We start from the raw sequence: 72089 nt of genomic DNA, 5'->3' as shown, positions 1-72089 counted from the left end.
CTGTGTATTATTTTGCTTTGGCATTATGGGGTATTATTGTGTGTAGATTGCTGAGGATTTTTATTTATTTAATCCATTTTAGAATAAAGCTGCAGCATAACAAAATGTGGAAAAAGTCAAGGGATCTGAATACTTTCCAAAGGCACTGTATGCTGCAGTGGTCACTGACAAGGCCAGTGAAATCACCATGCCACAACCAGCGGCCAGTGTTATCAGCGAGCTACAGGTAATTGCTTAAATCAAATAAACACTAACATAAAGTGTCTTAATAGGGCGTTGTGCTGCCAGAACAGCTTCAATGTGCCTTGCCACAGATTTTACAAGTGTCTGGAACTCTATTGGAGGGATGTGACACCATTCTTCCAGGAGAAATTCCAACAATTGTTGTTTTTTTGATGGTGGTGGAGAACGTTGTCTCAGGCGCGGCTCGAGAATCTCACATAAGTGTTCAATTGGGTGAGGTCTGGTGCCTGAGACGGCCATGGCACACTGTATGGTTTACATCGTTTTCATGCTCATTAAACCATTCAGTTACCACTCGGATGTGGCAGTGGTGTAAAGTAACTAAGTAAAACAATGTTGAAGGGTTGTCACACATAAACATACAACGCTTGATGTCAAATATGGACCTTCTGGATGTCTGGGTGCATGACACGAACCCTGGCATTCTGGTTCTCGCAGAGACCTAGCTAAACGGCTCAATCATTTATTTTTTATATATATAAATTGGCAAACATTTCTAAAAGCTGTTTTTGCTTTGTCATTATGGGGTATTGTGTGTAGATTGATGAGGGAAAAATAACTATTTAACCTCTCTGGTACAAGTGGGACGGTAGCGTCCCACCTCGACAACAGCCAGTGAAATTGCCAAATTCAAAACAGCAGAAATCCCATAATTAAGATTCCTCAAACATACAAGTATTATACACCATTTTAAAGATAAACTTCTTGTAAATCCAGCCACAGTGTCCGATTTCAAAAAGGCTTTACTGCGAAAGCACACTATGCGATTATGTTAGGTCAGCACCTAGTCACAGAAAACCATACAGCCATTTTCCAGCCAAGGAGAGGGCTCACAAAAGTCAGAAATAGCGATTAAATGAATCACTAACCTTTGATGATCTTCATCAGATGGCACTCTTAGGACTTCATGTTACACAATACATGTATATTTTGTTCGAAAAGGTTCATATTTATATCCAAAAATCTCAGTTTACATTGGCGTGTTATGTTCAGAAATGCATTGTCTCAAACAAACATCCGGTGAAAGTGCAGAGAGCCACATCAAATTACAGAAATACTCATCATAAACATTGATCTAAGATACAAGTGTTTAACATACATTTAACCTGTTGGGGATGGGGGCGCTGTTTAGACTATTTATGCTAATGTGGCTAATTTTTTAAACGGCTTCCCACAAAATCCTTGATCGTACAATATGCATATTATTATTATTATTGGATAGAAAACAGTCTATAGTTTCTATAGGAGTTGAAATTTTGTCTCTAAGTGGAACAGAGCCCATTCTACAGCAATTTCCCTGACATGGAGTCAGATTTGAGAAATGTTGGCCACTCTTCTGAAGTCATTTAAAAGGGCACTGTCGTTGCTATGACTATACGGACACTTCTTACGTCTTCCCCTGGATGCCTTTACGTGATGACGATTCCAACGGGGTCGATTGCGCGTTCACAGGCCCTACAAATCAAAAAACCCTGAAGCTAGTCATTCTTTGGGAGCTGCGTCATGAGCCTAGAGGACCCCGGCGCGCACCTGTTCCAAGCGTTAGTTTAGCCTGTTATATTTCTCCGGTCATCTTTTCACTCGTTATAGGAGTTAAAAACATCATAAGGTAGTTAATTTAAAGCGTTTTATAGCAATTTATATCCGTTTAGTGCGATTTTGGGACATTTATTTTTGCAACGATGTGAAAAGTTGGGCACGCTTTTCAGTTCATCCCGAACGCAGTTGACATTTCCACATGGCAAGAGGACAGCTTTCCACCAAAAGACGATTTCTCCCAAGAAAGGATCCTTTGCCCAAGATACTGATGGAAGAACAGCTCAAGGTAGGACATTTTTATTATGATAAATCGTGTTTCTGTCGAAACATTTTAGTGGCTTAGGACGCCATGTTTTTTGACGTAGCTTCGCTTGGCGCAAACTGTATTGAAAAGTAAGGATAAATTAAAAAATGTAATAACGCAATTGTATTAAGAATTAAATTGTCTATCAATCCCTGTCCACCCTATATTTTTTAGTCACGTTTATGAGTATTTATGTATAAGAGTAGATCACTGTCTAAGTGGCGCAAGGACATTTTCTGACCAGCCTGTCTACATTTCACATTGTCTAACCATGATTTTGGTGGCTAAATATAAACATTTTCGATCAAACTGTATATGCATGTTGTAATGTGATGTTACAGGAGTGTCATCGGAAGAATTCTGAGAAGGTTAGTGAAAAAATTAATATCTTTTGGCGATGTTGACTTTTATCGCTCACTTTGGCTAGAATCAATGCTGGGCTGCTAATTGCTATGTGCTAAGCTAATATAACGATTTATTGTGTTTTCGCTGTAAGACACTTAGAAAATCTGAAATATTGTCTGTATTCACAGGATCTGTGTCTTTCGATTCGTGTATGCTGTGTATTTTTACGAAATGTTTGATGATTAGTAGTTAGGTAAACACGTTGCTCATTGTAATTATTCTAGTCCATTTGTGATGGTGGGTGCAATTGTAAACTATGCCATCTACCTGAAATATGCACTTTTTTCTAACAAAACCTATCCCATACCATAAATATGTTATCAGACTGTCATCTAATGAGTTTTTTTGTTGGTTAGGGGCTATAAATATCTTAGTTTAGCCGAATTGGTGATGGCTACTGGTGTTGGTGGACAAATAAAAGATGGTGGATGATGCTAATGTGTTTTTAGGTAATAGATGTACATCTTTACATATTGTGTCTTCCCTGTAAAACATTTTAAAAATCGGAAATGTTGACTGGATTCACAAGATCTGTGTCTTTCATTAGCTGTATTGGACTTTAATGTGTGAAAGTTAAATATTTTAAAAAAATATTTTTTTTGAATTTCGCGGCACTGGTTTTTCAGTGGGGGGGGGGGGGGTGTGCCGCTAGCGCCACGCTGATCCTAGACAGGTTAAAGATAGACTTCTCCTTAATGCAACCGATGTGTCAGATTTCAAAAAGGCTTTAAAAAAGGCACTTTGCGGTTATGTTGGGTAAGCGCCTAGCCACAGAAAACCATACAGCCATTTTCCTACCAGGAGAGTTGTCACAAAAGTCAGAAATAGAGTTAAAATGAATCACTTACCTTTGATGATCTTCATCTGATGGCACTCCCAGGTCTCTATGTTAGACAACAAAACAAACAAAACAAACAAACAACATGTTTTTTTTGTTCGATAAAGTTCATAATTTATGTCCAAATACCTCCTTTTTGTTCGCTCGTTTAGTCCAGTGATCAAAATGCACAAGGTGCGAACACAAAGTCTAGACGAAAAATCAAAAAAGCTCTATTACAGTTTGTAGAAACATGTCAACGGTGTATAGAAGCAATCTTTACGATGTTTTTATCATAAATCTTCAATAATATTCCAACCGGACAATTCCTTTGTCCTCAGAAATGAAAAGAAACGGAGCTTGTGCTCACGGCCTGTGCGTGTGACTAAACTAATGGCTTTCAGTCAGACCTCTGATTCAAACAGCTCTTATTCGCTCCACCCTTCACAGTAGAAGCCTGAAACAAAGTTCTATTTTCACTTTTGCATGAAATGCGTGCCCAGAGTAAACTGCCTGCTACTCTGTCCCAGACGCTAATATATGCATATTATTAGTAGTATTGGATAAAAAAACACGCTGACATTTCTAAAACTGTTTGAATGATGTCTGTGAGTATAACAGAACTCATATGGCAGGCAAAAATCTGAGAAAAATCCAACCAGGAAGTGGGAAATCTGAGGTTTGTAGTTTTTCAAAGCTTGGCCTACCGAAATACCAGTGTCTATGGGGATAAGTTGCACTTCCTACGGCTTCCACTAGATGTCCACCGTCTTTAGAAACTTGTTTCAGGCTTCTGCTATAAAGGAGGGGGAAATGGGAGCTGAATGAGTCATGGGTCTGGCAGAGTGTCTCAGGCTTGTGATGAGCACTCCCGACAGAGTTAGCTCTCATTCCAGTGCTTTGCTACAGACAATGGAATTCTCCGGTTGGAACATTATTGATGATTTATGTTAAAAACATCCTAAAGATTGATTCCATACGTCGTTTGATATGTTTCTACGACCTATAACGGAACGTTTTGAGTTTTTGTCTGGACGTAGTGCTCATGAAGATGGATTACTCGGTTGAACACGCTAACAACTAGTGGCTATTTGGACATAAATTATGGACTTTCTGGAACTTTCTGGAACAAATCAGTCATTTATTGTCGAACTGGGATTCATGGGAGTGCATTCTGATGAAGATCATCAAAGGTAAGTGAAGTGAATATTTATCATGTTATTTCTAACTTCTGCTGACTCCAACATGGCGGATATTTCTTTGGCTGGATTGGGCTCTGAGCGCCGTACTCAGATGATGCTTTTTCCGTAAAGTTTTTTTGAAATCTGACACAGTGGTTGCATTAAGGAGAAGTCTATCTTTAATTCTGTGAACAACACTTGTATCTTTTATCAATGTTTATTATAAGTATTTCTGGGATTTCTGTGGCTATCTGCAAAATCACTGGATGTTTTGGAATCAAAACATTACTGCACGTAACGCGCCAATGTAAACTGAGATTTTTGGATATTAATATGCACATTATCGAACAAAACATACATGTATTGTGTAACATGATGTCTTATGAGTGTCATCTGATTAAGATCATCAAAGGTTAGTGATTCATTTTATCTATATTTCTGATTTTGTGACTCCTATCTTTGGCTGGGAAAATGGCTGTGTTTTTTTGACTTGGCTCCGACCTAACATAATCATATGTTGTGTTTTCGCTGTAAAGCCTTTTTGAAATCGGACACAATGGTTAGATTAACAAGAAGTTTGTCTTTCATTTGCTTTATTGGACTTGTTAAGGACACCAATAAGAAGAAGAGACTTGCTTGGGCGAAGAAACAGCAATGGACATTAGACCGGTGGAAATCTGTCCTTTGGTCTGATGAGTCCAAATTTTTGATTTTTGTTTCCAACCGCTGTGTCTTTGTGAGAAGCAGAGTAGGTGAACGGATGATCTCCACATGTGTGGTTCCCACCGTGAAGCATGGAGGGAGAGGTGTGATGGTGTGGGGGTGCTTTGTTGGTTACACTGTCAGTGATTTATTTAGAATTCAAGGCACACTTAACCTGCATGGCAACCACAACATTCTGCAGCGATACGCCATCCCATCTGGTTTGCGCTTAGTGGGACTATAATTTGTTTTCAACAGGACGATACTTTGAAGAATAAAAAATATATATATATATATTTGTTGAACACTTTTTTGGTTACTACATGATTCCATGTGTTGTTTCATAGTGTTGATGTCTTCACTATTATTCTACAATGTAGAAAATAGTAAAAAAAAATATATATATAAAGAAAAACTTTTGACTGGTACAGTACACTGAGTGTACAAAACCATTAGGGATGATCTACATAGACGTAGATTCACCAGGTGAATCCAGATAAAAGCCATGATCCCTTCTTGATGTCACCTGTTAAATCCACTTCAAATCAGTGTAGCTGAAGGGGAGGAGACAGGATTTTTAAGCCTTGAGACAATTGAGACATGGATTGTGGATGTACGCCATTCAGAGGGTGAATGGGCAAGACAAACGATGTAAGGGGCCTTTGAACGGGGTAGGTGCCAGGTGCTGCTGGGTTTTTCAACAGTTTCCCGTGTGTATCAAGAATGGTCCACCACACAAAGGACATCCAGCCGACGGCAGGCCAGTGGTCAAAAGCGGGTCATTGATGAAAGGAGGCTGACACATTGTGCAGAGAAACAGACGGGCTACAGACAGTCAACTGACAGTCCAGTACGTCGCTGTTTCCCAAAGACCCATAAAAGAATGCACAACTCATCGTACCTTTAGGGTATGGCAGCCGACGACCTTACAGATTTCCACTTCCAGCAAAAATCAATGAAATTGCAGTTGCAGTGGGCTAACGAACGAAAACGTTGGACACTGGAGAATTGGAAATCTGTCTGATGAATCGCGGTTCCTGCTGTTTCACGCAGATGTGATTAATAGAGTATGGAGAAAACCACATGAGGTAGGTGCATACATCCTGCCACGTGTCAACATTGCAGGCTGGCGGTGGTGGTGGTGTGGGGTGTGTTTTCATGGCACACATTGGGCCCTTGATAAAAGTGGAGCAACGTTTTGAATGCCACAGGATATCTGAAAATCCTTGACAATCAGGTGCATCCCGTCATGGCAGCAGTGTATCCATCTGCAAATTGATTTTTTTCAGCAGGATAATGCCCCATGTCAGTGAATTCAGCTTACTGCAGTGACCTGCCAGGTTACCACATCTCAATCTAATTGATCATCTGTGGGATGAGATGGAACAAGCTATACAGAGTAGAGATCCACTACCACTAACGTAAGGGAAATTTAGATTTTTTTTTTCATATTGAAATGTGATTTCATATTGAATTCACGTTCGTTGACAACTCAACCAAATGTAAATCAAAACTAGACATTACAATGATGTCTGTGCCCAGTGGGTTGTCACTTTGTCATCATGAACTTTTAATAAATGACCTTTTTCATTGTACACACCTGTCTCTGTGGCTGTGTTTGCCTTGGGATCCTAGAACTCTGCTTTGACATACATTTCTGATAAGTGCAAATATTATTTGTTCTCTTTCAAATACTTTGAGTGTGTTGAGCCTTGCACTTTTGGTACTATTACATTGATTCCCTTGCGCCAGGCAAGCTCAATCAAGCACAGCAAAGATACAGTATTTGAAAGAAACTGTATGCTATTTGAGCCCAGGTATGCAATCCGCGATCATAAACTAGAGGGGGAAAGGTACTCCTAAAGAGCTTTGGAAAACAGACTTGTGTATTTTGTTTGGAGATGGTTTGCTGTGGCAAATATATTTTGCAGTTAACTAATTGTGTGTTAACTATTGTGCACCAAATTCCTAAAGACCATAGCTGATTCTTACCATGGCACAGTATAGAGTGGCACCAATGTGTGAATATTTACATGTAATTACATCATAAAATGCTAATTATGAATGGTAACCTGATAATTTACAGTAAAGCCCCTCTTACCTTTTCTAATGGGCTTTTGATGATCTAATGTTATTCTTCTTTCTTTGGTCTTCTTTGGATGGTCTTTCCTGGCTTCGGAGCAGAGCACCAGCATAGACAAGAGCCAAACGAAGAGAGCACTGGTACACATGGCATGCTACCCTAAAAAATCTCCCTACACATACACAACACTCCACACACACACCTGCCCCCCTTACTCTGCAGATACACACTCCTGACTCCTCTGTATGCAGGCACAAACACGTGAACGCACCTGCCCTCTACTCCTAGAAAAACTCTCTGTGATACAAACACACACTCTTAAAATCTGAGCTACTGTCACTAGTTCCCACAGAAGGACACAGTCTCAGCTACTGAAGTCAGTGTCAACCACATCAAGACACCTCCACCTAACTCAGAGGTGGCTCATATTCTGACGTATGATGCCTCATCAGTCAAGTGTCATATTTAATCTTTCCTCATGCCTCCCACTGCCTTCCTGCAGTACCCATGATGCGACAGTGTATTCCTGCTCTTCTGCCTATAAAGGGCATCCGTGCCCACACACAGGGGACTCCCCAGATACTTGATGCCCACCTTGTTACCCCCCACCAAAGGCTGGTAGTAGGGAGAAAATGTGTTAGTGTTAGAGGTAAACAAAGGCACAATAACCTTGCAGTGATTCGACGTGTGATGAGGCTCTCTTCTTCGCTCACAAATACCAGTATTAGGGGCAAAATGTCCCCTCAAAATTAGCGGTCAAAGGGATAGGATGCAAACCTTTTTGATGTTATATTGACGCTTTGTTGTATCAAAGCTCCCCTTACTTCTGCTCTCAAGATTTTCAATCACATAGCTGAATGGCGAAGGTGTAGATACTGTCTGAGTTTGGTGTACAGAATATTATAATACATGTACCTGCTCCCATTAAAGTGATTCTTGGGTCGTCTTGCATATATACACCTCAATATGAATTTTCTTGACAGAAATGTATGCTTGTTTTCTTATCTCGTGTGTGTGTGTGTGTGTGTGTGTGTGTGTGTGTGTGTGTGTGTGTGTGTGTGTGTGTGTGTGTGTGTGTGTGTGTGTGTGTGTGTGTGTGTGTGTGTGTGTGTGTGTGTGTGTGTGTGTGTGTGTGTGTGTGTGTGTCTTTTTATCTGTTAGATGTGGTCCAGTAATCTACCTGAGCAGACTGGACAGTATACGAGTGAAAAGTTTGCTCTCCATCGCTAGCAAAAGCATTCCCCCTGGTCTCAAAGAGAGAAAAAACTACAGGCCCTACCATAGCTAGCTATGGCTTCACTGAGGAGAAGAATGACTACACCCTTAAAATCTGTGGTCGATGTGTGTCGCGCTTGTGGGGAAAACTATCCCAATAAGAGTTACAAACACAATATCTTTATTGCCAAGATGTTGGACCGGTATGACAGAGGTGTACAATACAAGTGAGGGAAGGTGTTGTGGGATATGATTGGTTGGTAGATTACGCCGATTAAACCAATTCCTATCATGGCAGGAGTTTCACACGTCTTTCTTATTGGCTAACAAAGGCCAAGTGTGACGCATTGGTCCACCAGTTTCTCCTCGCAATTGGTGCGGAAGTGAGTCTGGGAACAAGATTATAGATATGCTAAGATTACATTTTTATACAACCTCATATATATGCAGTCTGAGTAAATCTTGTTTTTGGGGGGTATTTCAGATAGATGTTAAAACAAGCTGATAGTGTGATTTAAAAAAAAATCTGGTTAGACAAAATACTGGGACCGCAGAAACAAACATTAGCCGTGTCTGAATACCCATACTTGAGTCCTAAATAGTAGGCCGTTTGAGGAAAAATATAGTTTTATAGTATGGGAAATTTAGAAAAGCAAGTATACATGAAATTAAATGCCAGGATGTCATACTAATTTAGTTTTTTCATCTAATAGAATTCGATGCACACTATTGAGGAAGAGAATTGTTCTTTCTTTATGTCCGACAACAGCTGACAATTAGAATAGGGGATGCACTCTACAAAAATGTATGAATGGTGGGGAACAACAGTGCTTCATTTTGTAAATTGGGAGGTGTCGGATCAAAAAGTGAGCGCAAGAGGGGTGTGACTTGGGGGACGCTGAGGTACCGGATCACATGAAGGGGAAAGAAATCACCTTTACAATAAGGCATTGCATGCATATCATTGCATTGGCATAGTCTGGGGAAAATGTGGCCGTTTATGAACGCATTTCATGCAATTGTATGTCATTTGACATAACTGGAGACTTCGGCAGAATCTTTTTAAAACCACACAAATGAGCGAATTCACAGCTAGCCAATTTTTTTAAGAAGCTATTGATCCTCTGTGGCTCATCATATGCATTTTCATGATGTAGTAGGCTATTCTAAATGATTTCATTTCTTTCTGAACAGACAGCAGTAACTCTATAACTTTAGCAAATGTATTTCAATTTATCCCGGGTGCTGCAGCTCCTCCAGAACCCTTCTCGCGGCTATGATTCTAGAAGGAAATAAATAATGATGAAGTGCAACGCTGTAGAGATGAGAGTTCTAGGCTCACGTCTATCACAGCATAGAGAGATCATAATAAGTGAATCTCAAATAGGTTCTGGAAAGAAACAGGTCCAGGATCCAGATCAAATGAAGCACTGGGAACAAGCGCGATTGCACATTCAGGTGACACCTTCTCAGTATGGATGAGTAGTATGTTAGTATTTGTTGCTTACTGCATACGTTTTTACTAAACAGTATGTTCTAAATAGTATGTAGTACGATTAGTACACAGTATGCAGTTTAAAGAAGTAGTAGGCAAGACAGATTTCGGACACCACCACTGTGATATGGCTGCACAAGCAGATGCTACCTACAATTGTGCTCAAAGCTGTAAAATCACTAAGGCATTTGTATCCTAATGTGAATGAGTATGATAGTAATCATACATCGACATAAAAATCATCCTTATCCTCTTCAAAAAGCCCTTAAATGTTTTCAATTCTGATTTTTTGTTCCATGACTGATAACACAATGCATGTTCACCCTGGCCACCCATTCTCAATCAAGCCATCAACACACTGATGGACGCCAAACAATTCCCAAGGCGCTCGTGATCAAATCAACAAGAGGACAACAATGGAAATACGTTTTTAAATGTTTTTGTGTTATCCTCAAGGATTTTTAAATGCATTTGCATGTGTTTTTTTGTTGTTTTTTTGTCAAATAAAAACATTTCCCCACAGTTTCCACAGCCACTAATTACAGTTGACTCTGTGACATGCAGGAGGCTGAGTGTGTACCGTTTATCTCCACGGCCCATCAGACAGTTCTGTGAACATCTCACCTCAGCCAGACAACAACATTACTTAGAAGCTGTCCCCAGTATTAGGAGGAGGAAGAGGGGGGGAGACAGAGATGATAGCCAAGCTCTATTTCTCTCTCTCTCTGTAGGATGGGGGCTACAGGTCTGTCGCAGTGCTCTAGTCATATCAATCGTGATATTTTAATGTGGTCTGGAAATGTGCCTGCTGTGTTAATACATGTACTTAGCATTTGACTTCTGAGCATTTAACTTCTGTTTGGTAGTGTTGAGGATATGTAGAGCTGTGTTGCTGTAACAGAAACCACTACATAAAATCAAATTTTGACTTCTCTGGGGTCATCGATGGGAATTGCCTTTTTGGGCTAGATTTCAGCTGAACTGCAATACAGGAGCTAGCCTGTAGATGCAGTGGAAAGCGTACTTCCGGACCGGAACCCTGGGACCTTCCTTGCACGCTGCACTTTCTATTACACACTCACTGGCTACTCTTAGTTTCCACACTGGACTGTGAATCCAAACCAAAACCAAAACAGTAGCCTATACAAACAATTGTGACAATTTAAAATACCCAACTTTTTTTTCTCCAGTTCAGCACACCTGTCTCAAATAATAAACTAAAAAAGAAAAAAAAAAAAAAGATCTCAATCAAGTTGAAAACAATTAAGAGCTAGGCTGGAACAAAAGCCTGCACACCAGGGCTGCAGTTCCTCAGCCTTAACTCTCTACTCATGGTACTCCTGGGCTGTGCTGTGGGTTCGGGATGAGAGGCGTCAGACACTCACAGACAGAACAGGTCAACGTGGAGAGGGGGAAGGAAAGTAAAGAGTCAAAGAAAGAAACCGGAGAGGATAGGCAAAGTCTTTGAATCCCGCAGAATTCCTCTCCGCCTCCACTGCATGCATCCTCTGGGAAGAGATTGGAGCCTGTGGTGAGAGCAAGGTAAGACAAGGCCTGTCAGGAACAAAGTTCCAAATTCAGATGATATGTTTAGCTAAAAGTGTGAAAGAGAAAATAAATCAAAGCTTTGGCAGGATAAGAGATAACAGAACAATAAAGTCAAGGCATATGCCGTGGGACCAGCAGGAAATGAACATAATTTATAAGTTGTTCTCTGGGTGGGGTGGGGGTTAAGAATAGTATGGGGTTTAAGAGCAGGGGTCAACGTATCACAGCGAGAGAGAGCTACTGCCTCGTCTGTTTTAACCAGCAGCATTCTGTTATCTGTGGCTGAGGGCCACCAACTTCACTTGCACTTGCACAAAAACAGATGCACGGTGCACTTCGTAGCCAACATAAATATCTACTCAACACAAGCCACATAGGCTAAGTTGTCTATTTGTTTTGTGGTATAAGGTGACACAGGGTTACGAATGTCCTTGTGAACTATTTGAAAATGAAATCACGTCCTGCCAGATGTAATAAAAGAAGGCTGTTCATACATGTAACTATAGATTTGAAAAGCAGAATATTGTTGCCTATTGATGTAGTTCTCCGCATACACAGTAAAATTCACCGTCTTTGATCGAGATCAGATTACACTCACTGTCATGGGAACAGTGACGCCATGACAACTTTTGTTTAGTGTAATAGTTCCCCAGCTGTCAACCACAACCCAGACCACAGGTTCCTCTCAGCAGACAAGACGGAGCTCGAGTTACAATACACGTCAAAAAAAAGAGAGAACAAAAAGGCCTAGAGCAAGTATAAAACAAGTCATATCTGTTGCTGTGTTTCCTTCCGTTATTGGGGGAGAACTTACATTTTTGGCAAAATATGCCTTCAGAAAGTATTCATACCGCTTAACATACCCCCTTTTCTGACCAATCTCCACACAATACCGCATAATGACAAAGTGAAAACATGTTTTTAGAAAGGTTAACAAATTCATTGAAAATTAAATACAGAAATATCTCATTTACATAAGTATTCACACCGCATTGCTATTGGTCCTTCTTGAGATGTCACTACAACATGATTGGAGTCAACCTGTGGTCAATTCAATTGTTTGGACATGATTTACAGTATAATTGGCTCATTCATCCCCCTCCTCTCCCCTGTAACTGTTCCCCAGGCCGTTGCTGTAAATGAGAATGTGTTCTCATTCAACTTACCTGGTAAAATAATGGTAAAATCTAATAAAAATAACATTTGGAAAGAAACACACCTGTCTATATAAGGTCCCACAGTTGACAGTGCATGTTAGAGCAGAAACTATACTATGAAGTCCAAGGAACTGTCCGTAGATCTCCAAGACAGAATTGTGATAAGGCATATATCTGGGGAAGGGTATGAAATCATTTCTAGTGTGTTGAAAGTTTCAAAGAGCACAGTGGTCTTATCATTTAAAAAATATGAAACTACCCAGACTGCCTAGAGCGGACCATCCGACCAAACTGAACAACTGGACAAGAAGGACCTTGGTCAGGGTGACCAAGAACCCAATGACCTCTCTGACAGAACTACAGAGTTCCTTGGTGAGATTGGAGAACAGAAGGACAACAATCTCTACAGCACTTTACCAATCTGGCATTTATGGGAGAGTGGCCAGACGGAAGCCACTCCTGAGAAAAAGGCACATGACAGCATGCCTGGAGTTTGCAAAAAGGCACATGAAAGACTCAGAGCATAAGGCAAAATGTTCTGTGATCTGATGAGACAAACATTTTACTGCAAAGCACTATGTCTGGGGGAAAAAACAGTCACAGCTCATCACCCGTCTAACACCATCCCCACCATGAAGCATCATTCTAAGGGGAACTGGAACTAGAAGACTGGGACTGGAAGACTGGTAGGGATAGAGGGAACAATGAATGTAGCCTAATATAGGAAAATATTTGATGAGAACCTGCTTCAGAGTGCAAACGACATTAGAAAGGGGCAAAGATTTACATTCCAACAGGACAATGGCCCCAAGGATACAGCCAAAGCAACACAGAACAAGAATGTGAAAGTCCTTAAGGGGCCCAGCCAAAGCCCAGACCTGAATCCCATTGAAAATCTGTGGAACGACTTGAAGATTGCTGTTCACCCCATCTAACTTAACAGAACTTGAGAAAATTTGCGCAAAGCTAATAGAGACATACCCATGACTCAAAGCTGTAATCGCCACCAAAGGTGCTTCTACAAAGTATTGACTCAGGTTTGACTACTTATGTAAATTAGATATTTCTGTATTCCATTTTCAAAAAATGTCATTGTGATGTATGGGTAATTAATGTTACTATCAGGCTACATAAATAACTTTGCAGTTTCTAAGTCAATTGATGTAGGTTAGTAGAGCGTTCAATATGTTTATTCTGTGGTTAAGGCAAAGGGGGTATGTGAAGCGGTATGAAAACGATAAAACATGTTCCAATTAAAACTCTGAAAATATAAACCAATTGACCCAAATACTGACGGGCAACTATTTTCATTTTCCATCGGACAGTCGAAGTGACAGCAATGAATCAATGCCCAAAATAATGAGGGGTAAAACAGGTGATTATATTGAAAGCACAAAATTAAGAAATACAGTGCTTTCAGAAAGCAGTCACACCCCTTGACTTTTTCCACATTTTGTTGTGTTACAGCCTGAATTTAAGATATTTTTTGTCACTGACTTTTGTCACACAATACCACAATGTCAAAGTAGAATTATGTTTTTCAAATTTTTACAAATTAATAGAAAATGAAAAGCTGAACATTTGGACTTTGTGTGCAATAATAGTGTTTAACATAATTTTTTGAATGACTACCTCATCTCTGTACCCCACACATAAAATATTCTGTAAGGTCCCTCAGTCGAGCAGGGAATTTCAAACACAGGTTCAACTACAAAAACCACAGAGGTTTTCCAATGCCTCGCAAAGGGCACTTATTGATAGAAGTCTTTTTTTTAAGCAGACACTGAATATCCCTTTGAGCCTGGTAAAGTTATTAATTACACTAAGGATAGGGTATCATAAAACCATTCACTACAAAGATACAGGCGTCTCAGTTGCCGAAAGGAAGGAAACCGTAAAAAAATTGTGAGGCCAATGGTGGCTCATCATGAGACCAATGGTGACTTTAGGAGTTTAATGGCTGTGTTAGGGGAAAACTGAGGATGGATCAACAACATTGTAGTTACTCCACAATACTAACATAATTGAAAAGAAGGAAGCATGTACAGAATAAAAATATTCCAAAACATGTACAGAATAAATACATGCAACCTGTTTGCAACAAGGAACTAAAGTAATACCGCAAAACATATGGCAAAGCAATTCTCTTTTTGTCCTGAATAGAAAGTGTTATGTTTGGGGGCAAATCCAATACAACACAATACTGAATACCACTCTCCATATTTTCAAGCAAAGTGGTGGCTAAATCATGTTATGGGTATGCTTGTAATCCTTAAGGATTGGGGAGTTTTTCAGGATAAAAAGAAATGGAATGGAGCTGAGCACAGGCAAAATCCTAGAGAAAAACCTGGTACAGTTTGCTTTCCGCCAGACAATGGGATATTAATTCACCATCCAGCAGGACAATAACCTAAAACACAAGCCAAATCTACACTTGAGTTGCTTACCAAGAACACAGTGAATGTTCCTGTTACAGTTTTGAATTAAATCTGCTTGAAAATCTATGGCAAAACCTGAAAATGGTTGGTTTTGAAAATAATAATGGCCGAATGTTGCACAATCCAAGTTTGGGAAAGCTCTTACAGACTTACCCACAAAAACTCACAGCTGTTATCGCTGCCAAGGGTGATTCTAAAATGTACTGACTCAGGGGTGTTGAATACTTAACTAATGATATATTAGTGTTTTATTTTTCATAACATTTTGACAAATGTTCGAATTTTTCTTCCACTTTCACATTACATAGTATTGTGTGTAGATTGTTGACAAAAAAATGACAAATCCATTTTAGTCCAACTTTGTAATCCAACAAAATGTTGAAAAAGTCAAGGGGTGTGAATACTTTCTGAAGGCACTGTAAGTCAAAACACACCTAACACACACACTTCTCTCCACCACAACATGCAAGCTTGTATGATTGACAGTCACAGTGAACATGTTGCAGCGTATTGTTTGTGTGTGTGTGTGTGTGTGTGTGTGTGTGTGTGTGTGTGTGTGTGTGTGTGTGTGTGTGTGTGTGTGTGTGTGTGTGTGTGTGTGTGTGTGTGTGTGTGTGTGTGTGTGTGTGTGTGTGTGTGTGTGTGTGTGTGTGTGTGTGTGTGTGCCTGTGTGCGAATGAATGGAGATGATACCAAGTCGGTCTGCTGCCAGCTGAGATTGCCCTCGTGAGAGATCCAAAATAACAAGAAAGGGGCCCTCAGTGGGTCAGATGAAGGCCCGTCTCCAATCATTTCAGCATGGAAAGAAACGGAAAGTCCCCTCCCCTACTATAGGTCTGACTAACTGACATCCTCTTTAAGGAAAGGTAAGAGAGGAAATCTCTAGTTGTCTGTTTGACTGTGATGAGGTTTTCCAAATACAATGTTACCTAATGAGATAATATCAAAATGAACACTCAATTCTCTCCATTTACTCTATTCTATTTTTCACATATTCCATCCTACATGGGTGGGTGAATGAGTGGGTGAGTGAATGAGTGGGTGGGTGAGTGAGTGAGTGAATTGAGAAGGGCTCTGAGCGTTTTACACAAATTAAGTTGTGATACTGTACATGTGTAAAGGTTGTTCTCCTCCTCTTCGTCCGAAGAGGAGGAGTACGGATTGGACCAAAGCGCAGCGTTGTGATATGACATAATTATATATTAAAATGATAGACGAAACACGAAAACACTTTAACAAACTACCAAAACAAATAAACGATGTAGACAGACCTGGACTTGAGAACTTACAATAAACGAAGAACGCACGAACAGGAACAGACTACATGAAACACAAACGAAACAGTCCCGTGTGGTAGACATACAGACACGAGATACAACCACCCACAACAAACAATGTGAAACAACCTACCTATATATGGTTCTCATAAACGTAAAACACCTGCCTCTGATTGAGAGCCATACAAGGTCAATTAAACCTGGCACTTAACACAGAACAAACAACACAGACTGCCCACCCAGCTCACGTCCTGACCCACTAAACACAACTATAAAAAAAGAAAACAAGGTCAGGAACGTGACATTACCCCCCCCCCCCTCAAGATGCGGACTCCGGCCGCAAAACTCAACCTCAAGGGGAGGGTTTGGGCGGGCATCTGTCCACGGTGGCGGCTTCGGCTCCGGACGCTGTCCCCACACCACCATAGTCACTCCCTGCTTCCGTATCCCCCTCTCAATGACCACCCTCCAAATAAACCCACCTAAATTAAGGGGCATCACCGGGATAAGGGGCAGCACCGGGATAAGGGGCAGCTCCGGACTGAGGGACGGCAGCTCCGGACTGAGGGACGGCAGCTCCGGACTGAGGGACGGCAGCTCCGGGCTGAGGGGCGGCAGCTCCGGGCTGAGGGACGACAGCTCCGGACTGAGGGACGACAGCTCCGGACTGAGGGACGACAGCTCCGGACTGGCTGACAGCTCTGGCTGGTCATGGCTGGCTGACGGCTCTGGCTGCTCCTGTCTGGCGGAAGGCTCTGGCTGATCCTTTCTGGCGGAAGGCTCTGGCTGATCCTGTCTGGCGGAAGGCTCTGGCTGATCCTGTCTGGCGGAAGGCTCTAGCGGCTCCTGTCTGGCGGACGGCTCTAGCAGCTCCTGTCTGGCGGACGGCTCAGAAGGCTCATGGCAGACGGGCGGCTTTGCAGGCTCAGTACAGACGGGCGGCTTTGAAGGCTCAGTACAGACGGGCAGTTCACGCGGCGCTTGGCAGACGGACAGTTCAGACGGCGTTGGGAAGACGGGCAGTTCAGGCGCCGTTGGGCAGACGGGCAGTTCAGGCGCCGTTGGGCAGAACCAGAGGAGTGTCGCCGCCCCAAAGCGGAGCTGGAGGCAGCGAAAGCGGAGAGGCGGCATTATGAGGCGCTAGCAAGGCAGAGCGGCTGGAAGCCCGAGAGGCTCACCCAAAAATGTATTGGGGGGGAGGGGCTAGCTGGGTCAAGTAGGAGACTTGAGCCAACTCCCCTTGCTTACCGTAAGGAGCCGGTCAGGGCAGTATTGGAGGTGAGCGACGCAGAGACAGTGAAGGAATTAATGGGGAAATTGGAGGAGAGAGTGATGAGGGATGTGCTGGTTTGGTGCATGAGGCACGGCATCCGCCCGTCGTAGTGTGTCGTGGATTTGATGTCGCCTGAGTCAGCCCTCCATACTCGTCCTGAGGTGCGTGCTAGCCGTCTGGTGAAGACTGTGCCAGCACCACGCACCAGGACTCCTGTGCGCCTCCCTAGTCCTGCACGTCCTGTGCCAGCTCAGCGCACCAGCTCTCCTGTGGCAGCTCCATGCACCAGCTCTCTGGTGTCGACGCCACATACCAGGTCTCCAGTTCCAGCACCCTGCACTCGCCTTGAGGTGCGTGCCCTCAGCCCAGTACCACCAGTGCTTACACCACGCACTAGGCCTAATGTGCGTCTCCAGAGCCCTGTTCCTTCTCCTCGCACTCTCCCTGTGGTGCGTGTCTCCAGCCCAGTGCCTCCAGTTCCGGCACCACGCACCCAGCCTCCTGTGCGTCTCCAGAGCCCTGTACGCACTGTTCCTTCTCCCCGCACTCGCCCTGAGGTGCGTGCCCTCAGTCCGGTACCACCAGTTCCGGCACCACGCACCAGGCCTACTGGGCGCCTCAGCAGGTCAGAGTCGGCCGTCTGCCCAACGCCGCCTGCACTGCTCGTCTGTCCAGCACCGTCTGAGCTGCCTTCCAGTCATGAGCTGCCCTACAGTCATGAGCTGCCCTCCAGTCATGAGCTGCCCTCCAGTCATGAGCTGCCCTACAGTCATGAGCTGCCTTCCAGTCATGAGCTGCCTTCCAGTCATGAGCTGCCCTACAGTCATGAGCTGCCCTACAGTCATGAGCTGCTCTACAGTCATGAGCTGCCCTGCAGTCAAGAGCTGCCCTCCAGTCATGAGCTGCCCTCCAGTCCGGAGCTGCCAACCAGTCCGGAGCTGCCACCCAGTCCGGAGCAGCCACCCAGTCATGAGCTGCCACCCAGTCCGGAGCTGCCACTCAGTCCGGAGCTGCCACTCAGTCCGGAGCTGCCACTCAGTCCGGAGCTGCCACTCAGTCCGGAGCTGCCACTCAGTCCGGAGCTGCCATTAGTCCAGAGCTGCCTCTCTGTCCTGAGCTACCCCTCTGTCCTGAGCTACCCCTCTGTCCTGAGCTACCTCTCTGTCCTGAGCTACCTCTCTGTCCTGAGCTACCTCTCTGTCCTGAGCTACCTCCTAAATCATGTGGGGGCCTTGGGGAGGATTCTTAGGCCAAGGTCGTGGGCGAGGGTCGCCACTCAAAGGACGCTAAGGAGGGGGACAAAGACAATGGTGGAGTGGTGTCCTCGTCCTGCGCCGGAGCCGCCACCGCGGACAGATGCCCATCCAGACCCTCCCCTTGAGTTTTAGGGGTGCGCCCGGAGTTCGCACCTTGAGGGGGGGGTTCTGTCACGTTCCTGACCTGTTTTTTGTTGTTTTGTATGTGTTTAGTTGGTCAGTGCTTGAGTTGGGGTGGGCATTCTATGTGTTGTGTTTCTATGTTGGGGTTAATGTGTTGCCTGATATGGTTCTCAATTAGAGGCAGGTGTTTGACGTTTCCTCTGATTGAGAACCATATTAAGGTAGGCTGTTCTCACTGTTTGTTTGTGGGTGATTGTCTTCCGTGTCTGTTTGTATTTTCGTACCACACGGGACTGTAGCGTTTGTTTGTAGTCTGTACCTGTTCGTGCGTTCTTCGTGTATTTGTAAGTTCTCATGTTTAGGTCAGTCTACGTCGTTTATTTGTTTTGTAGTTTGTTAAAGAGTTTTCGTGTTTAGTCGTTCTGTTAATAAATATTCATTATGTATTCACAACCCGCTGCGCCTTGGTCCGCTCATTCACCACAAGACGACCGTTACAACATGGAACATAATTATTTACTTTATTTGCACACACTGTATAGATTTTTCTATTGTGTTATTGACTGTATGTTTGTTAACTCCATGTGTAACTCTGTGCTGTTGTTTTTGTCGCACTGCTTTGCTTTATCTTGTCCAGGTCGCAGTTGTAAATGAAAACTTGTTCTCAACTGGCCTACCTGGTTAAAAAAAGGTGAAATAAAAATAAATCAAATCAAATTATTCACAAAAAAAATGTCACTAATTAGAAATCTTGGCATGTTTCAGACATTTTGTCTTATTAGTTATTATTATACAACATGTAATTCTTGTCGAAAGTTGATACATCATCTTTGGTGGCAGACAGGATCCAGGCAGGTTGTGAAAATGGTCCTCTGTCCCTTAAACCTGCCGATATACGTTTATGATCACACAGTCCACACATACAGTTCTTTCCCTCAATATTCCTCCTCTGTCCAACCTGAGAGATACACATTAACAAGACTCCAGCAAGTCTCCATTGTTATTTCAAACTGGTAGAAGCACTCCTGTTATTTTTTCTTCTATCTTTGAAACAAATTAATGAAACTCTTCCTAATTTGAACAATTGTGCAAATTAAATGTTGAGGAGCTAGCTATCATCTCACTTACACTCATTGTTTGCTGAAGTAGTGGTCTAGTCAGTAATTATTTACAGTTGAATTCAGAAGTTTACATACACTTAGGTTGGAGTCATTAAAACTCGTTTTCAACCACTCCACAAATTTCTTGTTAACAATCAATAGTTTTGGTAAGTCGGTTAGGGCATCTACTTTGTGCATGACACAAGTAATTTTTCCAACAATTGTTTACAGACAGATTATTCCACTTATAATTCACTGTATCACAATTCCAGTGGGTCAGAAGTTTACATACATTAAGTTGACTGTGCTATTACATCATTCCAGAAAATTATGTAATGGCTTTAGAAGCTTCTGATAGGCTAATTCACATAATTTACCTGTGTACCTGTGGATGTATTTCAAGGTCTACCTTCAAACTCAGTGCCTATTTGCTTGACATCGCGGGAAAAACAAAAGATATCAGCCAAGACCTCCACAAGTCTGGTTCATCCTTGGGAGCAATTTTCAAATGCCTGAAGATACCACGTTCATCTGTACAAACAATAAAATGCAAGTATAAACACCATGGGACCATGCAGCCGTCATACTGCTCAGGAAGGAAAAGTGTTCTGTCTCCTAGAGATTAACGTACTTTGGTGCAAAAAGGGCAAATCAATCCCAGAACAACAGCAAAGGACCTTGTGAAGATGCTGGAGGAAACGGGTACAAAAGTATCTATATCCACAGTAAAACGAGTCCTATATCGACATAACCTGAAAAGCCGCTCAGCAAGGAAGAAGCCACTGCTCCAAAGCCGCCATAAAAAAGGCAGACTACGGTTTGCAACTGCACATGGGGTCAAAGATTGTACTTTTTGGAGAAATGTCCCCTGATCTGATGAAACAAAAATAGAACTGTTTGGCCATAATGACCATCGTTATGTTTGGAGGAAAAAGGGGGATGCTTGCAAGCCGAAGAACACCATCCCAACTGTGAAGCACGGGGGAGGCAGCATCATATTGTGCGGGTGCTTTGCTGCAAGAAGGACTGGTGCACTTCACAAAATAGATGACTTCATGAGGGAGGATAATTATGTGAATATATTGAAGCAACATCTCAAGACATCAGTCAAGAAGTTAAAGCTTGGTCGCAAATGGGTCTTCCAAATCAACAATGACCCCAAACATACTTCCAAAGTTGTGGCAAAATGGCTTAAGGACAACAGGGTCAAGCTATTGGAGTGGCCATCACAAAGCCCTGATATCAATCCTATAGAAAATTTGTGGGCAGAACTGAAAAAGTGTGTGCGAGCAAGGAGGACTACTAACCTGACTCAGTTACACCAGCTCTGTCGGGAGGAATGGGCCAAAATTCACCCAACTAATTGTGGGAAGCTTGTGGAAGGCTACACAAAACATTTGAGTTAAACAAGTTAAACATTTTAAAGGGAACGCTACCAAATACTAATTGAGTGTATGTAAACTTCTGACCCACTGGGAATGTGTTGAAAGAAATAAAAGCTGAAATAAATCCTTCTCTCTACTATTATTCTAACATTTCACATTCTTAAAATAAAGTGGTGATCGTAACTGATGTAAGACAGGGAATTTTTACAAGGATTAAATGTCAGGAATTGTGAAAAACTGAGTTTAAATGTATTTGGCTAAGGTGTATGTAAACTTCCGACTTCAACTAAAAACACACATGAATAGCAGTGATACTGTACTTAATAAATTATTGTAAAAATTGTTGATCACACATTTATTTGAATTGATAGTTTTGTCAACTCTGAAAAATAGCACAATATAGTACGACATAATATAACTCTACAGCATAGACTTTCTTTCAGGACAGCAATTTCTTAGTTGGACAACAATTAAACAAAATTGGAGTAGACAGACAATCTCAAAATGTAGATTTTTTTGAGTCCAGGCTCCCGAGTGGCGCAGCGGTCTAAGGCACAGCATCTTAGTGCTTGAGGCGTCACTACAGACACCCTAGTTCAAATCCAGACTGTATCACAACTGGCTGTGATTGGGAGTCCCATAGTGCGGCGCACAATTGGTCCAGTGTCGTCCAGGATTGACTGGTGTAGGCCGTCAATGTAAATAATAATTTGTTCTTAACTGACATGGCTAGTTAAATTAAATAAAGAAATAAAAGGCTCTGTCGCAGCTGGCTGCAACCGGGAGATGGCACACAACTGGCCCAGAGTCACCCGGGTTAGGGGAGGGTTTGGCCAGCAGGGATGTCCTTGTCCCATCTCGCTCTAGCAACTCCTGTGGCGGGCCAGGCGCATGCATGCTGACACGGTCGCCAGGTGTACCGCGTTTCCTCTGACACTTTGGTTCAGCTGGTTTCCGGGTTAAGCGGGCGTTGTGTCAAGATGCAGTGCGGCTTGGCTGGGTTGTGTTTCTGAGGACACACGGCTCTCGACCTTCGCCTCTCCCGAGTCCGCACGGGAGCTGCAGCGATGGGACAAGACTGTAACTACCAATTGGATACAACAAAAAAGGGATACAAATGATTTATTGTTAACCATAAGAACTTGCTCCTGTAGTTCCTTTTGAGGTTTACATTTTTTTGCACAGAGAAAAATAGCACTATATTGGTGAAGACATACTGGATATTGGTGTAGCGTCACTTTAACTCTAAAATATCCACGTTGCTGTTTTATTGGCCAACACTGCCCTCATGTGGGTAAAATATGGGGTGCACTAAATGCCTCACTACTAAGCAACAAAACAGGTACATGGGTCTATATACCTTTGGGATCCCATACTTGGTATAGTAAATATCAGAAAATAAAGTGTGAAATGTCATAAAAGTCCACACAGAAGTAAGCCCATATACAGTACCAGTCAAAAGTTTGGACACGCCTACTCATTCAAGAGATTTTCTTTATTTGTACATTGTCGAATAATAGTGAAGACATCAAAGCTATGAAATAACACATATGTAATCATGTAGTAACCAAAACGTGTTAAACAAATCAAAATACATTTTATATTTTAGGTTCTTCAGAGTAGCCACCCTTTGCCTTGATGGCAGTTTTGCACACTCTTGGCATTCTCTCAACCAGCTTCACCTGGAATGCTTTTCCAACAGTCTTGAAGGAGTTCCCACATATGCTGTCACTTGTTGGCTGCATTTCCTTCACTCTGTGGTCCAACTCATCCCAAATGATCTCAATTGGGTTTAGGTCGGGTGATTGTAGAGGCCAAGTCATCTGATGCAGCACTCCATCACTCTCCTTCTTGGTTAAATAGCCCCTACACAGCCTGGAGGTCTGCAACCCAGAATTTATAAGATACTGGTTGAAATGAAAACAAAGGCCCAGCCTACAATAGTCAAATGTTTATTCACGAGAATGTTCTGAAGTCCACAATACAAAGACATCCATTTTATAGCGGCGCACATACTTCCACACAAACAGTAGATACCATACGCACATACATACACACGAACAGTAGGTATTCTACACACATACTGTATCAATAACCAGCCAACACAGATTTGGGAGACCGTGAGAAGTACTCCCTGCCCTCTCCCAAATCTGTGTCCCCTAGCCAAGGTCGGCACCGAATTTTGCTCATGTTTAAGATACTATAAAGACATAATGTACAGATATATTGGTTTACCCTAATTCTGACTAAAACTACACACATCATTTATTATAATTTTACTGACTAAAACTACACACATCATTAATAATAATATTATGATTCTAATCATTTTCAAACAATTATATGGTTTCAGGGTGGAATATTCTAATCATTAATTTAAACATATAAATACCATTGAACAGTGTCACCAGAAAAGCACCCCTTCACCATCACACCTCCTCCGCCATGCTTCACGGTGGGAACCACACATGTGGAGATCATTCGTTCACCGACTCTGCGTCTCACAAAAACACAGCGGTTGGAAACAAAAATCTCAAATTTGGACTCATCAGACCAAAGGACAGATTTTCACCGATCTAATGTCGATTGCTCATGTTTCTTGGCTCAAGCAAGTCTCTTCTTATTATTGGTGTCCTTTAGTAGTGTTTTCTTTGCAGCAATTTGTTCATGAAGGCCTGATTCATGCAGTCTCCTCTGAACAGTAGATGTTGAGATGTGTCTTTTACATGAACTCTGAAGCATTTATTTGGGCTGCAATCTGAGGCTGGTAACTCTAATGAACTTATCCTCTGCAGTAGAGGTAACTCTGGGTCTTCCATTCTTGTGGCGGTCCTCATGAGAGCCAGTTTCATCATAGCGCCTGATGGTTTTTGCTACTGCACTTGAAGAAACGTTCAAAGCCCTTGACATTTTCTGGATTGACTTACCTTCATGTCTTAAAGTAATGATGGACTGTCATTTCTCTTTGCTTATTTGAGTTGTTCTTGACATAATATGGTTTTTGTCTTTTACCAAATAGGGCTAGCTTCTGTATACCAGACGCAATAAGGAAACAAATTCCACAAATTAACAAGGCACACCTGTTAATTGAAATGCATTCCGTATGTGTTATTTCATAGTTTAATGTCTTTTCTACAATGTAGAAAATGGTCAAAATAATGAAAAACCTTGGAACGAGTTGGTGTGTCCAAACTGTTGACTGGTACTGTATATATATACACACTGAACAAAAATATAAACGCAACATCTAAAGTGTGGGTCCCATGTTTCATGAGCTGAAATAAAATATCCCTATAGGCACAATGTTCTAAAGGCACAAAAAGCTTATTTCGCTCAAATTTTGTGCACAAATTTGGTTACATCCCTGTTAGTGAGCATTTCTCCTTTGCCAAGATAATCCATCCACCTGACAGGTGTGGCATATCAAGAAGCTGATTAAACAGCCTGTGCTAGATACAATAAAAGGCCACACTAAAATGTGCCGTTTTGTCACACAACTCAATTGGCATGATGACTGCAAGAATGTCCATCAGAGCTGTTGCCAGATAATTGAATGTTAATTTCTCTATCATAAGCCGCCTCCGGGCGTTTTTAGAGAATTTGGTAATAATTCCAACCGGCCTCACAATCGTAGACCCTCTGCAACCAAGCCAGCCCAGGATCTACACTTCTTACATGCGGGGTCCTCTGCGACCAGCCACCCGGACAGCTGATAAAACTGTGGGTTTGCACAACCAAATAATTTCTGCACAAACTGTCAGAAACCGCCGCCAGGAAGCTAATCTGCATGATGTTTTGAACAGACTGCAGTTCGGCATTGTAACCGACTTCAGTGGGCAAATGCTCACCTTCGATTGCCACTGGCACGCTGGAGAAGTGTGCTCTTCATGGATTAATGCCGGTTTGAACTGTACCAGGCAGATGATAGACCGCGTGTATGGCATTGTGTGAGCGAATGGTTTGCTGATGTCAACGTTGTAAACAGAGTGCCCCATGGTGGCGGTGGGGTTATGGTATGGGCAGGCATAAGCTACGGACAATGAGCACAATTGCATTTTATCGATGGCAATTGAAATGCAGAGATACCGTGACAAGATCCTTTGGCCCTTTGTTGTGCTATTCATCTGCCACCATAACCTCATGTTTTTGCATGATAATGCACGGCCCCATGTCGCAAGGATCAGTACACAATTCCAGGAAGCTGAAAAAGTCCCAGTTCTTTCATGGCCTGCACACTCACCAGACATGTCACCCATTGAAAAAGTTTGGGATGCTCTGGATCGACTTGTATGACAGCGGGTTCCAGTTCCTGCCAATATTCAGCAACCTCGCACTGCCATTGAAGAGGAGTGGGTCGACATTCCACAGGCCACAATCAACAGCCTGATCAACTCTATGCAAAGGTGAGTCACGCTGCATGAGGCAAATGGTGGTCACATCTGATACTGATCCACGCCCCTACATTTTTTGAAGCCATCTGTATTCCCATTCATGTGCTATTCATAGATTACGGCCTAATGGATGTATTGCAATTGACCGATTTCCTTATAGGAACTGTATCAAAAGTCAAATCTTTCAAATTGTTCCATGTTGCGGCTATATTGTTGTTCAGTGTACATGTATTCAAATATCTGTTTTGATGATACAAAACAAAAAATCCATAGAAACTTTGATTTCACAATTTAAGCATTATCATGGCATCCATGAAAGGTTGGTTTCTGCTGCTCTGCATACAGGCGCTTCTAAACCCATGTCCATACAGAAGGTGTAAGTATCGGGTCCTGTCCCTCTCCTTCAGTCTGGAACAGCATGTTGAGATACTGGAGATCCGTGTAGGTTCCACCCACCATGGTCTCTCTGCTATGATCGAAGCACCTCCTGGTCCGAAACACAAGGCCGTGTTTTTAGAGCTTGCCTGGGTACTTTATCACTTTATCCAGAAACCAACCTGTTCATCGTGCAGGTTTTCCAACTCCACACTGCAATGAAAGTTTCAATCAATAAACCTATCATCAAGACCTATCTCATATCAAATCTAATGTTATTGGTCACATACAAGTGTTTAGCAGATGTTATTGCGGGTGTAGCGAAATGCTTGCATTTCTAGCTCCGACAGTGCAGCAATATCTAAAAACTTCACATATACCCAATACACACAAATCTAAGTAAAGGAATGGAATTAAGAATATATAAATATATGGATTAGCAATGTCAGAGCAGCATAGACTAAGATACAGTAGAATAGAATACAGTATATACATATGAGAGGAGTAATGCAAAATATGTAAACATTATTAAAGTGACTAGAATTCCATTTATTAAAGTGGCCAGTGATTTTGGGTCTATGTAGATAGGCAGCAGCCTCTAATGTGCTAGTGATGGCTATTTAACAGTCTGATGGCCTTGAGATAGAAGCGGTTTCAGTCTCTATGTCCCATATTTGGTGCACCTGTAATGACCTCACCGTCTGGATGATAGCTGGGTGAACAGGCAGTGGCCCGGGTGGTTGCGGTCCTTGATCTTTTTGGCCTTCCTTTGACATCGGGTACTGTAGGTGTCCTGAAAGGTAGGCAGTTTACCCCCGGTGATACGTTGGGCAGACCGCACCACCCTCTGGAAAGCCCTGCGGTTGCGGGCAGTGCAGTTGCCATACCTGGCAGTGATACAGCCTGGCAGGGTACTCTCAATTGCACATCTGTAAAAGTTTGTGAGGAGTTTTAAGGTACCAAGACCCAGTTGCACTGGGCGGGGTTCAGACCCAGGGCCTCGAGCTTAATGATGAGCTTGGAGGGTACTATGGTGTTAAATGCTGAGCAATAGTCAATGAACAGCATTCTTATATAGGTATTCCTCTTGTCCAGATGAGATAGGGCAATGTGCAGTGTGATGGCAATTGCATCGTCTGTGGATCTATTGGGGCGGTAAGCAAATTGAAGTGGGTTTAGGGCGACAGGTAAGGTGAAGGTGATATGATCCTTGACTAGTCTCTCAAAGCACTTCATGATGACAGAAGTGAGTTCTAGGGGGCGATAGTCATTTAGTTCAGTTACCTTTGCTTTCTTTGGTACAGGAACAATGGTGGGCATCTTGTAGCACGTGGGGACAGCAGACTGTGATAGGGAGAGATTGAATATGTCCGTCAACACACTAGCCAGCTGGTCTGCCCATGCTCTGAGGATGTGGCTAGGGGTGCCGTCTGGGCCGGTAGCCTTGCGAAGGTTAACACGCTTAAATGTCTTACTCACGTCGGTCCCGGAGAAGGAGAGACCACAGTCCTTGGTAGCGGGCCGTGTTGGTGGCACTGGGTTTTCCTCAAAGCGGGTGAAGAAGGTGTTTAGCTTGTCTTAGCTCATCTTAGTGTTATCAGGTGTGACAGTGCTGGGCTGGAGTAAAACCCTGCACACCATAGCTTTGAGACCAGGATTAGGTGACCACTGCTCTACACAGTTGCATTAACATTGTTATTCAAAACACGCGGACAAATCAGATTTCAGACAAGCCACGCCAAAGCATAAATACTGCAAACACATTGTTACAAATAGTGTACACAGAAAGAGAAAAAAACAACAGCTGAATTATTTCAGACAAAATATTTATTTCATTATTGAAACAATTCAGACAGGAAAATTGTCAAACGGCAAACAACGAAGTGTTGTGGTGGTCTCAAAAGTCTCACAATGTTGGGAAAGTGGTCAGTTAAACCATGTTGGTTGTCTTTGCTGTCATGACAGTTTTATGCTACCAATTCTCCCAATCTCAGAATTAGAAGTTCATCCATGTTTCTCAAACGTCAAATTTAGAAGTTGTTCCAACCATCACATTTTGAAGTGATTAAGGTTAAGTTTAGGCATTAACTCTAAATTGTTATGGTTAAGTTCAGGCATTATCTCCAAATGGTTATGGTAAGGGTTAAGGTTCGGGATAGGCTTACGCTCATCCATCATCCCCAACACCCTTAGTACGAAGTTTCCCAAACTCGGTCCTCGGGACAGCAGATTAAAATGATCAAAGCGTGATGATTAGTTTATTATTTGAGTCAGCTTTGTAGTGCTAGGGCAAAAAACTAAACATGCACCCCTTGGGGTCCCGAGGACCGAGTTTGGGAAACCCTGCCCTAGCAAAACCAAAACCTACTTGAAGGTAACGGCACTCACTGTTGCCACCAGTGGCCGGTTTCCACGTCATCTCCCTACGTCCTCAGAAATGGATGGACATCGAATACTGACTTATATCACGGGAGACCTGGCTGGCTTAATGACAGACTTCAAGGATTACTGTGAGATCAAAGTCAGCTGCATAGACATACCTCTGCTAGAGTCTATATTGCAGTGTTTGAAAGAAATGCCTTCACTGTGGTCCATTTTTATAATTAATTAAAAGTCACACTTCCTGACCCCTTTGAAGATCAACAAGAAATGGATGGGTAAAAGTAATATGTAATGAGGCCCTGTTTGAATATTTCCTTCCTACCTTTCTTGAAGTAATCGTTGATCTGACATGACAGGATGGCTGTAAGCACAGTTTGCAATCACCCATCCCTGCGTCATGTCAGATCAGTGAACCTTTAGTATTTAAACAGGGCCTCAGTGTCTAGTGGTTGGGGAAAGAGTTTGATTCTCGACTGGGGAGGTATTTCATTGATTTATTTTCTTTATTGGTTTCAAGGTTTGTCTCCAAGTCACTCAGTGACACACAGGATGGCATCCAGGAGGTTGTGTGTGTGTTTGATTTGCGCTGAGGTGAAGCCGTGGCTCTTCAGTAGGAGGCTGTATTCGGAGGCGCTCCTTTGTCTCCCCTCGGTCATACTGAGGGCCTGAAGTAGGCCTCTGCTCGGCCCCTTCCTGTCCTCATCCAAAAAGATCTCACTCACCAGCACGCAGCAGCCTGGGACGGATATGGCGTACACAGGATGTACGCATACATATTTAACGTTGTGTATACAATCAGTATTTACATTAGCATGTGAAAGTCAAATTCATAATATGCAATAAAGGCATTTTGAACTATGATACACATAATTTGGACTAGTCAATTGGTCGTTTTTTTAATAAGGCAATAATGTAGTATTTCTTAAAAGCAGAGACAGTCAGGTACCTAGGCTAGTCAATGATGTGTGCCCTCTGCTTCTCACTTTTGATTTGAAGAGTTGAACATGCAACTTGCACACTGTTAAAACACTACGTTGTTTATTATAACCTTGTGGTTAATTCCGTTTCGGCTTGAGCCAACTCCTCTGTGTTCATTCAAGTTCATTAGAACTTATTTAATCTGCCTAATAAACTTATGCTTTTTACACACTTTGGTGGGTGGGCAACATAGCAGAACATATCATCGCGTGACTCAAAGTTGACTTTGACATGATGGTTGTTATTATCAATATTTGCGTAGAAAAGCATTTACACCGCAAATGTCACTATCTATTTCATCGACTAAAATGTCAACACTAGGACATTTTACAGAAAGATTTTATTTTTTCATCAGGCCTGTCGTGAGTTTTCTTATGGGTCAGGGAATTCATCCACATAAAATTGTTGGAGGGAAATTGTAATTCTGTTGCTAAATGTATGAGTAATGTATGGCATGACAACAACAGATGAGTTGGCTTTGGCACATACAGCATGGGACCAGGCTAACTCTTTACACAAGCACAAGTGATACACAAAAAAATGTCTAGCCAATGTGTGAATCATTATCCTTATCAGGGTCAGAAATCAGAATCCAAAAATAATATATTGTTTTTCACTCTTACCAGGATTGCATGCTTTCGCAATTTTACTCAGCAAGATGTGTACTTTCTCATCCGACCAGTCGTGGAGAATTCTTGCCAGGATGTATACGTCTGCCTTGGGAAGCTCATCTTTGAAGAAATCTCCTGTTCAGACATTAAAAAGAAAAACTATTCATTACATTTGACATGTACCCTGACAGAAAACAAATTCATGATCAAAATGGCACTTATTGCTAAATGCTATTGTGCATCCACAGAACACATTACCCATGATGACAACAGTATTCTAAAATCCATTCCACCCTCTGTAAGTCATTAAACAAACCTGCTACAAAAGATACTCTGTCATCTGCGTCATGTGGCCGGAAGTGACCGCTCATCTCAATGACTTCGGGTAAGTCGAACATGGTCACAGACAACCCCGGGTGTGCTTTGGCAAACTCATACGCCATGGCCCCAGTGCATCCTGGGTGATAGGTAAAACACTGATGATTGGTATGGATTGATTCTGATAGGCTACACCCGACTCTCTATTTAAGAGCATACTTCTAGCCAGAGGCTTTGTAATGTAAATCACAATGAAGATAATAATGGAAGGGCCATTTGAGATTTTACTACAATATTGTAGCAATACAATGTGATGGCCATTTTAAATGGAATTGAGGTTTAGGTTACTATGACCTTACCGCCCAGGTCGCAGGCCGTCTTATACTTGGAGAGGTCAAAGGCCGTCGCCACGTCTCTACCAGAAACCTTTGCGATGCTGTGCATGGCCTTCATGAATCGCAGCTTCACTTCATGTCTGCTGTAGTAGGCATCCTATAACAATGGACGAAAACAATAACAGTTACCACTCCAATACTCAGTTCTACAGTTAGAAAACAAAACATTAGGAACACTTTCCTAATATTGAGTTGCACCCCCTTTTGCCCTCAGAACAGCCTCAATACGCCAGGGCATGGACTCTACAAGGTGTTGAAAGCATTCCACAGGGATGCTGGCCCATGTTGACTCCAATGCTTCCCACAGTTGGCTGGATGTCCTTTGGGTGGTGGACCATTCTTGATACACACGGGAAACTGTTGAGCGTGAAAATCCCAGCAGCGTTACAGTTCTTGACCCAAACCGGTACACCTGGCACCTACTACCATACCCCATTCAAAGACACTTAAATATTTTGTCTTGCCCATTCACCCTCTGATGGCACACATACACAATCCATGTCTCAAGGCTTAAAAATCATTATTTAAACTGTCTCCTCCCCTTCATCTACAAGGATTGAAGTGGATTCAACAAATGACATCAATAAGAGATCATAGCTTTCACCTGGATTCACCTGGTCAGTCTATGTCATGGAAAGAGTAGGTGTTCTTAATGTTTGCATATTCAATTGTTTACTTATAAACAATAATACAAAACCATTCTATCTGGTGTTAACTGGATAGAATAATCAACACGTCTCCCACACCTTGACTAGCTGATTCTGCTAAGCTTGAACAAAAAGCTGCCGTACTGTGGCTCTCCAGGAACAAGACTGATCTGCTGAATAATTACCAAGGTAACTGCAATGTGACATGAAACTTGATTGTTATTACCTGGAAAAGGTTATCAGAGGTTTTCCCGAAGGCCTTCTCGTGCTGGTTGGTCCCCTCCCTCACAGCAGTCTCCAGGTGGGTGAAGAGAGGCCACACCCGTTCGTTACAGTGCTGGATGTACCCCTGCAGAGAGAGGGGACCGTCCGACAGCAGGAAATGCCTGGACATCGCTGTGTTTGCGTATTCTAGGGAGAAATTGGCATGTCAGGAGGCATGTTATAAATCACTCCGTAACACACACAGCTTAGACGCCATGAACAATGTCTCGGAAAAAAGAAAGAATATGTCTAACAGAAGGAAACAAATTATAGAGGGAGACAATGTGAGAAATTGAGACAGTATACCTTTTCCCGTTCTTTGCAGGAGTCCCAGAGAGACGCAGGCCTCCAGCAAGCGTTCGGTCCCCTTCAAAGATGCTTTGATCCCCTGGGCCACATCCTCAGCCTGCAGCTCCCCTGTCTTACTGCTCCTTAACACGTCAAACACACGCAGCTTGGATGCTGTGAACAACACCTAGGATACAAAACAATAGGGAAAAACGATCAATGCGAGAATAGAGAACAAAGAGGAGCAATAGAAAACTCCAAATCATGTTTTAACCTACCTCAAGCAAAAGTAGTTTGATTAATAAGCCTAAAATTAAACTTCATGCAACCTCAGCTTGAACATGAATACATGAACAACATAAAACCTAGATGTATGGGAAACTAAAACATAACAGCAAGGGATTCAATGTTTTGTTATAGTACATACAGTTGAAGACGGAAGTTTACATACACCTTAGCCAAATACATTTAAACTCAGTTTTTCACAATTCCTGACATTTAATCCTAGTAAAAAGTCCTTGTTTTAGGACAGTTAGGATCACCACTTTATTTTAAGAATGTGAAATGTCAGAACAATAGTAGAGAGAATAATATATTTCAGCTTTTATTTCTTTCATCACATTCCCAGTGGGCCAGAAGTTTACATACACTGAATTAGTATTTGGTAGCATTGCCTTTAAATTGTTTTACCTGGGGGTAGCCTTCCACAAGCTTCCCACAATAAGTTGGGTGAATTTTGGCCCATTCCTCCTGACAGAGCTTGTGTAACTGAGCCAGGTTTGTAGGCCTCCTTGCTCACACACGCTTTTTCAGGTCTGCCCACAAAGTTTCTATGGGATTGAGGTCAGGGCTTTGTGATGGCTACTCTAATACCTTGACTTTGTTGTCCTTACGCCATTTTGCCACAACTTTGGAAGTATGCTTGGGGTCATTGTCCATTTGGAAGACCCATTTGCGACCAAGCTTTAACTTCATTTAACTTCATGACTGATGTCTTGAAATGTTGCTTAAATATTTCCACGTAATTTTCCTCCTCATGATGCCATCTATTTTGTGAAGTGTGAAGTGCACCAGTCCCTCCTGCAGCAAAGCAACATGATGCTGCCACCCCCGTGCCTCACGGTCGGGATGATGTTCCCCCTTTTTCCTCCAAACAAAACGATGGTCATTATGGCCAAACAGTTCTATTTTTGCTTCATCAGACCAGAGGACATTTCTCCAAAAAGTACAATCTTTGTCCCCATGTGCAGTTGCAAACCGTAGTCTGGCTTTTTTATGGCGGTTTTGGACCAGTGGCTTCTTCCTTGCTAAGCGGCCTTTCAGGTTACGTCAATATAGGACCCGTTTTACTGTGGATATAGATACTTTTGTACCTGTTTCCTCAAGCATCTTCACAAGGTCCTTTGCTATTGTTATGGGACTGATTTGCACTTTTCGCACCAAAGTACGTTCATCTCTAGGAGAGAACTGCAAAAATCACTGAAGCTGGAGACACATATCTCCCTCACTAGCTTTAAGCACCAGCTGTCAGAGCAGCTCACAGATCATTGCACCTGTACATAGCCCATCTGTAAACAGCCCATCTATCTACCTCATCCCCATACTGTATTTATTTATCTTGCTCCTTTGTATCCCTACTTGCACATTCATCTTCTGCACATCTACCATTGCAGTGTTTAATTGTATATTGTAATTACTTCGCCACCATGGCCTATTTATTGCCTTAACTCCCTTATCTTACCTCATTTGCACTTCGTATATATACCTTTTTTCTTTTCTACTGTATTATTGACTGTATGTTTTGTTTATTCCATGTGTAACTCTGTGTTGTTGTATGTGTTGAATTGCTATGCTTTATCTTGGCCAGGTCGCAGTTTCAAATGAGAACTTGTTCTCAACTAGCCTACCTGGTTAAATAAAGGTGAAATAAATAAAATAAATAAAAAAGGAGACAGAATGCGTCTCCTTCCTGAGCGGTATGACGGCTGCATGGTCCCATGGTGTTTGTACAGATGAACGTGGTACCTTCAGGCATTTAGAAATTGCTCCCAAGGATGAACCAGACTCATTTTCCCATGATGTCAAGCAAAAAAGGCACTGAGTTTGAAGGTGGGTCTTGAAATACATCCACAGGTACACCTCCAATAGACTTAAATTATGTAAATTAGCCTATCAGAAGCTTCTAAAGCCATGACATCATTTTCTGGAATTTTCCAAGCTGTTTAAAGGCACAGTCAACTTAGTACATGTAAACTTCTGACCCACTGGAATACAGTGAATTATAAGTGAAATAATCTGTTTGGAAACAATTGTTGGAAAAATTACTTGTGTTGTGCACAAAGTAGATGTCCTAACCGACTTGCCAAAACTATAGTTTTTTAACAAGAAATGTGTGGAGTGATTGAAAAACGAGTTTTAATGACTCCAACCTAAGTGTATGTAAACTTCCGACTTCAACTGTAAATATATATCCATCCACAGGATACCTTTGAGGCTTTAAATCCATCCATGAGCTCGATCATCTTGCTCAACTTTTCCTTGATGTCTTCCGTCTCGTGCTCCCTCACATTCTGCATCTGCATGGTGCCCCTGCTGGTCAAGTCTGGTGCTGCAGGGTCGCTGATGCCCTGGGGCTCAGCCTCCCCGTTCTCAGAGCACTTAGACAGGTTGTTAACCAACGTGCAGGGCACCTCGCCCTCTCCACACCCACTCTCCTCCTGTTTCACCTTGATGGATGGATGAATGGGATAAATTATAAATGGATTCAATTCAATAAACTTTATTGTCCATGTAACGCATTAAAAACAATTAATTGAAAACACCAACATTGACAAATGACAAATTAAGTGTTGTGCAATAATTGCTAAGGGCAAAATACATATTTCAATGCATTGACATGTGTACTGACATTGTGGGCTGTACTGGCTGGAGGGATGTTTTGTCCTTGGCTGTCCGGAGGGCCGTTATGGGTTGGGCTGCCTGAGGGGCTGCTGGCGGCTGGCTCGGCTGGAGGGGCCGTGTCGACAGGGCTGCCTTGGGGGCTGGTCTGGATTCTGTTTTGTTTCAGGCTGCCTGGGGGGCTGAAGATGAGACTCAGCTTCTTGCAGAACTGGTTGAGCGGGAAGCCCACCACATTCAGGAAGTCTCCGTGGACATACTCCACCAGCATACCACCCAGAGCCTGGATACCATAGCCACCAGCCTTGTCCCTGTCACACACACACATACAGAGACCCAGACGCATGCACACACACAAACAGAGAAACATACACACACACACAGAGACACAACAAACACACACATGTCTCACACAAATTGAGAGACAGTGAGGCACATAGAGACAGAGAGCGATAGAGAGGGGCCACATAGTGTCAGAACTGGCCACGGTATACGAGACCACACAGCAGAACATGCTTCTATGATTGATCTAAGGCTCATTGACCCTCACTTATTTCTTTCAGGCTGAAATTATAACACAAAATCCATACCTTATCTAAAGTGACGCAAACATGGACCGGTTGGCTGTATCAAAGTCCACAAAACCATGAGTTCACAAGGTTTGAATTCAGTGAAGTGACCCCAATTGCCTCTGCGAGAGGTGAGGCTGGGTTCTAAACTTAGAAAAATCTATTGGCATTACACCATAGCCAGTAATGCAAACAGAAGAAGAGAGGTGAAACTCACATGGGTTCTCCGCTATTGATGTACTCCCAGAGTAAATCGTCAGACAGATCTGCAAACTTCACCTTAGTCTCCTCATAGAAGTCAATCACTTGATAATCAATCTCTTCACCTGGAAAGAACGGGACCTAGTCAGTTGTAAAACGGAATGCATTCAACTGAAATGTGTCTTCCCATTTAACCCAACCCCTCTGAATCAGAGAGGGAACCATTGAATATAATGATATAAACATGTACAACTTTAAGGCAGACAACTTCCCAACCTACCCTTTTACCCATTTTATGTTTTTAAGGCATACCTTCTTTCTCATGGCAGAGAATGATCGCCACTCCGGTAAAAACACTGTGTTCTTTACCACTCAACCTGTTCAGAAACACAAAAACAAAGATGAAATAGGGATAACTATGTTTTCCTTTTGTTATTATTTTTTTTTTAAATGTACACCGAATTAGCCAGAGGCAAAACTCTCTCAAAACCTTGAAAGCATTCGGTATGCATCTTGCTTGTCCACTGGCTTCTCAAGAATCAGTCCATCCACTGTCTGAGAAAAGAAGACAACCAATACAGTGTAAAGGAGATAATAACCACTATGAGATGAAGGATAGAAGACATTGATATAGCTGAATTTGCTTACAACAACAGTGTCTGCTCCAATCACAATGTCGGGAGTTTTCAGGTGTTTCTAGAACAAATTAAGAAACCACAGACATTCAAAAGTATATATTTGTTTCTTCCGTGAGGTAAGAATATTAACAGACAAATATGGTAATGATATTGTAATAATAATAACAGTAAGCAAAGGCTTCACTGACAAATGGCATCCTCTTGGCCACCTCCAGGGCCTTCTGCTTGGCAGTCTCCACAGCATACTCATGGGGCATTTTGAAGAGCCTCTTGTCTAACGTTTCCTTGAACCAGGATGGGACAACCTCAAATCGTAAACCCTGTGACATAAATGGAATAACAAGGCATCGTCACCATCAGATATTACATGTCATTACTGTACCTTAGAGGCTCAGTTTGAATAGGCTTTAAAAAAAAGTTTGTTTTCTTACTCCCTTAACGGAAGTAGTCATTGAACTTTCATGACATGGATAGGTGATTGCAAATGTCCCAATATTGTAGAAACCTTGCTTTCACTTATTCATCCTATCAAAGAAGAAGAGGGTAAGGAAGGAGGCCTCAGTCTTACCACATTGGTGAGTATCTCCAGCCTCCTTGGAGACGCACTAGCCAGGACGACCAGTTTACCGGTCAGCTTGGAAATGACAGGATTCATCAACACCATGGTGACCTCCTCACTGCGCATATACAAGTTAAACATTAGGCTACTAGTTCGTCTCTGCCAACTGTTTGGTGTCAGATGCCTGTGACTTTGCCTTGAAGTAGCGTACATACCATTTGCGGTCACACGTTACTGCCTACATACAATGCACGTATTCAGGTCAATATGCTTTTGTAGGCTACACCTCATTGTTCTCTTGTATCAAAAACACACTGACGTGGAATTTGTGGCAATGGATCAAAAGGCTATCCTTGAATGAACCTATTCATTGACGTTAAATACCTTTCGCACCTATTGGCAATATTATCTTCTGGCTGGTGTAGCTTTTTTGAGAGCCCCGACGATCGTTCTGAATGTTAAAACCCATTGCATGCGGTACGGTTTTGGAAACACAAGGAACCTTTCATATCAGCGATACATTTTTTTTTTTTAACTAAAGGTTAAATTACTTCACATCTTTATAGGGTTATGGTTAAGGTTCCCACACGACCATTTTCCCATGTTACTGCACTTATTTACGGAAAACAGATGGAAGACAGAAGCATACCTGTGCTAATTAAAAAGACATACACCACAAATGTGTTGACACTGAAAAATACTCCTGCAACTGTGTTAAAACAGTGTACAGTAACTGTATATTTAACATTTGTGACATTTTGTAGAGCGTTTTATGTTTATAGAAGCATCACGCAATTAAGAATCGATTCAGGTTTCGATTGAGTGTTTTAGCTGCCTGCGCCAATTCCCATTTAAAAAGAAAATGTAAGGTCACTGGACAATAAGGTTAGGCAATTAGGCTCCATTTAGCCATTTATTGGGCTATCCTAGAATATGCCATGAATAGACCGAATTATTATGTTAGCTGATTTAGAAGTTAGTTGACAACTTAAAAGGGAAAGGTCTGGTTAATGTTTGGATCAGTGATAATTATTGACATGGAAACAAGCAACGTTAACGTTACCATGTTGCACATTTCACTGCTTGGCTTGATAAACTCTTCCTCAGATCATGCAAGTTCAGCTATTCAGTTACGACATCTCAATCCTCAAGAAATGTTTACAACATGCAGCATACAACCTTGGGCAAAGCTGCTTTTAAGTGTAATTCAATAAATTACACTTTGAAATCTACGGCCGCTAAATGAAAAAACATTACCTGCTGATCTTCCATACGAATGAATTCCTTGTTGCGCTACAAGAGACAACGCATGCGCAACCATAGCGGAAGAAGAATCGAGCGATTCAGCCAATCCTGTGACATCTTTTTGCGTGTCATCATAAAACGTACGGTAGCCTACCAGCCAACAGAGGGCGTACATCAAGTAAGAGTAGAATGAATGGAGTTCAATGGAGATTCATGGCAATCATTCCTCATTGCACAAACAATGCGTCAGAATATGGATTATATCAGTTAGCTTTCTAAAACATTGGGCTGTCTTTGTCGGCTTGTAATGCTTTATTAATAGAACAGCTATGTTGAGCACCATAATGCCAGTATGCATAGCCCATGAGGCATTACAATGTACTCATCATGAAGAGGGTATTCATAGAAAGTGTAATGGAAATATTAAGATATTACTGAGTGGATATTATACGTGTACTCTTAGCCATAAAGAAGTGGACATCCTTTTTTTTCAAACAGAAAAAAATATTAATTCAATTAAGGAACAGGGAAACCTCTAATGGATAGTTTTATTTAACTTTTTTTCAAATCTCTTCATGAAAACAAACAACAGAAGGAAAGTGGCTTAACCAGAATGTGATTTTACTGTCATGTGCAAAAAATATCTAAGGCATGTTACACATATCTAACATAACACACTGCAGTTCAGGTATCAGCTGAATCCAACAGTTCACAACTTGGTAGAAAACCGTGCAAACAGTTTAGAAAATGTTGACTTTCAACAGCATCAAACTCAGCACCTTTAATGTAATTTTGCCTCCTTTTCATCATGACATTTAAGTGGCAGAAGTTTTAGTTGATCATGTAACCTGACCAGGAAAAACTCTGGGCTCCAAATCCATGATGGATAATTATTGTTCTTCTTGGCTCAAGTGTGAAATACTGCTTTTATAAGACAGTTCACGTCACCTTATGTTTCCTAACACAAATAGCTACTGTCTATGACAACTAGAAACACGATGATGTAAGAATTGTCATAAGTCACATTATACAAGGGAACAATTGACAAACGCATATTGTTGACAACCTAAACATTGTCCTCTCTGTCTCCTATCACACACTCAAACGCTGAAACACACACATACGCACACACAATTATTTGCTTAATATATTCTAAAAGGTTCTACATCCAACACTGCAAATACATTTTGAATATCTTAAATATAATTCTCACTACTTCATATATTTTCTTTGTGATAAAATCTATAGACTTTCTTTGAAAAACATCCCAGTCAAATGGAATCACTAAAAAGGCTTATAAATATGATCTCACTTGATGAGATATTCCTTAGTAGACAGACACATAGGGGAAGTGTACAGGACACAGATACATTTTAGCCCTGGACTAAAAAGCTACTCCGTTGACCATGCTTTTTATTCCAGGACTAGGCATAATCTGTGTCCGGGAAACTGGCTTATAATGTGCTGCCTCAGGTACACTCTCATTAAAACAATGACACAATGTCTCATGTGGAATATACAAAATATAACTATAACATATATATATATAAATAACTGTTATCAGGCAGTGGTTTCTGAAATGAGTGAATGTACCAGACGTTTAAACACCACAGATGAACTATCCTGTCGTGAAACAACTGTACATACAGGGTAAAAAAAAAGCATCATGAATAAAGGTCATTATTGTGCTATTGTACCCAAGGGTGACATAACATGGGAATAACACACAGGCAAGAAACAAACAACTTCCTATAACTTCGGTCCCATCATGCTTAGAGAACATACTCTTGTGATGTACAGTATACAACCAAATGGGAACACACTGAAAATGTTTCCATTATGTTCTGGGAATGTTTGATTTTTGTTACCCTCCTCCTTCTGTCAGGGCGGGCCAATCTTACAAGCCTTTCACATTATTTGCGCAAAAGGTTTTGATGCAGAAGTGTCGGAAAGTTCAAATGATGTGACCTGTGAGTGCAGCTCCATCAACCCCAAAGCCTTGAGCATGCGTGTTGTTTAGTAATGCACAAGCCTACAATCTGGCAGCCCAATACGCATAAAGAATGTGAAAGGCCTATCAGAGCGACGGAGCGGACTACGGACTGGACTAATCTTCACTACTCTTTTCCGAGCCTGTTCCCATGGCAATGGCCTCATAGCAGTGATCTATCGCAACGTGTTCTGGCGACTGGCCGATGGGGAGCTCGTAACCTTTGCTCGCTGAGCCCATGCATTTGCGAGTGCCAGGCTGGTAGAGCTGCATGGCCGGTCGGTCCTGTATGGAGAGGAGGCAGGAACACGGGAGAGAAAAGCGACACAATCTGTTTCACAACAACAACGCAAAATGGCTGCTAAACTATCAGAGTCGTTTTCGTGGCCACATATTGAGCCTAGTTCTGGACAAAAAAGCTTTTTCAATGGAGATTCTACATTGAGAGTGCTTTTAATCCAGGACTAGGCTTAATCTTTGTTCGGGAAATCCTCCATAAGAGGGCTATTTACAGTAAGTGAATAAACGTTCATTCTGACAGAGGACAGAAAGAAAATGAATCCTGTCTAATGGAAGTGTACTGTAAGATTCTGATAGTGTCAGAGTTCTCTGCCTATTCTGTACTATTCTTTCAAGATCTACATTTTTATCATTGAGAATGGGAGGGTCTATGTTAATATATTAATTAAACGACTTTGGGTAATTGAAAAGCTCTAAATAAGTCCCATGTAAACTCAACAAAAAAAGAAACGCTCTCTCACAACTGCATTTATTTTCAGCAAATTTAACATGTGTAAATATTTGTATGAACATAACAAGATTCAACAACTGAGACATAAACTGAACAAGTTCCACAGACATGTGACTAACAGAAATTGAATAATGTGTCCCTGAACAAGGGGGCGGGGGGGGGGGGGGGTCAAAATCAAAAGTAACAGTCAGAATCTGGTGTGGCCACCAGCTGCATTGAGTACTGCAGTGCATCTCCTCCTCATGGACTGCACCAGATTTGCCAGTTCTTGCTGTGAGATGTTACCCCACTCTTCCACCAAGGCACCTGCAAGTTCCCGGACATTTCTGAGGGGAATGGCCCTAGCCCTCACCCTCCAATCCAACAGGTCCCAGACATGCTCAATGGGATTGAGATCCGGGCTCTTCGCTGGCCATGGCAGAACACTGACATTCCTGTCTTGGAGGGGAAAGGAAATCATGCACAGAACGAGCAGTATGGCTGGTGGCATTGTCATGCTGGAGGGTCATGTCAGGATGAGCCTGCAGGAAGGGTACCACATGAGGGAGGATGATGTCTTCCCTGTAACGCACAGCGTTGAGATTGCCTTCAATAACAACAAGCTCAGTCCGATGATGCTGTGACACACCGCCCCAGACCATGACGGACCCTCCACCTCCAAATCGAGGCGTACATGCCTTGGTGAAACGCTCATTCCTTCAACAATAAGCGCGAATCCGACCATCACCCCTGGTGAGACAAAACTGTGACTCGTCAGTGGAGAGCACTTTTGCCAGTCCTGTCTGGTCCAGCGATGGTGGGTTTGCACCCATAGGCAACGTTGTTGCCGTGATGTCTGGTGAGGACCTGCCTTACAACAGGCCTACAAGCCCTCAGTCCAGCCTCTATCAGCCTATTGCGGACAGTCTGAGCACTGATGGAGGGACTGTGCGTTCCTGGTGTAACTCAGGCTGTTGTTGTTGCCTTCCTGTACCTGTCCCGCAGATGTTCGGATGTACCAATGCTGTGCAGGTGTTGTTACAGTCTGCCACTGTGAAGATGATCAGCTGTCCGTCCTGTCTCCCTGTAGCGCTTTCTTAGGCGTCTCACAGTACGGACATGGCAATTTATTGCCCTGGCCACATCGCAGTCCTCATGTCTCCTTGCAGCATGCCTAAGGCACGTTCACGCAGATGAGCAGGGAACCCTGGGCATCTTTCTTTTGGTGTTTTCAGAGTGAGTAGAAAGGCCTCTTTATTGTCCTAAGTTTTCATAACTGTGACCTTTATTGCCTACCGTCTGTAAGCTGTTAGTGTCTTAACGATCGTTCCACAGGTGCACATTTGTGGCCTGCTGGAGGTCATTTTGCAGGGCTCTGGCAGTGCACCTCCTTGCACAAAGGCGGAGGTAGCGGTCCTGCTGCTGGGTTGTTGCCCTCCTACGGCCTCCTCCACGTCTCCTGATGTACTGGCCTGTCTCCTGGTAGCGCCTCCATGCTCTGGACACTACGCTGACAGACACAGCAAACCTTTTTGCCACAGCTCGCATTGATGTGCCATCCTGGATGAACTGCACTACCTGAGCCACTTGTGTGAGTTGTAGACTCCGTCTCATGCTACCACTAGAGTGAGAGCACCGCCAGCATTCAAAAGTGACCAAAACATCAGCCAGGAAGCATAGGAACTGAGAAGTGGTCTGTGGTCACCACCTGCAGAATCATTCCTTTTTGGGGGGTGTCTTGCTAATTGCCTATAATTTACACCTTTTGTCTATTCCATTTGCACAACAGCATGTGGAATTTATTGTCAATCAGTGTTGCTTCCTAAGTGGACAGTTTGATTTCACAGAAGTGTGATTGACTTGGAGTTACATTGTGTTGTTTAAGTGTTCCCTTTATTTTTTTGAGCAGTGTATAATTCCCGTGAGATAATAAGGCCTAGGAGGAAGTAAAGTTGCATGATGGTAAATGGCCATGGGCCACACCCGCTGATGCAATGCCATTAGCCACATGGTGGCGCTACAACAAGCGAGTGAAAATGCAACCTTTAAAAAGGTCACGCCCCTCATCCCATAATTCAGTACATAGGTCCCTCTTCTCACAAGGAACAAATTTGCCTCATGAACCCATAAGGTCCACCATAATGGATTTTCTGCCATTTTGAATTTTGTGAAAAATACATCTACTCCGGAACCACTGAACCGATCTAGAATCAATTTGGATCAAGGTCTCTCAACACAATATGTTCCAGGTTAGCATCTCAAACAACATGGTCGCTACTGACCAATACACATTCATGTTCTTAACACTGTCAAGACTCAAAATATGCAAGCACATTGAGATTGACAACACAGTGGTGCTATAATGGGCATGTTTATATCTCTTGATCTGTTTGACTCAGAGTGATACAATTTGGCATAAATGCTCAGGGATATGAATCTAGCTAACCTGTAAAGTATGGTTCAGTTCGACAGCATGGTGGTACTGTTGGACAGGAACAAATATTCATGCAAGCTCATTGGCTTATAGCGGCCATATTGTTTCAGCTAGTCTTGGAAATATTGAAGATGTGTATCCATAGATGCTATATAACGAATTTGGTGCCGATTGCTCCAGTGGCTCTGGAGAAGACGTTAAATAATTTTTTTCTCCAAATTATATCAAAAGCATATTGTTAGATGTTGATATGTTAGATGCTGTACTAGCAGATGCCCCAACCCCCGGCCCCCACCTATCAGACCTGGGTTTTAAAAGTATTTTGTCTTTCTTTATCTGCTTTTAATTGAGCTTGCCTGGCGGAATAAATTACTCCCAAAAGTGCAAACCCTGTCCCTCCCTCTTCCCCCATGTAGAAAGCCTAGCTGTAGCTGTACCTTAGCTGGTAGTGGAAAGGATAGCTTACTGTACCTTGTTTGGCAGAGCCCCTCCTATCTGGTGTGGCCCCTCTGACTGGGACGTCCCTCTGTCCTGATGGGCTAACACAGACTGAGAGACACGAGCCTGGATCAATAGGAGTAACATGTAGATATGTAATATTCTTATGTGTAGTGCATATGTACTGTAATTTTCACTGTTTTCAACACGATGTAGGATGACAGTACATACGATCATCTTATGCTGTAAATCATCATCTCGTGCACAATAAAGTTGTATTGAAATAAAAATGTCTCCACTGCACTGTAACAGTATAACACGGTCTTCGCAGCTGACGAAACACAGACTTGGGTATACATGCTGCGTGACAAGCAGCTGGAAATGTGTTCAGTGGTTCCTCCTTTAAAAGTCGCGTCGTACTGTGGCACACCTTGTGTGCTGCCGCAGTATTCTGTGGCATGTCATTTAATTCTCAGCCATTTTTTCTGTTACTGCAAGTTAATGTTAGTTTGACCACTAGAGGGCATCTTTGAGAAGCATTTGATAGTATTCCATATTGGCATTACCAGAGAATTTAAAACCTTTTTTGTAATAACATAGAATATGGGATTGATTTTAAGAAATTTGTCTTAATTCATTTGATTAATATTATGGTGTTTCTATTCAGAGAAAAACGAAAAACAAAACCCTCAGGGTTTCCGTTAGGATGGAATGGAAAATACGGCGATGAACAACATGACGGTTGGGAGTAGGCTACAGGATTGGAAGATTCTAAATTGTTTGCCTTCATTAGACAACTTTGTTCCAATATTTCTGTAAATCAGTGATATTTATTCCCATAGTAATTCATTATGGATCCATAACTAAATCAACATCTGCATTTTGAAAGAGTCCCATGTTAACTACAGTATGTATTGTAGACTGCACAGTAGCCTAATAAACAAAACACATTTCGTTAATAAAATAATTATTTAAAAAACTATTTCAAAATGCAGATGTTGATTTAGTTGGATCCATAAAGAATTACTCGCAAAATAAATATAGAAATCCATGTTATTCACTTATTGCACCCACACTGCTTGCGTGTGCCAACGAGCATCTGCGACACCAAGGGCTAAAATAGATGTCGTTCCTATTTCTGACGCAGATCGCGCTGCAAGTCCTGCCTCTCCCATCTCCTCATTGGTTTATAGAAGCAGGTAGCCACATGCCATCTCCTAATTGGTTATACCCATGTGGGTGACTGAAAGACGAACTTTGTTGCAGGTTGTCGTGGTAATACAATGAAAGTTTTAATGCGATCACCATATAAATTCAAAGATGAAAAAGCCTGGAAGGAGGAGAGATGAATAGAAACGATTCGGTTGGCCGTTTTGTGTGGATTAATTGTCGGAGTAGAGGTCCTTGTGCATTTCAGCTAAAATTAGCTAGCAACAGCAAGCTAGCTAAATAGGACAAATTAACGTTAGCTAGCAAGTGCAAGCTAGCTAGCTAAATTGCCATACATGTTTAATGCTTTTTGACCTGTCCCCAAATTAATGTCATTGGTTCAGAGTTTGTTTTGATATTTTAACCTGCGTGTTGTGATCGCGTTTGGTGTGTGTGGGGGGGGGGGGGGCAAAATAAATTTATGCACGATAGCGCACGATGGCGCACGCGCGCAGCCGGTTTGGGTTCCGTGTAACACTTTAGAGTACTTAATCGAATACATTGCAAGTTGAGGGATTTTCACAAAGTCTATTGTCCTGCTAATAGGAATCATTTGCATGATGGGCTACATTCTTTATTGTAACCAAAATGTCATACATCATTTGTATCTACCTTTTCAATTATTTTTAGAGCTTGGGAATTACAAATGTGTGGCTTATTTTTAGTTACATTGTTTTAGTTCGAACGTGCAGACTTTTTTTTCTTTAAATGATTGTTTTATGTAGGATGCTACATTTTTGACCAGTTGCAATTGTAAGTAGGCCTAATAAAGCCTCAGCCTACCTCAGCCAGTTAAGTTATTTTATATAGGTCTAGGCTCCGAAGAAATACTCCAATTAAGCCCTCTTGTTGTTTGTGAAGTCAAATTCAAAATTCAAAAAGACACTCGCACATCTGAGCTATCTTTTTTGCATGTGCATGGCAACAGCCGGATAAGATGAGGAAAAAGAAGGAACCCGCACACTGCTCTTGATCGTATCACTGATCTTTAATAAGCTTTACGTATCGTCCTCGCAGCCTTCGTCAGAGCTTTTATGAGTTTTTTTAAATTAGCACCCTGATGTAGACCTAGCCACACCCACATCCGTTCCACACATCGAAAGGGGTTGGAGGCGAAGGAAAAACATAAGTGCTACCAAATTTAACAATTTGCATTTCATAAATATTCAAATAAAGTGTGTACATAAAACGTCTTAAACACGTCTGTAAAACCACAATGAGGACATCGACCTACCAAGCAAGTATTCATAAATCATTGGGTCCAGTGTAAGTAAAACGTCAGAGTAATCTGAAATAGGGGCATAATTCATGTTCAAATTTACAACATTACATACATAGGCATTTCATAATTAAGACCTTTAGGAAATAATGTCTGGAGGGTGAAACTCTGGCTGATTCTGTCTGATTTTCTTTTGTGGCTGCCAGTTGGCACGGACAAATTTATCGCGTAAATAAAACATGCCAGTGTTTCTTGACCGCATCTCCCACTTTTCGTGAGTTCAAAGTATATGTGGTTGTGAACATTAGTGTTCTTCAGCAGGTATTTTTTGTAGCAGTTCATTGTCGTGGTTTCCCCCAATGCCAAATTAAGAGTTTCATCCACACATTGTGGAGAACAGTTAGAAACCTATTGCGAATCTCTACTCTTAGAAACCTCTTAGAAACCTATTGCGAATCTCCGCTGCTTTTTCTAGATAGTCCTGAAAATTATTTGTTAGCTGGGGAGGAGGGGGTTTCACAACTAGCTTGGCTATTAGACAATTCTTTAGTAAAGGTTGAATAGTCTATTGTTCAGCTAATAGCCCATCCTGCTATGCTTGTGAAAAACTAATAATAATACTTTTTCCCCTTTCCACGTAAAAGATTCCAAATGACACAGTGTTTTCAGCCACAATAGCAATTTTAGTAAATTAACTTTATAACAATAAAATATTCACAATCATTTGTCTCTACATTAACTAACATGTTCCTCTCAATTGTATTTTTTTTTCTTGACTCGTTATGATGTTATAACTACATACATTTGCTTACAGTAATGTTTTGTCAGCCATCTTTGCTGAAGTCACCAGGGACAGGTGGCCCGCGTCAAATTTGTCATTGGAACCACTCAATATGATTGGTCATATAAAAACCTTTGGACCCAAATGCATAATGAGTGCTCTAACTCCCTCTTGTGGTGGTCTGGAGCAATGACGCTGTGACGCTGGGTACCTCTAAGTCCAGCGGTGTAAGCTCACAACTTTTAAAGGAGAAACCACTGTATGGTGGGGTTATATTGTTAAAAAAAACTGAATAAATCAGAAGAATGTAAAACAACCTTTGTTAACTTAAAAATACTTAAAAGTCCAAACGAATCCAACCTTGCAACAATAGTTTTTACAGTGTACGTACAGGAATAATTACACAGTAATAAAGGCACTGTAATGTAAAACGTAACCTTCTGTACATTACCAATGTTCTTTCAGTAAAAATGAACCACAAAAAGAACAACCTACCCCAACACCAGAACCTCTCTTGCTCACCTTGTCGCTCACCTTGTTCCGGGTGCGGTCCTTCCTGCTAGCGCCAATGCCCTCCCTGTCCTCCTTACCCACTTTGTCGCCCGTACTGGGGCAGTAGGAGTAGGAGCCGTGGTGGTGGCCATCTTTCTTGGCCCGGTCCTGGCAGTAGCCTTTACCCCACTTTGTCTCCTCCTTGCGCCGTATGAACTTGTCAAACTCATAGTGGTGGCGCTGTCGTTTCCTCTCCTCGTCTCTTCCTCTGTGGTCTTTGTCTCTCTGCCTGCGCCCATGTTCTCCCTTATCGCTCTCCATCTGACCCCTAGTGGCAGGAAAGGGAAGAACAGTTAGAACAGTTAGAACACTGGAGGGTTGTGGTATCAGTTTAAGACCTTGGCCCTGAATAGAAACATTTGTTTTGTAAAGGTAAGGTTGTAGGTGGGTCATGGCCAAAGTTGGCATCCCACTGTGATAAGGAAGTTTCGCTCAAAGTAAAACGCTCTTTCTAACCAAGTCCTTGATTCGGACTAATTTTTTTTTATACGAGCACATCTTTTTTGGGGGGGGGGGTTTTGTTGTATTTTTCACCCCTTTTCTCTCCCCAATTTTGTGGTATCCAATTGGTAGTTGTTACAGTCCTTTCTCATCGCTGCAACTCCCGTACAGACTCGGGAGAGGCGAAGGTCAAGAGCCATGCGTCCTCTGAAACACAACCCAACCAAGCCGCACTGCTTCTTGACACAATGCCCATCCAACCCGGAAGCCAGCCGCACCAATGTGTCGGAGGAAACACCGTACACCTGGCGACCGTGTCAGCGTGCACTGCGCCCGGCCCGCCACAGGAGTCGCTAGTGCGCGATGAGACAAGGGTATCCCTGCCGGCCTAACCCGGACGACGCTGGGCCAATTGTGCACCGCCCCATGTTCCTCCCGGTCGCGGCCGGATGCGACAAGGCCTGGACTCGAACCCAGAATCTCTAATGGCACAGCTAGCGCCTTAGACCACTGCACCACTCGGGAGGCCCATGTCTCATTTGTTTTATCTGTATTGTTGTCTATCACTTGTTTTCTTTGGTGCAATTAAATAAAACAAGAACAATAAAACAAAAATATTGTCCTGCTGCTATTTGTCAATTATTTATTCAGAACTGGATAGATTTTTGCTTTCACATGTGAAAATAGAGGGGTTGTTTGTTTAGCAACAAAACCACTGCGCTGACAACTATGGGGCAAAACAGTTGGCTGAGATTGTTGACAATATTTAAACTATATTTAATCTCCAAATGTTCATTGAAAACATAAATACATTTGCACAATGAGCACTCGTCTCTCAAATAGATCGTTACAGTTTGGTTAGCTAGCTAGCGAATTTTAGCCATATTAGCATTGACATGAAATCAGTCAAAACAAGACATGGTGTCAAGAACAAGATAAAACTAGCTGAAATGAGCCACCATCGATTCCCCACATGGCAGACCTTGTCATTTTTGCTAGCTATCTGACTGTTCAGAATCATAACAAAGCATGGCTTCCGGCCACATTGATGTGCGCAAATCATTAGCCAACCGTCTATAAGCTGAAATTGTTAATGGGGACACTGACAGGCCGCGCACTGCCACTGACAGGTCTGTGGGTTTCGTTCTGTGAATGAATTAATTAATACATTTCTCTGCCTGTTTTTTACATTAACATTGCATCAGTGCAGCAATGTATCAATAGCCAATGTGATTACATCACACTAGCTACACGTCGCTCTCGCCATTCAAACGTCCCTGCCAGTTCATTGCCAACGCTGTAGCCAAGAGGATCGATCTATGCTGGTCTCCTCGAATAGGCCTAGGCTTGAAATAAGTTTCAAACTATATTGCTGTTCAATGTCAATATAGGTTGCTCATTCAAGCGCTAGAGAGAGGGGGCAGAGAAAGTTGAGTTGCCAGCAGAGATGCATGAATTGCGCATGAAGGGAATAGTAAGGTAGACAGAGAGCTGTGTAACATGCTGACCACACCACTCGCGCCGCAAAATAAATGTACACATACACGTTATTCAATCATTGTACCCACACTGCTCGCGAGCGTCTGCATGGCCAGGCGCTAAAATAGAAATTGGTTATATTTGTGACGCTCAACGTGCTGCAAGTCCGGCCTCTCCCATCTCCTCATTGGTTTTTAGGAGCATATACCCACGTGGGTGATTGAAAGATGAACTTAGGTGCACACTCCAGTAGGTTGCTATAAAGTTGGTTGCCAACCGCCATATAAAGTCTAATGAAGAAAAATAAGCCTTAAGGAAGGAGGAGAGATGACGAGAAACAAATTCGCTTTACCGTTTTATCTGTGGATTAATTGTCGGAGTTGAGGACCTTGTGCATTTCAGGTAAAATAACAACCCAATGTTTATATAGGGGTTGGGTTAAATGCGGAAGACACATTTCAGTTGAATACATTCAGTTGGACAACTGACTAGGTATCCCCCTTTCATACCAGGACAAATTAGCTAGCAACAGCAAGTAAATGTTTAATGATTTTTGACCTGTCCCCAAATAAATACACTGCTCCTGGTAGCGTCTCCATGCTCTGGACACTACGCTGACAGACACAGCAAACCTTCTTGCCACATCTCGCATTGATGTGCCATCCTGGATGAGCTGCACTACCTGAGCCACTTGTGTGGGTTGTAGACTCCGTCTCATGCTACCACTAGAGTGAAAGCCCCGCCAGCATTCAAAAGGGACCAAAACATCAGCCAGGAAGCATAGGAACTGAGAAGTGGTCTGTGGTCACCACCTGCAGAACCACTTCTTTATTGGGGGTGTCTTGCTAATTGCCTATAGTTTCCACCTTTTGTCTATTCCATTTGCACAACAGCATGTGAAATTTATTGTCAATCAGTGTTGCTTCCTAAGTGGACAGTTTGATTTCACAGAAGTGTGATTGACTTGGAGTTACATTGTGTTGTTTAAGTGTTCCCTTTATTTTTTTGAGCAGTGTATAATTGGTTCAGAGTTTGTTTTGATATTTCAACCTGCGTGTCCTGATTGCTTCTGGTGTCCAGTTTGGTCAGCATGTAAGTTAGACATTAATGAAATGCTTACTCACAGGCCCTTCCCAACAATTCAGAGAGAAAAAAAGAGAGAGAAAATAGAGAAATAATAAAAAAGTAATAACACACAATGAGTAATGATAACTTGGCTATATATATAGGGTACCAGTACCGAGTCTATATTAATGAATCATTCGTATAGCATATATATTGATTTTTTTATAGACCTACTAAAGTGAATCTAGACGATCACCTGTTCTATAAGCAACCCTAAAAGAGACAAAATCCGTCGGAGTTTACCCTAATCAATAAGTGGTTGCACAGATTTAGATAAAGCACTCAAGTTAAAATGAACACACACTGCTTAAAAAAAATGGCTGATCAATTAGGCTATGGAAAGGTTGCATGCATGTGTTTTTATTTTCTAACGGTTGTCAATTTCATCTTCACATAGCCTATATCACGCTGTCTCTATATCTCCCACTTAAAACTTTCTTCATCAATTTTAATGATTGCACTTTCTATAACGTAGACTAGTTTTTGATATCCAACAGAAATGATTTTGAAGTTAATGGAGAAATGTGATTTGCTTCTGTGTCTGAGTAAGATGCGCTGCAGGAGGCTTTGATTGATAGGTCCTTTTGGGTGGGTGAGTGGGTGTGCGTGTAGGCTATGAGTTCGTTAATTCTTTATGTCCATTCACATAGTTTAATAAAATAGACCTAGCCTGTCTGGACTTCATCTCTTTAATCAGATAGAAAGAAAACTGTAGGCAGCAAACATCATGATGGTCAGCATACTGTATGTGTGAGAAATGATGACAGGTGCCAGTTTTGCGTTTCCTCTCTTATTAAAATGTGCCACTGAATGAAACGTAGCCAATAATATCATATTGAGTCATGATCCATCCTATAGATGAAAAGCCTAGCCCTAATATTTTCAGTCGCATATTGGTTTTTCCAGTAGTGTATTATTTGTCTCATTACTGCATCCTCTCTAGTTACTATGAACAGCAAATTAGTACTGAGAATGACCACAGCAGCATTGGTGATATTATACGAATGGTTTGGAAAAGTGAAAGGAAATATGCATCAGACTTTGTGTGAATGGTTTAGTGCTTCAAAATCTGAATCTGTATTTTTGGTGAATTCGGATGAAAAGATTGCTATGCAGTTGGTGAGAAAAGGGCTTAAGGCATAGAAAACATCCCACCACTAGCTAACTCCAATTTTGGTTTGTCAGAACCGAGAAAAACAAAGCATGTAGAAAAAAAAATAAAAAAAATAAACAGTTATCTACATGAATAGTTCTCTTAAAAAAAGGTACTTACTTGTCCTTGGCTTCCTTGAACTTCATTTGTCCACTGGGTTTGTCCCACTTGGCCCTCTCCATATCCCCACTGTCCCCTTTGTCCTTGAGCCTGTCAGAGTCCATGTCATCGTCCCGGTCACTCTTCTTTAGGAGCTGAGGCAAGCCCAAAACACACTTACTATCCAAAAACTACTAACAGTTATTAGCAAAACACAGTCACTAACTATCTATTCCTTCTTTAATCCTTGAATGGCCAGTTGCTACATACATTTTTTGACTTCTAAATTATATTTGATTCTTGAAGAATCTATTAAAAAAATGCCTCATGAGCTGAATTCAACTCTTCCACCCAATCAGAACCCAAAATACAGTTGAAGTCGGAAGTTTACATACACCTTAGCCAAAAACATTTAAACTCAGTTTTTCACAATTCCTGACATTCAGTTACGATCACCACTTTATTTTAAGAATGTGAAATGTCAGAATAATAGTAGAAAGAAGGATTTATTGCAGCTATTATTTCTTTCATCACATCCCCAGTGGGTCAGAAGTTCACATACACTCAATTAGTATTTGGTAGCAATGCTTTTAAAATGTTTTACTTGGGTCAAACATTTCAGGTAGCCTTCCACAAGCTTTTTGTCCCATTCCTCCTGACAGAGCTGGTGTAACTGAGTCAGGTATGTAGGCCTCCTTGTTCGCACACACTTTTTCAGTTCTGCCCACAAATTTTCTATAGGATTGAGGTCAGGGCTTTGTGCCACTCTAATACCTTGACTTTGTTGTCCTTACGCCATTTGGAAAAACTTTGGAAGTATGTTTGGGGTCATTGTTCATTTGGAAGACCCATTTGCAACCAAGCTTTAACTTCCTGACTGATGTCTTGCGATGTTGCTTCAATATATCCACATAAATTTCCTCCTTCATGATGCCATCTATTTTGTGAAGTGCACCAGTCCCTCCTGCACCGCAATCTGCCTTTTTTATGGCGGTTTTGGAGCAGTGGCTTCTTCCTTGCTGACTGGCCACTAAGGTTATGTCGATATAGGACTCGTTTTACTGTGAATATAGATACTTTTGTACCTGTTTCCTCTAGCATCTTCACAAGGTCCTTTGCTGTTGTTCTAGGTTTGATTTGCACATATCTCACCAAAGTACATTCATCTCTAGGAGACAGAACGCGTCTCCTTCCTGAGCGGTATGATGGCTGCGTGGTCCCATGGTGTTTATACTTGCGTACTATTGTTTGTACAGATGAACGTGGTAACTTTCAGGCATTTAGAAATTGCTCCCAAGGATGAACCAGACTTGTGGAGGTCTACAATTTTTTTTCCTGAGGTCTTGGCAGATTTCTTTTGATTTTCCCATGATGTCAAGCAAAGAGGCACTGAGTTTGAAGGTAGGCCTTGAAATACATCCACAGGTACACCTCCAATTGACTCAAATGATGTCAATTAGCTTATCAGAAGCTTCTAAAGCCATGACATAATTTTCTAGAATTTTCCAAGCTGTTTAAAGGCAGTCAACTTATTGTATGTAAACTTCTAACCCACTGGAATTGTGACACAGTGAATTATAAGTGAAATAATCTGTCTGTAAACAATTGTTGGAAAAATTACTTGTGTCACGCACAAAGTAGATGTCCTAACCGACTTGCCAAAAGTATAGTTTGTTAACAAGAAATTTGTGGAGTGGTTGAAAAACAAGTGTCAATGACTCCAACCTAAGTCTATGTAAACTTCCAACTTCAACTGTATATGTTTGTTTTACTCTAATGTTTGTAAACAAAGTAAATGTACACAAACACTATATAGCCTCAAAATATGGCTAAAACTCAAATTTTGGTCATCCTTAGCACTATGAATTTGAGAGTGATTACATTTATCCAGCCCCATCCCTCAGTTTTTTACCGAAACAGGCTGGGACGGCAAATTTGTTATTATTTTTACTGCTGATTGCAGCTTTAACTCTAGGTCCCAAGTTTACGAACTAACTAAAACTTAAGACTAACAAAACCCAGCATACAAAGGGCTTCCTAAACGCTTGAATTCAGTGAATGTGCATATACTACTCAAAATGTTCGTTGATTTGAACTTAGTTTCAACAGAATCAGTGACCACCTTAATCTTTATCTCCTTCTCCGACAGCTTCTTCAGTTTATCCGCCTCCTTGCGTTTGCGTCTCTCCTCCTCCCGCCGCTTCCTTTTCTCCTCCTCCCTCTGGCGTTTCTTCTCCATCTCCCTGCGTCGACGCTCCTCTCTCTTTTCCTCTCTTATCCTCTGCAGGGGGGAAAATGGCATCTCGTAGTGAGAGTTAATCTACAGTGGTTCCTAAATTAAAAAGTGTTGAGTTTATGCTGCAGAGCACTGAGGTAGATTGTGGTATAGTGTGGTACTTTGCATCACCGCAAGGGGGAGCTAGAACACTGATTATGCTTCTGGGTTGGGAGTAAAGCACTGGTACCTAGGTGCCAATGTGTCTCTCTATCTGAATGATGTGCGTTGATGAATGGGTCATAGAAACTGATAATTGCCTCTTGAATTCACAATTGAATTTGAATAAACTGAATGATGAAGAAGAAGAGGGTGATTGCATTTAGGGTGGCAGGTAGCCTAGTGGTTAGAGCATTGGGCCAGTAACTAAAAGGCTGCTGGATCAAATCCCGAGCCGACAAGGTAAAAATCTGTAGTTCTGAACAAGGCAATTAACCCACAGTTCCCTGGTAGGCAGTTAAAGATTAAATAAAAAATGGATAAGAATTGCTCTTCCTCTGTCCTGCGTGCACACCCAGAAAAAGACATGTATTTTTTTTGTTTCTACCTTGTCAGAAGAAGCTGTAAGTGGACTGTAGCCTATTACTTACTATAACTCTTGTTACACTGTAATGCTTTTATTGTAAGACAAACAAAAATGTCATGTTATATTCCATTATCGTCTTAAAATATATATGTGTTGATGTGTTGACTGAAAATACGCGAGTGATGACTCCTAAATTAATAAATTGGTGGTGCAGCCATATAGCCTCGGCTACTAAGCACGGGTAAAGAAAACTCAAAACATGCTATTCTGTCATTTTGAAATGCATTGTCATAGTATATCAATAGACCCTTGACGCCGAGTTGATTTCTATTTTTCGGGACTTGTATCAAACAGGTGAACAATCTTTTTTACCATTTGGAACAGTGTAAACACAGGAAATACAAAAATCATTTATAAAAGAATGTTTTATCTGTTCTAAGATGAAAAACATTTGCATGTACTTGTGAATGCAATTCCTTTAGCCAACATGTTGCGGTTTATTTATTGTTCACTTAGTCAAGGCTCCCTTTGATTTGATGAATTAAGGTCACTAATTAGTAAAGAATTCGCCTCACATGGTTGTCTAAGTCTTAATTGAAAGGAGAAATCTAAAACCTGCAGACACTAGGCCCTCCATGGAATGAGTTTAACACCCCTGATCTACAGTATTTGTTCATCAACATCTTAATGTCAATAAAATAATGATTTAAAAAAGTATGTTTTAAAATGCAGATGTTTATTTCAACTGCATTTGAACTAAATTTAAGTTGCACTTCCACTCCATGACCATGGGTAAAATGTTGCTGAGATGATCAATCTATTTACTGCATTGTAAGTTTCTCGAGCCAAAACGCTTGTAGGCTTGGTAGAATTATGGATGAATGTTTTCAGTTGATTAAAAAAAAAAAAGTTAGATATACTGTAGGCCTATCCAGCTGTAGGTGACACTTTACCCTTTGGAACAACACAATTACCAGGTGAAGAGTAGGCCGTTTGCCTGCCTCAACAGCGAGTGTGACCTCTTTGAAGCGATAGAGGACATCAACAACATCCCTCTTTCACAGTAGCTGTTATCTGCAGTTTTGTGCTGGGAACAGTCCCACTCCATGATCAATAGCTCCCTCTCCACAAGCACCCACTCCTTGTTTATATAATGTAAGGCACAAGTATCCTTTTTCTTTTTTCCCCTCGCTCAACTCCAGGACCACATGCCAAATGATTTTTGGGCTGATGAGATAGCTCTTTATTTTTTATTCATGCTAATTCACTACGAAGCTGTATTTTTGCAAGACTCTATAGTGCGAGAGGAGAGACTCTCGGACAGAAACATTCACGCCACCATTAACTCGGCAAGGTGTTAAAACCCCAATTTGTGCCACAGTTTAGGCTACTGTTAAATGCTGCGGTCCGTCATCTGAGCGAGGATAGGAGCGAGCACAGTGTGCCTATGGATTTTGACCTTCTGAATGAATAGATTTATGGAATGTTACCCAATAGATAACAACAATAGAAACAAACATCTGGTGGCATCTCGATTTACAGAATATCCCTCCCTCATTTACACAACAAATATCCAAAAGTATTCCAATTAACGGGAGAGATAGGGGCTTCTTGTCACACAGTGCTGAAGTTTAGAATGGCTGTCAGTCAAAACCCATAACAGTGCTGTGAATAGGAGAACCGGCTACAACTAAAATGATCGTAAATAAAAGGCCAGGATATAATGGAACGAGTCACATTTCAATAGAAACAATCAGATTTCGGCCTATAACCATCCAAATATTTCATACAATATTCTGTCCATATTGGGACTCAGCTTGCTTGATCTTCCTTTTTTTCCCCTCCCATAGGTCTACAATGAAATATATAATTCAATTCTAATCATGACGTGTATTCACAAATTGCATGTCATGGTGATCTTAAAAGGAGCATTAACGGCAAGCACTGTAAAAGGCGCTGCATGGTCAATCCGACGTCTGCATTGGCCACACAGCATTTACTGCGATGTGGCCTCTGCAGAAGTCAGAGCAAACATACTTTTGGAAGTTTTGGTATTTATTAGGATCACCAGTAGCCGCTGCAAAAGCATCAGCTACTCTTCCTGAGGTCCACATAAAACATAACATAATACAGAACACTATTAATTGTCAAGGAAGTGAGTTTGTACAGGACCTCCCGCCCTCACCTACCGTCAACCAATTATGTCAATGCGGAGCTACACAGAGCCCTCCGTATTGTTACACAATTTGAGAGGTGCACGGAGCTCAATTTGGCCTCTCTATGACTCCGGAGACTCCGTAATTGCATCACACCATTCATACGGCGCCACCGACCACATTTTCAGATCAAGCATAAATTGGCTTCGCCGTGGTATAACGCAACTTTTAATTGAGGAACCTCTGCATATCTGGATAAGAGTCCACATAGGACAACTATAAACACGTTATTTTCCACTGTCACAGTACTCTTACCTGCTTCTCAAGTTTCTTATTCTTGATGTACTCCAGAAGAGGTGTTGTTCTTTTGGCTGAAATGAAAATCACATATAATGCAAAGTCAGATTGATCGAATGCCGGACTTATTGGTTGACTGCTTGATCCTAGTACCTATGAGTTCCCTCGTCTTGGCCTCTATCTCTCCCAGCAGGGTTTCAGGGTTGGCCATGGACTTCTCCTCATCACAGGAGTAGTTCTCCAGAAAGCGACAGTACTCCGGGTCTGCGGGGGGGGAGAAGGATTAGGATGAGTCAAGGAGAGGGATGAGGTCCATCAGTCACATTGTTACCAAGGATGTGGTGGTAAAGAGAAAAGGGGGGTAAAATATAGGGTTAAAGCTTCAGATGACAGGCGGTAATGTTATCATTGCTGAATACGCTCATTTGGTGTAATAGGTGTGTATCTCTATTCAGAAAATAGAAAGCTTTGTTATCTGCCTTTGTGTGCGTTTATCCTTCACTACATCCCAGATTTTTTTATTTGTGTTATTAATCAGATGCTGGATAAATGCATAAAGTACAATGAGGGGGCTGAAAACCCATATACTATAAATGTAAAGGGTAGCATGGGTTCCAGTCTGTGTTTGCCAGTCCCAACATGTTTTGACATTGAATGCAGAAACAATCAGGCATCCAGGCTATATGTCTGGATAGTTTCTATTAAAAAAGAGACACAGATCCAGCACCCACCTTCTTCAATGCTTCCAGCTTTGGCATCTTTCTTTTTGAGTTTCTTCTTGGATACTTTCTGAAAGGGTGCAAACTCTACCACAGCTGGGTACTCCTGGCCTGAGCAAATATTGACATGGAGACAGACCATCATTAGACAACACCTGACACAATGATCAAACCATTACCATGGCATCTGGGGTTGTGAAACCCTCCTGTCTCATGACAAATAAGAGCCCACACACACACACACACACAGACAATAAAGCACCACAAAAAAAACAAGAAGCATCACAAGAAAACACTGAACGTTGACCATTGAGGATGTGTTTAATTGCATTATATATATCCAGCAGCAGTATACTTCTACCCACTATTTACAGTGCCTTCGGAAAGTATTCAGACCGCTTGACTTTTTCCACATTTTGTTAGGTTACAGCCTTATTCTAAAATTGATCAAATTGTTTTTTCCCCCTCTCAATCTACACACAAAACCCCATAATGACAAAGTAAAACCAGGTTTAGAAATGTTTACCAATTTGTAAAAAAAAATAAAAAAAATAAAAATGAAATGTCACATTTACATCAGTATTCAGACCCTTTACTCAGCACTTTGTTGAAGCACCTTTGGCAGTGATTACAGCCTTGAGTCTTCTTGGGTATGACACTATAAGCTTGGCACACCTGTTTTTGGAGAGTTTCTCCCATTCTTCTCTGCAGAGCCTCTCAACCTCTGTCAGGTTGGAGAGGGGAGTGTTGCTGCAAAGCTATTTTCAGGTCTCTCCAGAGATGTTCGATCGGGTTCAAGTCCGGGCTCTGGCAGGGCCACTCAAGGACATTCAGAGACATGTCACAAAGCCACTCCTGCATTGTCTTGGCTGTGTACTTAGGGGCGTTGTCCTGTTGGAAGGTGAACCTTCGCCAAAGTCTGGTGACATGAGCACTCTGGAGAAGGTTTTCATCAAGGATCTCTGTACTTTGCTCTGTTCATCTTTGCCTCGATCCTGACTTTTCTCCCAGTCCCTGCCGCTGAAAAACATCCCCACAGCATGATGCTGCCACCGCCATGCTTCACGATAGGGATGGTGCAAGGTTTCCTGCAGACGTGATGCTTGGCAATCAGGCCAAAGAGTTCAAGTTTGGTTTCATCAGACCAGAGAATCTTGTTTCTCATGGTCTGAGAGTCATTTAGGTGTTTTTTTGGCAAACTCCAAGTGGGCTGTCATGTGCCTTTTACTGAGGAGTGGCTTCCGTCTGGCCACTACCATAAAGGCCTGATTTGTGGAGTGCTGCAGAGATGGCTGTCCTTCTGGAAGGTTCTCCCATCTCCACAGATGAACTCAAGAGCTCTGTCAGAGTGACCATAGGTTATTGTACACGTCCCTGACCAAGGCCCTTCTCCCCCAATTGCTCAGTTTGGGGCAGCCAGTCTTGGTGGTTACAAACTTCTTCCTTTTAAGAATGTTGGAGGCCACTATGTTCTTGGGGACTTTCAATGCTGCAGAAATGTTTTGGTACCCTTTCTCAGTTCTGTGCCTCGACACAATCATATCTCGGAGCTCTACTAACAATTCCTTCGACCTCATGGCTTGGTTTTTTTCTCTGACATGCTCTGTCAATTGTGGGACCTTACATAGACAGGTGTGTGCCTTTTTCAAATCATGTCCAATCAATTGAATTTACCACAGGTGGAGTCCAATAAAGTCATAGAAACATCTAAAGGATGATGAAAGGAAACATGATTGACCTGAGCTCATTTTCGAGTCTTACAGCGAATGGTCTGAATACTTTTGTAAATAAGGTATCTGTTTTATATTTTACATAAATTAGCAAAACATTCTAAAAACCTGTTTTCACTTTGTCATTACGGGATATTGTGCGTAGATTGCTGAGGAATTATTTTTATGTAATACATTTTAGAATAAGGCTGTAAACATAACAAAATGTGGAAAAGTCAAGGGTTCCGAATACTTTCCAAAGGCACCGTACTTCTACCCAAAGGAGGATCTGCTCAAAAACATTGTGTAAACACTAACTACTAAGCACTAACATATTGGTAATAGGAAATATTTAGGATAGGTTTCCCCGACACAGATTAAGCCTAGACCTGCATTAAAAAGCAAGATCAATGGAGAATCTCCAGAATAGGAATAAGAGTGGGAGGCCCCAGTGCACAACTGAGCAAAAGGACAAGTACATTAGAGTGTCTAGTTTGAGAAACAGACGCCTCACAAGTCCTCAACTGGCAGCTTCAGTAAATAGTACCCGCAAAACACCAGTCTCAAAGTCAACAGTGAAGAGGCGTCTCCGGGATGCTGGCCTTCTAGGCAGAGTTCCTCTGTCCAGTGTCTGTGTTCTTTTGCCCATCTTAACCTTTTCTTTTTATTGGCCAATCTGAGATATGGCTTTTTCTTTGCAACTCTGCCTAAAAGGCCAGCATCCCGGAGTCGCCATTTCTCAGAACAAGAATAGAATGATGAGTTTCAATAGAAAGGTCTTTGTTTCTGGACATTTCTGGAGTATCTGATGCTCCAGATACTCAAATAGTCTAAAGAAGGACAGTTTTATTCCTTCTTTAAATTTTTCAGCTGTGCTAACATAATTGCAAAAGGGTTTTCTAATGATCAATTAGCCTTTTAAAATTATAAACTTGGAATCGCTAACACAACGTGCCATTGGAACACAGGAGTGATGGTTGCTGATAATGGGCCTCTGTAAGCCTATGTAGATATTCCATTAAAAAACAGCCATTTTCAGCTACAATAGTCATTTACAACATTAACAATGTCTACACTGTATTTCTGATCAATTTGTTGTTATTTTAAAATGGACAAAAAAAATTAGCTTTTCTTTCAAAAACACAGACATTTCTCAGTGACCCCAAACTTTTGAACAGTAGTGTACATAATAAATATACCTTTGTTATCAATGAAAACATAGCCATCAAAGCGGTCTCTGAAGAGCAGGATGTCCTCTGGGTTTTTGAAGTTGATGTAAGCTCTGGAGAACAAGTGTGGGTAGAGGCTGCGTGGAATTAAGAGGTTGTTTTAGAAAGCCATTACATCAAGAGTAGCCTATCTAAAATGTGGAGTTAAACGGGTGATGATGGCATATTCTCTGATACACCCTGATTTTAGGTGGTAAACAAATGATTAGATTGCTGTGCTAGTGTTTTAGCTTTGTTTTGGCAAGATCATTTAGAATTCATCCACAAACCAAGGTTTGGTGAAGCCAATTGTTTAATATCTGTGGGTAATGTCAATATCATGTTGTTGGCATCACCCGATTCAGATCTGAGAAAAACACTGACCTGTGCAGGCACCCTGTCCCAACACATGGAGTATCCTACCAAATATTCACCTTTGATCTGCAGGGAAGAACTCAAAGTAGTCAAAGGATGGAAGAGGACTGAGCTGTTCTTCCAGCTGGTCCTTGGACAGGTTGGGTGGAAGTCGCCTTATTACTACCTGGAACCGAGAAGGACATACATGCACAAACACAAAATAGTGGGTTGAAATTACACTAGAATTGGCAAGACACCAAAGATATTCATGGTCACGTTAATAGTTGGATGGAATTTACTCTTAATCGTTGAATTCGTACTGTGTGTCTTTTCATATCTAGTCATATCTAGTTATAGACAATTTCCATTGCCTTGACAGGTAGACCTAAATATAGTCTATAATACACAAGCATGTGCTTGTTTACAGGTGGGTATTTATGTTCATTGAATTGAGCAATGTGTTCTAGGCATTCTTGTGGCAGAAGTGCACCGCCTATACCTTTGCCACTTTATCAACATAGCATAAGCTACAGTAGCGTGACATGCATACGATAGTACAGCAAACAGACATATTACTTTGTTCAAACATAGGCCTACTACATCAGATACACTATATATACACAAAAGTATGTGGACACCTCTTCAAATTAGTGGAATCGGCTATTTCAGCCACACTCTGACAGGTGTTGCTGACAGGTGTATAAAATCAAGCACACAGCCATGCAATCTCCATAGACAAACATTGGCAGAATTATGGCCTTACTAAAGAGCTCAGTGACTTTCAACGTGGCACTGTCATCAGATGGCACCTTTCCAGTAAATCAGTTAGAACGCATTTCCAGGGCAGAAATTTGACTATGGAGTGATGAACAACGCTTTACCATCTAGCAGTCCGATGGACGAATATGGGTTTGGCAGATACCAGGAGAAGGCTACCTGCCCGAACGCATAGTGCCAACTGTAAAGTCTGGTGGAGGAGGAAAAATGGTCTGGGGCTGTATTTCATGGTTGGGCTAGGCCCCTTATTTCCAGTTATATTCTAGATGATTCTGTGCTTCCAACTTTGTGGCAAAAGTTTGGGGAAGGCCCTTTCCTGGTTCAGCATGACAATGCCCCCATGCACAAAGTGATGTCCATCTAGAAATGGTTTGTCGAGATCGGTGAGGAAGAACTTGACTGGCCTGCACAGAGCCCTGACCTCAACCCCATCAAACACTTTTGTGATTAAATTGGTAAGCCGTCTGCGAGCCAGGCCTAATCGCCCAACATCAGTGCCCGACCTCACTAATGCTCTTGTGGCTAAATGGAAGCAAGTCCCCGCAGCAATGTTCCAACATTTAGTGGAAAGCCTTCCCAGAAGAGTGGAGGCTGTTATAGCAGCAAAGGGGGGAACAACTCAATATGAATGATTTTGGAATGAACTGTTCAACAGCAGGTGTCAACATACTTTTGGTCATGTAGTGTATGTTGTTGTTGACATATATTGCATGCGCCTAATGCAGATCGTTAGAAAATGTGGTAGGCGCATGGCGATGCAGTACAGAGAGCTCAATTTGGCCTCTGCGTGCCTTCCGGAGGCTCCGTAAATGCGTCACACCCTCCATAAGGAGAACCGACAACATTTTCGGATCAAGCATAAATTGTACCTTAGCATACCTCTCGCGTTCGCTGCCTGTGGTGCCGATTATGTTGCCTCCTTCACATCTGCGGCCGACTGCAATAACAAACACGCCATCACAGCGCTCTGCCTACCTTAGTAAATACCTCCTTCTTCTCTTCTTTCTGCTTTGAGTTGACAAAGACGGCGTCCTGTTCCCTCGGAATGTCTCTAAATTGTATCTCGACGATACTTTTCTCCCTGCCTCCGGGCATTTGGTCCTTTTCAGACCTCATCTCTCTCCATCTCTCTTCCTCTCATGTGGAAGTCACTATGTCCCCTCGCGAGAGTTCTAAACCAAGTACCGCGATTCTTCAATGCCTCAGCAAGGACGCTCTCCTCAAGAGCTTGTGCTGCTGTGTTGTTTATGTCGTGCGCACTTCTCATTTATCAGTTTGTCTATAAAAAAATAAGTTTTTAATATACAATAAGTGCGACTTCTATAGTTTATTGATTTATTTAGTATTCACATGTTATAAACAGTCTTTGCAGGTCTGAGCTGCGAATAGGACAATATTATGTTAGTAGGCTGGTCGCTGGTGGGATGTGTGAGGATGTAGATCTACTGCATCTTAATAAGATGTTTTAAGAAATACTGTGTTCTTTCCCGGGATATTCTTGGCAATAAACGATAACATCAGTGACATCCATAAGGGAAATCAACATTCCCCAAACTTGAGGTTCTTTAAGAAAGTAAAAAGAGAATTTTGATTCTTATGGAACTCAGTGCGCGTCTGATGTTGCAGGGAGAGCCCTATAGTTATGCCTCAATCAGACCGAAAGTGATTGCGTTTGGATACTCCAGAAGTAGGCTACATTAATTTAAAATGGAGCGCTGCAACAACAACAAAAATTAACTTGGCAAATCAGTTAGGAAACATTTTCGAGTCAACATGACAGCCGTGAGTTGGGAAGGAGTGAGCACTTTGGGGAAGAGGTCAGACGTGAGGGAGAACAGATATCACTAAGGTTCTGTCTAGCAACAGAGATGCATTGGCTGTTCAGATGTGTAGAAGGAGACTCAGCATAGGAAAAAGTGTTAAATATCAGTGCTTGTGTGAATATGTATTTTGTCTTATGCAGCTGTATGACCCAAAGAGCTTTATTAAACGTCTGTGAAATTTTATAAGGTTAATTTACAGTTGAAGTTGGAAGTTTACATTAGGTTGGAGTCATTAAGTTAGCTCCCTGTTTTAGTGTCTTAAACTGTTGTTTTGCTCTGTCCTCTCTCAAGTAATGGCAAGGTGGGCTTCAGATGGTGTCTTAATGCATGAAAGGGATCATTTGACCACGAACAGTGTGTGAACCTCAAAACCCTCCCTAACTGTCTGAAGAAAGAGCAACAAAGGCATTCAAAACGACCGTGACTTTTAACACTGTGACCTGAGTCGGAGCCATCAACATGGGTACGGGCGGCAGGAGTGCGCCATGATTCCTGAGACCGCGCATGTGGAATGAGCATGGAGAGAGATCACGTTCAGACTTCTCACATGCTGGTGGTGTACCGGTGGGAAAAATGGACCAGACAGAATGGTGGTGGCGCTCAGGTGAGAGACTCGTGTATTTGGAAAAAACGGATTCATCTATGTGGATATTGATATCGGGACATTATCAAGGGCCATCAACTGTGACAGGCATGAGTTATATATGTGCCGATGGGAAGATGAACTATAACACTATCCGAAGAGGAACCCATGAAGACACGCTAGAAAGATAAGTGCCGGGAGAAGAGGGGGTGGTCAACCATGCCATCCTTTTTTAGTTGGGGTGTCAGGTTTATTGAGGAGGAATGCACACTGCGAAATTCATAGTAATTTAGACTAAGAATGCATTGAGATACCGATCTTTCATGACCATGCCACTCGCGACAGGAAAACAGAGAGGTTGTAATGAGAAAAGCGCTACCCTCAAACTATGAGGGGTGGGTGCACTGCTCTAACTTATTGGGTCTAGGGAGGGTTTTTCTCTCTAGAAATATTCTCTTTAAGTTCCCCCCGAGAAGGAGGTTATTAGAGAACTCACAGGATGATAGCTTGAGTCAACCATGAAGGGGTTTTTGTTTTACAATGTCATCATAATCCTAATGTCAAAGCATATCAATGCATATGGATTGCTGGATGATACGGCACTATTAAATGCATGCAAGGCTCATAGTCTGTGTCTCGCGTTAACACCCAAGGATGAAAATGAAGGAGACGGGCATGGAGAGTAGCATCCCATGGGCATAGAACAGAATAGATGTATGGTTCTTTCCCCAGTCTTAGTCGCATCAAGGGTGGCGTGAAATTATTAGACATGTATTTTCTCTCTTCCCTGTTCAAGTCAACCTGTTTTTAGGTGTTGTGGAACATAAGAGTGATCATTGTTCCAGATGTGGGATTGGTGGAAATTGACCAATTGATTTGAGAATGTTTTAGTATATGTATAACTGTAGAAGTGCATTAAGAGTAGTGACTATTGTGTTATGGGTTAGATGGAATGATGTATGGGCAAATGTATTTGTAGCAGGAGGTGAGGAACATATGAGGCCTGTGTTTGAGACAGAATGTTTACATCAGGCTGTTAAGTGGGATGGAATGTGACGAGGTGGAGAGCTGTGGGGGGCTCATAAATTAAGGTCAGGGTGATAGTCTCTGGGGATGATACCACTCTATGCATATTGTTACAGGCGATAGCTCGTAGGAGAGGGAGACAGCTAACTGTGCACCATATAAAGACTATTATGACGTAAAATTTGACGTTACACATTCCCAGATCATGGAGAGAGTAGCAAAGATAGTGTTGGCGCCTCAAGACACTACTGTCAACTTTCAAGAAACCCGTGACTCAAAGTTTTGTTAGGTTGGATACTATTCCAACATCATTATTAAACTCTTCCCCATTTCTAACAGCCAGAAAACACTTGACATATCTACCAGAAGATTGGGACTGATCTAACCTAAGCACAAGATAGTATTATCTACAGGTGTAGACTGTAGCAGAACGCAGAAGGTCATTGGAGATAGGTGGCTAGGGGAGATAGGTAAGGGACTATATGAAAGGGTCAGTCCTAGATCTATCTGTGAACCACAAACAGTAGAAGAGCAGGAGACCGATGCCATGCCGTAGCTATTCTCACGGCAGTCGCTGTAGGGACAGTAACTGAAGGAAAGGTAGTAGTAGCGAAGGAGGCTATAGTAACAGCATGGAACTGGACTACGGCGCAAATGAGAGGTATTGTGATTTATGCGTCATGGACAGTGTTAGCAGTAGCAGGGGTTACTTTGGTAGCATTCTTGGGATATCATATGCTGAGGGCATTGATGTTGAAACGTTTATACAGTGCTGAGTTACCTCAAGAAGAGGTAAGGTTGATTAAGGCCACTGCACGTGTATATCGGGTGGCTGTGGAGGAAGGAGATGGGGAGCAAAGTGAGAATGACATGGCTTGGGAACACCTCTCGGAACCTGTGGTCTGACGGGGAAAACTGGGTGAAAGCATAAGGAGTTTTTTTAGGGCATTCATTTTTGCCAAACCCAGCAGAAAAGTATCCTGAATGCACAGGCAGGTGAATAGAGAGCGTGGAATTGTCATGTTGTCAAACTTTGTTTTTTTTCTTTGCATATATAATTATGCATAGTTTAACACATTATTCATACTGTCATTTCTTGTGTTTCTTTTTGATTTTCAAGTCTTGTGCTATCACACTCTTAGAAGCCAGAGGGAGAAAGTTGAAATGGAAGAATTCAACAGCTCCAGCAGACACGTTATTATCAGTGTTCTATGAGAAATGGAAGTGAGAGTGTGCATGGTGTGACTATAGAACAGAGGCCGTACGTTTGTAAACCTCACTGTGAATGTTAATCATGTTTTATTTTTTGTTAGTGTTTTATTATCATTGTTTGTTCATTACTTGTTCCAACTAATTTCCAAGTTCATGTAAGTTGAACAGTAGGAAGCTAATGTTCAAGAGGGGAATGTATAACGTTTACATTCTGTCCGGATATGTTATTGTTCGCCATTAGGGATCCTATGGGAGGAAAAAAGACACAATCTGTTACGAGTCAACATGACAGCCGTGAGTTGGGGAGGAGTGAGCACATTGGGGCAGAGGTCAGGTCAGATGACGTGAGGGAGAACAGATATCACTAAGGTTCTGTCTAGCAACAGAGATGCATTGGCTGTTCAGATGTGTAGGAGGAGACTCAGCATAAGGGAAAGGGTTAAATATCAGTGCTTGTGTGAATATGTCTTATTCAGCTGTATGACCCAATGGGGGAATAAACTTGAGGCAATCCGTGTGCGGGAGGCCTTCACCGCCTACTTCTTTGCTCCCGAGTGGCGCAGCGGTCTAAGGCACTGAATCTCAGTGCTAGAGGTGTCAGTACAGACCAGAGATGTGGACTCGAGTCACATGACTTGTGGTTAATGACTACCTGGTTAACTAAATAAAGGTGAAAAAAGAGCACATTATGAATTGTTTAGGACTCGAAACTCAAAGTTAAAGACTTGAGACTTGACTCGGACTTGCCTGTCTTGACTTGGGACTTGAGTGCTAAGACTTGAGACTTACTCTGATACAGACACTCTGGTTCAAATCCAGGCTGTATCACGACCGGCCATGATTGGGAGTCCCATAGGGCGGCACGGCTTTAGGCCGGTGTAAACTGTCATTGTAAATAAGAATTTGTTCTTAACTGACTTGCCGAGTTAAATAAAGGTTAAATAAAACATTCAAAAATAAAACTGGCGGGGACAAAAATGCAATTTCAGAATGTGGGCGGGAAATGTCCCCCATCCCCAGTGAAAGTTGTGCTCCTCCTCAGTACACACACAAATATACTGTATAACGAGCCATAGTGTGCGGTGGTCGGCCCGGTCAGGTCTTTGACATATTCGCCCTGCTGAAAGATCAGCCACAAAAGGTTGACACCATTGTAACAGGTAGTAATCAAGCCCTGTTCTCCAGTATGGGATAGAAGAGGAATACCTGGTGCGGTAGTCTCAGGTTGGACAATTCCAAATCGTCTTGGCTCTGACACACACACACACAAACACAATCTTTGCAGGTCCGTCAACCCATTTAAATACTTCTCACACCCAACAGGAACCTGTGGATCATGAGAGAACCTTCATAAATCAGCAGAATGTCAATAAGCTATTTATTGACAGTTTATGCAGTGTCCTGTATTACTTAGTTTGAAGTGAGACACCTTCGGTCATTCATAACACATCCATAAAGACTATATCGCATGATGTTGTACTTACTATAAAGTCAGACACCTTTGGTCATTCATAACACATACGTAATGGCTTAATGATGTAAACACAAATGTATTAACACTTAGGGAATTATCACTAACAGTTAAAACAAATAAACATTAATACCTCTATAGTCGATTGACGAATCAATCTAAGTAACATAATACAAATATCCCCATCAAAATCTTTCAGTTTAAGCTAGAGATATCTGGGGGGTTTTTCGCACTTCCGCATCTGCGTGAAAAGGTGGTAGAGCTAGAGCGGTGTTTGTCAGACCACGAGACGCCCCGAAAATTGGTCTTCTCACGATAACATCTGTAGCATCTGAAAGGTCTCTGTTTTGCTCTACGGCCCCCATAAGTGTCAGGGGATCTGAAATCGGCACAGTTGATGTGCCAACTTCTGTTTGTATCACATTTCAGGAGAAGACCCAGATGCAGTGTTGAAGTAACAAAAGTTTATTAATAGAACAGGGGGCAGGCAAAATGACAGGTCAAGGGCAGGCAGAGGTCAATAATACAGGGTGGTGTGACAATGGTACAGAACGGCAGGCAGGCTCAGGGTCAGGGCAGGCAGAATGGTCAAAATCGGGAAATATAGAAAACAGGAACTCGAAAAAGACAGGAGCAAGGGGAAAAACGCTATTAGACTTGACAAACAAAACGAACTGGCAACAGACAAACAGAGAACACACGTATAAATACACTGGGGATAATGGGGAAGGTGGGCGACACCTGGAGGGGGGTGGAGACAAGCACAAAGAAACAGATCATGGTGTGACAGTACTCCCCCCCTCTAGGGGCGCCACCTGGCGTTGGAAATCAGCGATGAGGCCTGGGTCCATAACCCTCCCAGTCAACCAGGTACTGGAATCCCCTGCCCCGAGGTCGAACCTTCAGGAGACGCCTCACCGTGTACGCCGGTTGGCTGTCGATGAGACAGGGGAGCGGGGCTAGACACATGAAAAGTGGGATGTATACGGAGGGTACGGGGCAACAGAAGATGAACAGCAGAGGGACTAATGATCTTGGAGATGGGGAAAGGGCCAATAAACCGGGGGGAACAAACATTGTTAGCAGAATAGATGGATACAGTTTAATGCATGATTAATATAATTTACCAATACATTTCTTAGTAGTCCAAAAAATATTGCGATCAGGTTGTAAATCACAGCTGGACTGGTAAATTGTTTGTTGCCTCCATTTGGGATGCACTGTTTCAGTTTCAATGACTCAATATTTTGGACAAAAACAAACGAGTGTAACTAAGGCTGGGAATATTAATACAACCAAACTAGCAACGGCAATGATCACAAGACAGTCATAACGTGACTAATAGGCTAGCGTATCTATTTATGTAGCAAGCTAAAAACACGGCGCCTAACGTTAGCTAGCTAGCTAGCTAGCTAGCTGACTTTTTCCACATATATCGTTTTTCGGTGGCTATACACAGCTAGAGATGCAGGTGTTATTTGGTTAGCTAAAAGGAACTTGAACGACTGTTATCCAGTTAGCATATCTCTTGCGTTCGGAATTTCACTCTGGCTATCTGCTCCGATTTCTACTTTGAGTACAGAGCACTCTTGACTGAGTGTGCCAGAGCACAGAATAACTGATGAGTTTACTAACACGCAACACCCATTGAATATGACTGGTGTCAGTAAAAGTAGGCAAAAAAGTAATAGTTAGTCACAAACGCTCTAGATAACATGTAACCAGCCTAACCAGATCTGCTAGGGCGAGTAAAATGGTCAGAGTGAGGTCTTCTCTCATTTGTGTCTGGAAGTAGCTAGCAAGCTAGCCAACTTTAGCCAGTTAGCTTGGGCGCTTGGTTGGGACAAGCATGCATTGGCAGGCAAGCTGCAGAAGGATGAGAAGGTTAAAATTCCCCATCTTTTATCAGTGCAATTTTGACGGCCCACTAGCTATAAAAGTTTGAGAGTGTTTATCTAATGTTACTTCGTTCGATTTTATCTCATCTTGCTCTGGCTAGCATTAATTATTGATCTTGCTGTTGTTGATGTGCATGAGTGAGGGAGAGAGAGCCTAACTTTTCATGGTTATTTGATCAATAGGAATGTACATTTCCCAAATGTTAGAGGACTCCAGTTGTATTTACATATTCCATTCAGGTGTATTTTGTGGCTTTTGGTGAATGTGTTCTAATGATCTAAAGTTGCACTGTTGCAACTGCCTGTAAACACACAGTCCAGTTCAAAGTAAATTGTGGCAGGCCTGTGGGGCAAAAGGCTTATTTGCATAAAGGCCTACTGTAACTCTGAACACCGGTCTGCATAGACTCCAATCCTGGACGAGACAGATGTTTTTTTTAGGTTTTATTTGGTGCAGTGTTTATTAATTGTTGAAACGCACTGTCGCTTTCCCACTCTATATTGCTATAGAATTTTCACCAATGCCTTCGTATATGTCATTTCCAAACATTCTAAGAATGTATAAAAACGTTAAAATGACCATATCTAAGTGCTTGCTTGTCAGAAAGATATTTCTTTTGTCATTCTTCCTCGGGATGTATATATAAAATAAGATTTCATGTTGCTAAAATGCTGTCAGTTCCACCTTAATAACCCTAGAGTCGATTTCCGTGACACCGTGGAAATCTATTTAGCGTAATAAAAAAATTCACATAAAAATCTATCAGTTTAAGCTAGATATATTGTTTGTTTTGCATAGGATGCGTCTCCATCCACCTCATCCGCCAATTTCGCACTTGCTGTGAAAGGTGGCAGAGCAGTGTTTGTCAGACCATGAGACAGAACGAAAATCGGTCTTCTCAAGACAACAGCTGTAGTGTCCAACCGGTTTGGCCTACAAACTATTGCGAAAGACGAGACTCTCACGAACACGATGGTGGTCTAATTTTTGCTCCACAGCCCGTACAATTGTCTGGGAACTTGTGTGAAGTCGGTACATCCGATCTGCCAACTTCTGTCTGTAGCGTCCGAACAGTTTGGGCTACACACTAATATGACCCCTTTGTGGAAAGGTGAGACTCTCAGAACACTTCTTTTGGATTTTTTTGGGGGGGGACTATAGGTTGTTCCATGTAGTGAATCTGTTATTCAATGTGTTTTTTATTGGTTAATAGCAGTAAGGCCAAATAAATGTTTTCATCAAACATTGTTTCTTTTAATTAAACACAGCAAAAAAAGAAACATACTCTCACTGTCAACTGTGTTTATTTTCAACAAACTTAACATGTGTAAATATTTGTATGAACATAACAAGATTCAACAACTGAGACATAAACTGAACAGGTTCCACAGACATGTGACTAACAGAAATTGAATAATGTGTCCCTGAACAAGGGGGCAGGGGGGGCAAAATCAAAAGTAACAGCCAGTATCAGGTGTGGCCACCAGCTGCATTAAGTACTGCAGTGCATCTCCTCCTCATGGACTACACCAGATTTGCTAGTTCTTGCTGTGAGATGTTACCCCACTCTTCCACCAAGGCACCTGCAAGTTCCCGGACATTTCTAGGGGAAATGGCCCTAGCCCTCACCCTTCGATCCAACAGGTCCCAGACATGCTCAATGGGATTGAGATCCGGGCTCTTCGCTGGCCATGGCAGAACATTCACATTCCTGTTTTGCAGGAAGTCATGCACAAAACAAGCAGTATGGCTGGTGGCATTGTCATGCTGGAGGGTCATGTCAGGATGAGCCTGCTTGAAGGGTACCACATGAGGGAGGGGGATGTCTTCCCTGTAACGCACAGCGTTGAGATTACCTGAAAAGACAACAAGCTCAGTCCGATGGTGCTGTGACACACCGCCCCAGACCATGACGAACCCTCCACCTCCAAATCGATCCTAATCCAGAGTACAGGCCTCGGTATAACACGCATTCCTTCAACAATAAATGTGATTCTAACCATCACCCCTGGTGAGACAAAACCGCGACTCGTCAGTTAAGAGCACTTTTTGCCAGTCCTGTCTAGTCCAGCGACGGTGGGTTTGTGCCCATAGACGACGT

General features: G+C 42.1%; 2 protein-coding genes across 5 annotated transcripts; both read right to left on the bottom strand.

Annotated features, from left to right (window-relative positions):
* Positions 1-28116: 28116 nt before the first annotated feature.
* asmtl (acetylserotonin O-methyltransferase-like) lies at positions 28117-38435 on the bottom strand. Its single transcript, XM_055879147.1, is given in 17 exon segments — positions 28117-29425; positions 30291-30413; positions 30595-30735; positions 30956-31088; positions 31865-32049; positions 32209-32377; positions 34677-34916; positions 35099-35399; positions 35875-35983; positions 36171-36235; positions 36349-36413; positions 36507-36554; positions 36685-36816; positions 37065-37173; positions 38313-38352; positions 38355-38415; positions 38418-38435. Coding segments are annotated over 17 exon segments (2145 nt in total). The 3' UTR covers positions 28117-29219.
* Positions 38436-38830: 395 nt separating this feature from the next.
* LOC129821466 (regulator of nonsense transcripts 3A-like) lies at positions 38831-63157 on the bottom strand. Of its 4 annotated transcripts, none has more exons than XM_055879148.1 (11): positions 62950-63157; positions 61275-61381; positions 60832-60938; positions 57936-58034; positions 57358-57468; positions 57223-57278; positions 54073-54231; positions 51972-52105; positions 47624-47921; positions 43926-44018; positions 38831-40575 (listed from the first exon to the last, which is right to left on the bottom strand). In XM_055879148.1, exons 1-11 carry the CDS (start codon positions 63088-63090, stop codon positions 40408-40410), a joined length of 1473 nt encoding a protein of 490 aa, XP_055735123.1. In that variant the 5' UTR covers positions 63091-63157; the 3' UTR covers positions 38831-40407. The 4 variants fall into 4 exon arrangements, with proteins under 4 accessions (XP_055735123.1, XP_055735125.1, XP_055735124.1 ...); XM_055879150.1 differs by having other exon boundaries at positions 43926-44003; XM_055879149.1 differs by having other exon boundaries at positions 47636-47921.
* Between the last annotated feature and the right edge of the window lie 8932 nt (positions 63158-72089).

This window comes from Salvelinus fontinalis, chromosome 23, assembly GCF_029448725.1.
Source record: "Salvelinus fontinalis isolate EN_2023a chromosome 23, ASM2944872v1, whole genome shotgun sequence".
Taxonomy (NCBI): Eukaryota; Metazoa; Chordata; class Actinopteri; order Salmoniformes; family Salmonidae; genus Salvelinus; species Salvelinus fontinalis.
The sequence above is the reverse complement of the archived record's forward strand: the minus strand, read 5'-3'. Positions and strand labels throughout refer to the sequence as shown.

Bases quoted from the DNA above. Each gene is read 5' to 3' on its own strand.
- LOC129821466 (XM_055879148.1), bottom strand. From the start codon at position 63,090: ATGAGGTCTGAAAAGGACCAAATGCCCGGAGGCAGGGAGAAAAGTATC. The intron at 57,279-57,357 runs GTACTAGGATCA...TTTTCATTTCAG, and splicing joins CAAGACGAGGGAACTCATAG to CCAAAAGAACAACACCTCTT. The intron at 54,232-57,222 runs GTAAGAGTACTG...TCCCCCCTGCAG, and splicing joins ATAAGAAACTTGAGAAGCAG to AGGATAAGAGAGGAAAAGAG.